The sequence below is a fragment of the Gambusia affinis genome, linkage group LG02 (assembly GCF_019740435.1).
Source record: "Gambusia affinis linkage group LG02, SWU_Gaff_1.0, whole genome shotgun sequence".
NCBI classification, from domain to species: domain Eukaryota; kingdom Metazoa; phylum Chordata; class Actinopteri; order Cyprinodontiformes; family Poeciliidae; genus Gambusia; species Gambusia affinis.
In genome coordinates, this window is record NC_057869.1 from 26,884,321 (window position 1) to 26,945,268 (window position 60,948).

The window sequence follows — 60,948 nt, forward strand, 5'->3', positions numbered from 1 at the left end:
TGGCGCTAACTTTTATGTTACACTATCCCGGAGTGTTTTTCTTCAAGGTCCTTGGTTCCTGTAACTAATCATCCCCACTACTTCACACAGAAAGCGGTCTCAGTGGAAGACTTCAGAGCAAATAAAGCGTCCTCGTTTTACTGGTGTGGCAGCACAGGGGGTTAGATTTGATGATAGAACCAACTGTTTGTTCTTTTAGCTTGTAGGAAAGGTCCAAAACTGAAAGAAAAACTCGCGATTATCTGAGGAATCAATTATTCTAACAATTAATCGATTAATCGGATTGGGGAAAAAATTGGCTTTTTTAACGTTAGAAACCCATTAAAATATGCCAACATACAATTAATTAAATTCCATTTCTTAATAAGAAAATAAACAACTTATTACCTAAAATGCAATAACACAGCATAACAGAGCAGGTGAAGGTGTGCGTGTGTGTGTGTGTGTGTGTGCGTGTGTGTGTGTGTGTCTGTACAGTTTTGGCTTAACTGCTGCTCTGACGATGTTGGTTTGTTTCAGCTAATTGCTTTTTTTTTTTGATTCTGTCTACTTGAGTCAGCGATCAATTTATTGCTGAATTAGTTGACTATTATTTCAACAATCGATTTGTCACGATCAATCCGATTAATTGCGTCAGTCTTAAAATAAAAACCACCCAGCAACAATGTGGGGAAGATAAGAATCAGAAAACAAAAAACAAGCAGGTGTCTGTAGATTATCCAGCTTCTCCTCCTGAGGTCGGTAATCAGTAAAACGAGCACGAGGAGACGCTCTGACATGCAGCAGGACGGACTTCTGCACACCTCTCCGTCTCCCCTAATGAGTGAAAGACACTCTGCTCTGGGGGAAGGGCTGAGATGTGGCGATGATGTGAACTCTGCGAGCGGTTATGAGATTCATGCAGCTAAATTTGGTTACGTTTCCCCCCCCTGAGTTTGGCGGTGACGTCTGATGGCCCGCGCCGCTCAAATGAAGACGTTCGTCAGTGTGTCTGCACAGCCGATGTTCGCCCGCGTACTTCTTTTTTTTTTTTTGAAGATGGGAGGCTGTGGGCTACCCAGCAGGAGGGCATAGGTGAAGGTCCTACACAGCTGCAGAGCAGGAGGAGGGGGAGGAGAGCGTTGAGGAAACGCCTCAGGCGGCGAGGAGGAAATAATGAATTTAGCCCTTTACAGTGCAAATAAACTCAGTTAATCCCCATATTGAGCACTGCAGAGCATCAAAAGAAAGAGTGCATCAGATTGAATGCATTCTATGAATGCATCCTTGCCATTGAATTTCTTGCAAAGCTGTTGCAGTTCTTTGCACCGGTCCTGAAAATCAGAGCCTGTTGGGTTCCACTTGAAGGTCAGTTTGTGGATCAGAAGCAGAATGGCGGTTATTCTTAGTTCCTCGCCTCTTCCATGCATTCAGATCCCTGCCTCTGCTCCCAAAACACAGAGTTATTAATGTGCCGTCAGAGAATGGATTCCTGAAGCTCACATACAGTTACAATAAATGAATAAATGATTCAACAATATGACGTATAAATAGCGATTCAGAGCTTTTTTCTCTCGGACACAGCTTTTGTTTGTACAGACATGATGCTGACATGGTGCACTAAACATTTTCAGCTGGGCTAAAGAAACAAAAAGACAGCTGGTGAGCTATAATCTGACTTTTTTATAGGTGCTCTAGTTGGGTTTAGTTGTTTTTAACTCTACAAAAAAAGCCTGCTTGTCATAATCTGGATTTGAGCATATTTACATTCTTTTATTAATAAATGTCTATGAAACTTTGTGCAGATTTTGAGAGTATTATGAAAAAAAATCTACTTTTTAAAGTTTTACATGATGTTTTAATGTTATTCCCTCATCAAAACACACCTGGAGTGCTGCTTTGATTCTGTCATGCATGTTTGAGAAATCCTGTAATCTCCATGGCAACCTTTCAGCTATACAAAACACCTGAGTGGACGTAGCTCCGCCTTCAAGACGCAGCTCCTCCTATGAGCTGCCGTTTCCAAGCTTCCGCCTCACAGAGCAGCACTCCACCACATCTCCCCCACTCAGCTCCTTCAGACTAGCCAGCAGAAATTAGCAAACACCTGGTGGAAGTGTAGCATCTGATGAGCTCATTATAGGAGCCACCTCTCAGTGAAACGCTGGTAAAAACATTGTTAAAGGGGAAACAGAGGAGCCATGTTGTGATGACGTCCTGAAGGCGGAGTTTCAGAAAGAGCAGCCATTTTTAAAGGGACAGCGGCCCAATTTCAAGGTGTTAAATTAGGAAGTAAAATTTCTTTTAAGTTATATTTGATTTTTATAACAACTTAAGGTGATATATTTTCATGCTTATGTTATAAAATTGCTCTAATTGTCCCCCATTAAAATAGTTTATTAAAGGTTGTTTTGCAATTTATGGTCCCAAAACAGAAACTGAAATTGGGTAAAATAGGTATCGGCTTCACAAAATCTGCGATCAGCTCATCCAAAGTTGAATGTGATGTAATAAAAAAATAAATAAACGAACCCAGAGCACTTGAATCCTCGAGATTTTTGTTCTTCTTTTGACAGCAGTTTATGAAAACAAAGATTAATGAGATTTGCGAGAACAGCATCAGAGAAAAAGGACTTTTTATAGAACGCCACTTGGGAATGGAAGTGCCACACAAACGCAGAGGCCTTGCAATCTCTGCACGTTTTCTGTCTTGGAGACGTTCTGGTGAGGGTCAAAGCCGAGGTCAGGTGGAAGGAAGCGATTAAATCTTTAGATAAAATGAGGAGAAATAAACAGCTGATATGGAAGAAGAGTCCGCACAGACTGGAAGGAACACGCTGATGGGTCCTGATTTGAAATATAATCTGTCTTTTCCACTTGTAAATCTGTCGAGACTTCGCAGCGAGTCTGTTCACGTTCATTTAAAAAAACAAAACCCCAAAAAAAACATGGCTCTCACATCACTTCAGGGCAGACCCAGCCATTTCATTTACCAAAAAATGGGTACCGAACGCAGCCCTGCAGATATGAGACTCAGATTTTATGTAAAAACAAGTAAACCAACAGAAAATGAGTTTAATACGAGATTCTGGAGTCACTTTTAAAGGTTTATGGGGCAGAAACGTGACACTGCTGTCTGTTGTCAGATGTAATGAGGTTGAAACAGCAAGAAATCAATAAACTATCTTAGTACGATCCCCTCGCTAACCCACTAAACGCCCAAATACAGCCCAAACAGCCAACTGGAGCTGAAGATGCAGCTCCTTTTCCTCACTGCCTGTTGCTTTATTAGCTTTTTTTTTTGTTGAGGTCACAATCATAATTACTCTCCACTTACCCCTACAGAGTCCATGTCAGAGTTAAACAGCCTCCAGGAAGAGACTTTTCGTGTGCTAATCATTGACTTGGAAAAAATAAACAAATAAAAAAATCAACACACACATTTGCTCTCAGTTTCATGAGGGCCCTTTTCCAAATCAGGCCTGCTGAGTCTGGAGACCTCTAATGAAGAGGAGCGGGGCAGGAGGGGGTCGGACGGTCATAACAGCTGTCCCAATAAATAACGCGTTTGTTGAAAGGCAAAGCAGAGCTGATTGGTTTATTGAGTAATGAAAGGAATGGCACGCAGACGATGGAGACGTGTTTGCTTTTGTGCTGCCTGCAGCCAATGAGTCGGTGGCGTCTCGTGAATTCGCACTGCTGCCGTTCACGCCTTTATTTATTTGTTGTTTCAGCAATTGCACACTTAGAACGTGTGGTGTGCATTCATATTCAGGACCTGAACTGTGATCCCTCTGAATAACGTGAGGTGAAATGATGTTTCCACTTCATATTGTGCTGCGGGGATAGATTTAAAGGCAAGTGCAGTGACCTAAACACAGCACAATCCTGAAGGAAACACCGTTTTGTTTCAAGGCCGCGCAAAGCGTTCGTTCCAACAGGACGATCTACGATGTAGACGTGAAGACAGGAAGTCAACCCTGGTCCTCGGCGATCCCTGTCCTGGATGTTTTTGTGTGTTTTCCCGCTGCTCGACACCCGACAGAGCTTCGAACGAGGCGTGATGGACACATCCGAAACCAGGACCAGCCGGGCTTGGATCAAAGCGTATTCATGTGTTATAACAGTCCGATCAAAATCCAGAATCAAGCAATTGAGAAGCCGGGTCGAGACTTACACTTGCAAAACAAATCCCACAAATTTCACATGTGAAAACCGTGTGATTGCACGTGGATTTGAAACGTTTATTGGTAGGAAAAAAAAAAAAAAAGCAAAGGAAAAACATGTGCGTCGCATATACCTCCACATGTCTGCACATGTAATCACACGTTGGATGGAAAATGGAAGACATGAACAAAATACCTGGTAATGTGTGAGAAATGGGAGCCACGTTCGCAAATGTGAATTTCATGGGATTTTTTTTTTACGTTGCTGTTTCACAGAAGCTCTCCGTCAAATCTGATTATTTTGCAAACGAAGTAATCAGCAAGTTTAGTCTCTAGACGTGAATCCGTGGCTGCAGAGAACTACAGAACATTGTTAGGTAGACAAACACTTCGGTTGGCACAAATGAATGAACTGTTAGAGTAAACATTGGACCGCTCATAATCTTCAAAATCTATTGATTTAACGACTTGATATAACCCAACTATATTAAAATACCTTTCTAGATATGGGTCTGTGAATTTTCTATGAGTTTGCAACTGTAAATAAAATAGCATAAAAAAATATCCCCCAAGCACTTGAAGCCCTGAGCTGAATGTCCCTGAAAGCCCTTTTTAAAGTCTGTCCCAGTTCAGAAGAACTGAGAGCAAATTCAAGTCACACTTTTCAAACTTTAAATAGTAAAAAAAAAAGAAGTATGAAAACAAGTTTGCGTTTGTAACATGAATCCATGCAATCAGCTTTAAGGGATAAATAATCTTGCAAAGCACTTCTAAGTAGATGTTGTTTTTTTAATCTAACTCGGTGCATCGAAGAAAATGGAAACGCATTACAATGAAATCATTAAGGGAGCAAGTGAAGCAGCGCAGAGCCGCCGTTTTAAAATATTAACATTTCATCGCACAAATGTTTCAAATTGGTCAGAATGAGCAGAGAGAGGTAGAAAGAGAGAGAGAAATGGACCAGTGATTTCCTTTCGCCCACTTCCATTATCATTAATGTGTCATTCAGCAGTGAAAAGCCGAGGCGATAATAGAATTACTTTTCCTATTATGCTCAGTGTCACCGAGTCCCACAGTAAAGGAGCGGAGCGCACATAATAAGAAAAAAAAAAAAGAGAGAGAGAGAGAGAGAGAGAGAGAGAGAGAGAGAGAACCGCGCGAGAGAGCAAATGTCACCGGTTCACACCACATGTACACACCCTGTTTCTTCAGGCGACATAACGGGACTGACAGGAATTTATCCGAGCCGGTCCAAAAAACACACTGCAGCACGCAACTTAACGCCGCCGCAGCTCTTTTCCTTTCCTCCTTGCCTCTACAGGAAGGTGACTGACACCTCGCTCAACACCCTGGAGGACACGGCAGCTTCCCATTTCAGCCGGAACGTGAAAAGCAGTTTCTCACCTCACGCACGTGCACCCCGGCGTTCCTTTTCTGCTCGGATACATCCGCGAAGCCGTGCAACCCCGAGCAACGCATTGCCACGGCACAGAGCGCCCAGATGACCGGTATCTGTAGTAACTGATCGGCTCCCCCCCCCCGCCCCCACCAACCTCCCTCCACCTCACGCCACTTCGTAACTCCCCGGCTGCAGCAGCCGCGGCGAAAAATCAGCATCTTCTCATCGTTTTTCTTTTTCTTTCTGTCTTTTACTGAGAGCCACAATCACCAGCTTATCTGAAAGGGAGGAAGGATGCACTCACCGTGTGGGATTTTTTTTCTTCTTTTTCTTCTGCGAGAGCCAGGTGGAGACTTGAGCAGAGGCTGCAGTGGCGGAGGAATCCCCCGTTTGCTAGTGTATGTGTAAATGTGTGTGTGTGCGTGTGTGTGTGTGTGTGTGTGTGTGCGTGTTCGTGCGCGTGCAAAGGAGTCAGAGCTGATCCAGCAGATGCAGACGAAAGCAACCAATCGAAAGAAGGGGGAGGAAGGAGAGGAGAGGAGTGTGTGAGAGATGGAGGGAGAGGATGGGGGTGTGTGTGCTAGCATTACATCATGGACCTGGGAATGGCAGGTTTTGCAGAGGGTGAGCTATGGGTGGGGGAAGGTGAGTGTGAGTGTGTGTGTCCCTATGCAGCAGACCACCGGATGAATTCAGATCCGCACACCGAATATTGCAAAAAAAAAAAAAAACAAAAAAAAAAAAAACATGTTGTGTTGTGCTCCTAAATCATAAGGTCTCTCTATGAAGAAGTTCTCATACATCTTTCAAGTGCAAAGATGATAGAAGACGCACTCAAAACATCACAAGCCCAACCATTTTCATCCCATTACACACACTCTGAGCCGGGCTAATGGCTCCCCTGTCACTTTGAAAACTCAGTGATGGACAGTCTGTTATGACATTTCAGGTGAGTTATCCCAAACACTTTCTGCTGGCTTTTCAGAAAAAAACAAAAACTGAAGACGCAGTACCTGCACTTATGGTTAAATTTAAAAAAAAAAAAAACCTGTTGTATGCTGCCCCACATCCCTCAGGACGAGCAAGGAGGGAGAGGGAAGGAGTTTGGAGGAAAACAATGACAGCTCAGGGTCATATCCTCACATCACTGGTCTGTGTGTGCCAACCCGGTCGAGAGGAAACGAGGCAGCAGGAAAAATGATGTTGCGAGTACAAGGATGAAGGAGACTCCTTTGTAACCTCTCTCGGTTACATTTCAGAAGTTAAGCTGGTCTCCAGCTCTTCAGCGTGTTTGTTTCTGTCGCTAACCTCCCCGTATCTAAGTGTGTGGGTGTCGGATCGGCCGACGACGGGGTCTACCTGGCCAGAAGGCAGACTGGTGAATTCTAACTAGTTGGACGCTAAACCTTGTGTTTTATTTTGCAGCGTCGCAGTATGTCCGAGCAAATGTCAAAATTCACGTAAGAACAACATCTTAACATGACAATAAAAGCTTCAGCTAGGACTTTAGTTAGGACACAACGCTCTATAGCTAAATCAAATTCAGACGCTCATTGGGTTGATCTGTGGACAAAAGATGTTCTCCCAAGTTGAACTGGAGTACAATGTGCAGCTAAGTCAAGATGCGGCCTGCCAATAGACTCCTGCTAAAGAAAACTGAGGGCGTTCAGTTAAGTCTTAGGATCCATTCACACCAGCCCTGGTTAGTCCGTTTTAGTTTAACTCTAGTTCGTTTGCCAAGAAAGTCTGATTTGTTTGGGGATGTGTGAATGCTCAACCAAACTCTGATGATACCCAAAAACATTTAACTCTGTCCTTTCAAACCCAGGTCTTGGTTTGGGTTGAACTGAACTCTGGCACGGTTTGAATACATGTATGGAAGCCACCCGAACCAGAGACCGCTCCTAATGTACAAAGCAGATTAAAGCAGAGGGCATTCTGGGTAAATACAACCAAAACAAACTCTCTAGTCCTGCAAGCATCGGACTAGATGCTAGTGCTACAATCTACTGCGTTTTTGTTTACATTTTGCAAAGAAGGAAGTTGGGCTCATGTCTTTTTCAGAGGTTTTGGTGTAGTTTCCTTCAGTTGTTCTTGGTGCAGTGCCCCTCCAGGTGAGGGGAGGAACAGGTTTTTCAGAGGGTTTGGTTCGTTTGACACAGTGCAGTGTGAAAGAGAACCACAGCAGCTGGAAATGTGACTAATGTTGCAATTTTGGTCCCAAATCGAACAAAAGTCCACCGGACTGTCGGGTGTGAAAACACCCTTCGTTAAAATGGGTAATGTGATCCAGTTACTGCCCTTTTAAATTTTCCAGTCTGACAGTTTTGCTTTTTTTTTTTCAGTTGGATGGATGCTACATATATTGATATCACCGAATCCTGGCACTTTAACATCATTATGTAGACTTTTCACTCTTTATTTACCATTTCCTATTTCACTAGTCAAAGATGAACCTTAAAGTCTTTGTCAAAGTGTTAATTCTACTCAGTGAAGCCTAAAATGCAGCATTTCCCCATTTTTTTAAACATATCTTGTTTTACTGAAACTGTGTTGCACCAATCATTGATTTAGCACTTTCTACTCTGTTTCCTTTCCTGAATTGTTGTGATCTGTCACTTGACAGAAACCACAATAAATCATTTTATATCGGCATATGAAATGTGATAATGATGAACGGTCCTGCTGAGTTGCATGATTTAGGAAAGGAAATGTTCTGATCCACTTCCTGTTCTGGTGCCTTAAGAATGAAAGTGACATCAAATTTGTTATTGCAACATTACAAATGAGAGATTAGAGGGGTCAGGGGAGAAGGAGGGGAATGATGCAATCAGAGTGCAAGTATCAGGATATCAGCCTGCTGCATCAGACGTACAGGACGTATCGGCACAGCAGTTTGCTTAGTGTTTTGGACCTTTGTGGGGCGTCTAGTGAAGCTAAGTGAAAACATATTGAGTCCTGAAGGTTGAAACACAAACCAGCAGGGCATTGCAAAAGATCTGATGGAAAACCAAGGACAGCGCCTTGAAACATTGAGGTCATATTAACTTTATTTCCACATTTTGTTATGCTACAACCAGATTTTGGTCCCAAATCGAACTGAGTTTACCAACAACAACCCCAGACTTCAACCGAGAGCATATTGGTGTGCTAAGATGTCTGAGTCAACCTCCAGGCGGTGATCTGAGAATCTGTGGCAAAACTTGAAGACTGGTTGACGTCCGCCATCGAATCGGTAGAAAAGAGATGGAGAAAAAGTCACTGTGTCTGCAAAGCTGTTGGAGTCAGACGCAGAATGACTCCAGACGTTTGTTCCACAAACTGTTGAATAATGAGGAGCAAAAACAATTTTACAACAAAAACAATAAAAAAAATCTGAACATATGGCTACCCACCAGACTGTTTTGGTCTATCACATAAAATCCTAATGAGGTACATGGAAGTTTGCGGACGTAGCGCCACAAAACGCTGAAGGATGTGAATACTCTCGCGTGTCGCCACAGCAAATAAAAACACAGTTTGACATTTAGAAGTACAGCGCTCATTGGCTCGTCCAAACAAAAGCAGAAAAAGAGAAAGCTGCAGGAAGCGCTTCGCCTGGGACAATGGTTGCAGAATAAAAGCAAAGCTGAAGTACTGGTTTTTACAAAAGGTGTAAAAATAGCTGCAGAACTAATGGCTTGAATCAGAAAATAAAAGTACTGCACGAGAACAAGCTCTTTCCCTTTGTACTAAATAATCTTCGTGAGATTTACCTTTACGTCTTCGATACAAAGACAAGTAGAAAGCCAGCAAAACATCTCCTGTGACTGTGTCTGTTTTGTTTTGGAGCAGTCTAACTTTCTCTCAGCCCATAAATCCATAATATTAGGTGCAGCTTTGAGACCAAGAATTTCCTCCATAAAAAAAAAAAAAGTAAAAGCATGTGTACAGTATACAGAAACAACTACAACAGCAGCCTGAAGCTGTTTCTGGTGCTTCGCTTGCCTTAACTCTGTCGGACCAGCACTGTTGTCACCGCCGTGCAAAAAACACAGCCGCGCTCCGACGGGAAGCGATCGCATCTAAAGTCAACATGGCGGCTGCGTTCCCAGGCGTTGGAAATTAAAGGCGTAATTAGGACTGCTGACATCTGACAGCCGAGCTGCAGGACGGAATATCAATATGGCAGCGTGGTATGTACTAATTAGAAAAAGTCCCCCTAGCTTTAATAAATGTTACAGATATGTTTGCGGCCTTGTGTTTTGTGTTTTTTTTTTCTAATTAAATCTATAATTATGGAAAATGTTTGTTGTGATTGTGGTTGAATCTGAAAGAGAAACATGATTTTGTCCTCGAAATGTAACGTACCGTGTTGTCTTGAGTTTCGTGTTCTCGCTCTTGTGTTGTTGTTGTTTGTTCTTTTAATTTACTTCCATTTATTTATTTTCAGTTGTACTTTTATTCATTTTATGTTTATTAGGTTATTATCCCGTGTCGGCTTGTGTTGTTATAATTGCTCTCCGTCAATCATCCGTCACATCCGTCATTTCCTCTGTTCATTTCAAGCCCGGCCCGTTTCCACTCCTCCCTGGTGCTGAAGCACTTGAGGTTCTGGTCATTCATTTTTCTTTTTTTTTTTTTACTTCATTCACTCAATAAATATGAGTAGCTCATGTAACAGCCAAAGAAATCATTTATGAAACGGAGCAGAAAGAAGCATCTTAGAATATCTTTATCCATACAGAGAGAATATTAGCTGTTCAACTCAGAAGAACATTAGAAATATTTCAGATACACAACCAAGTATCAGATTCTTCAATGCCATAATCGTGTCATCATAATCATTTTCACATTTCCTTTAAATGGAGAACAAGGGTTAGATTGTCTTATTATTTCCATAAACCAACTCATTTAACTGAAAAGCTTCGTTCTGTCGTCGCAGGTCAGAATCTCCTTTATTTTTTAATCTCACTTCCTATTAAGGTATATTTGCTTTCTCTGCTTTTATCAATCTGTTTTGAACATTGTTTGGTAAATCCTTGCTGGATTCTCTGTTGTTCCTTCCAAGTTATTCAAGGCTGGATCTGCTGTTCATTCTCGGTGAAAAACCTCTTGCTCAGATTGGCTTTTTGAAGTTTTCTGACAGACTGGCCTGGATTGAGGTCTGAACTTTGACTGGGACTTTAAATATGCTTTGATCAGGGCCTCTTTTGTCATGTCAAATCCAAATTATGTATCTTAGTTGTTGCATTTTTGTACAACTTTGTGTCGGTTTAGAACACATGTTGTCAAACTAAAGGCCCGGGGGCCAAATCTGGCCCACCAGTGCTTTTTAGGTGGCCACCTAGAGTCCGGAGGCCCACATAGAAAGAACCTTTTGTGTGCTTAAATGCTGTTGTATCAATTGAGTCAAAGCAGTTTTTAATCTGTATACTGCCAAATTACATCAGTGTCAAAGATGTTCAATATTATTTCATTTTGAAGGAGCAGTATTATGTGAAATCGGCTTTTTTGAACTTTGTGTCTCATTATAATGTTATTCCTCAGTCAAAAACACACCTGGATTGTTGCTTTGATTGTTTCATGAGTGTTTGAAAAATCCTTTAATCTCCCATGGAAACCGTTCAGCCCTGAAAAACACTTGATTCAACTGAGCGCCGAGACAAAGCTCCTCCTCTGAGCTACAGTTTCCCCCCACTCAGCTCCTTCAGACTAGCCAGCAGCAATTAGCAAACACCTGGTGGAACCGCATACCTGCTGAGAAAGAAAAGGAGCTTCTTAAAGTGACAGAGGCGTTAAATTACAAAGTCAAATTTCTTTTGAGTCATATTTAATATATGCAGGATTTTTATAGCAACTGAATGTCACAGTTATTGATTGTGCTATAAAATGGCACTATGTGCCTGGAAAGCACATAACACTGCCCCATTAAGACGTACTTATTGAACGCAGCAGCTATTTACTAATATTTTAAGTTTATTAATGGGTTCTATCAATACTTACTGGAACAACTGGCCCTTTGAGAACACTAACTGCTTTGGTACGGCCTAATCCAAACTGAAAACGAGTTAGACAGAAAATCCCAGCGAAACACGTTTGAGTTTGCAACAAGAGTGATTTTGGGAGGAAACGGGGGGACGTGTTTTTACAAAGCACTGTAGTTAGTATCTTTTTCAGCTTGTCCTTTCAAGCACCGCGCTAAACAGGAAACAAACGTCTCCGACGTGCTGCACAAAGAGGCCGCTTTCGGTCCCCTGGAAAGAGGAGGATCAGCTGATCTATTTATTTATTTATTTTTCAGCTGCTGGTTGCAGGTGCTCCCTGTGGACTCGTTGTCAAAGAAATGGGGCCTTATGTGTCTCCACTTAGTTTCTACGCACTCCCCATCCAGCACCACATCCAGGGACTCTCTCGCCCTTGACACACATTCCTCCTCGCGTTCATTCATCTTTCCGAAAATGCACTTCGCCATTTGGGCTCGTTTTCCACGGGTCGTAACACGCCATGCGAAACGAGAAAAAAACCCAACAAGAAACCATGAAAGCAGCCACTTATTGCTGTTTGGACACTGTAAAATCATTTGACGCGCCCATGATGTGGTGTTCCCTAAAGAAAGAAAGCGTTAATTGTGGTTTGATTTAGTGTTTTTCTATCTTTTTTTCCCCCTCCTTCAAACTGGTACGTTTCTATCTTAATTCACAAAAGGTGTCCGCTGGCGTCTCCGTTATCCCAATCAGCCAAGACCAACCCCTCCGCTCTGCTGCCACCACAAAGCCTCCCCTCTTTTTTCACAACTATGCCTGCAATGTTCGCTGTTGCTGTGGCAACCTTACGGCCAGCCAGGCATCTTTCTCGCTCGCTGCCTCGCTCTCTGGGACACACAGTGACTTCTGTCCCCACCTCACGCAGCTGATGGAGGATTCACTGCTAGGTGCTGCCGAGTAGAAAGGTGCATGCACATGCATCCCCCACTTTTCTTCTTTTTTTTCCCCACTCGAACAGAGAAGAAGCCGCGCTGACCTCACTCTGCATGCAGAGCAGCGGGTGAAAACAGAACTCTGCGGAGGTTCAACTGGGTTTTTTCTTTTTTTTTTTTTTGGTCTGAAAGAGAAAATCTTGTCCAACAGCAAGTGGGCTTTTTAAAATGGAAATGGCTGTGTCCTGTGTTGGACAATAGGGACTGAGTGCAATAAATTACCAGCGCAGTGTGACAATGTAGCTCCAGTCAACGACGTTAGGTCTGGTTGGAAATAGAGCAAACCAGGTGGAATTTATAGGCTGAGGAGGACAGATTTAGTTTCTGTTGTAAGATACTTACTTCTACTGTAGTTCAGACATTTCTGTTTCCAGCAGATTGAGAAAATTAGCTGGAATTAACCGGAAAGTTAACTTGTCTATGATAATTATTGCACACTGGGATACAAGTGTGGAATAATTGCTTTTGATGAGTTAAAAAATGTGTTTCTTACAATTTAAATAAAAAATATATATACATATACAAAAACAATCACCTAAACAAACACGTCACGTTTTGTGGAACGAGCCAAACCACACGGCGACGGACGGGAACCGGACAGACTGGATAATTGGCAGCGTAGACGATGACCAGCTGCTCCTATGGGACGTTGCACTTCATAAAGGATCTGCAGCCCACAATGTGAGGATCATCTCTGGCGGGTTAAAGATTGGACTTTTTCTACCCTTTTAATAAATGAAACATTGGTTTAAAAGTCTACATTGTTTTTCCTTCACTCTGATTCTTTTTCTACCAACTACATTAATTTGACGATCAACAGCGTTTAAGTGCGGCAGAGGAAAACACGAGGACTCTGTAGAGAATGCTGTGGTAGTTTACGTTTGCACAACAAAATGCAACTGCATTACCTTCTTCGCTCAATCTGTAGCCGCTGTCGGTGCTTTGCAGGCAGGAGAAGCTGAGTGTTTGGGTTTGGTGAAAATACGTTTAACCTCTGGTAGCAACTGGTATAACAACGACAGGAACGGGCAACAAGAAGGCAGACGAGACGAGGACCCTACAAGGAACAAGGAGCACAGGCAGGATTAAATACACATGGAGACAATCAGGGGAAACAAGGCACAGGTGTAACCAATCAAGGAGTAAACGGGACAACATGGAGATACAGAATCCAAAATGAACACAAAGAAAACTCAAATTCTCACAAATTACCCTTTAAACACAAAGTTCTACTAAAATGTGCATTAAAAGTGTCAACTTTGTGTTAAAAATGTAATTATTTACCGAATGACGCTTCATGTCAACAGTCATAAATACTCATGAGGACTCCTTCGCGCTCATAACAGGTGTTGTGTTTGTGAGAGTGTTGTGTCAGTGTTGTGCACACCCCTTCAAATAAAGTGTTATCGGGTTTTTTCTGATTATCAGGCTCTTCGCTGGTGCTCAGACACTGACAAAATTTATTAGCAATGCTGTCACAGATGTGGGGAAAAAAGCCCTAAAACGCATGTATTTTATTGTGGCAACACATTTTAGAGTCAACCAGGACGCAACGAGGAGCTCCATCATTCAGGAAAATAGCTACATTACACCCATGACTACATGTGTAATAATTATGCACTTATAAAAGCATTATAATTACACATAAAACTGATTACGTGCCCAGCACACAACAACAAACGCATATTGTTACCTGCTATCAGGTGTTCATAACTCCCGTTTCCTCCATCCGAAGTGGAAGGAATCTATAGAAAGAAAAAAACGAGTTTTGTTAGCTTTGAAGCAAATGCGTTTTTATCTCCACAGCTGTTGTTTGGGGCTCCTTGTTCCCGTTCACCTTTAACATCAACACAGCGATGATGCAAGCGGACCAAGAGGGCCTGCTATCTCCTGCTCCGTTTTAATCAAAGTGCGGGGGAAAGCGGTTTTGACTTTGTCATGTCGGCTGAAGCTCATCAGCTTTAATTGCCCGGTTCTGTCTGGCAGGAGACTGTTCTCAGAGCGCAAATGTTTGGCTTTCACTTCGCCGGGACGAAATGTTCTGTTCCTTAACGAGATCTCCTTGACTCTCCGGTCAAGGGCCTCTTCAGACTTGCAGGAGGAAGAAGAATAAGAAAAAGCAGGTGCGGCCTGAAGCTCTTGCTCTGCAGCAAAGCTTCTCGCGAAACAAACAGCTTAATGCTGGAAGGGGTTCGTAATAAGACTTGGACTATGAAATTTGTTTTTTGATTAACTGCTTTTCAAAACTGATGCTGTTTGGAGATTGACATAAAATGTTTTTTTTTTGTTTGTTTGTTTAAACCCAGTTTGCATGCAGTAACTACCAAGTTTACACACTGATAAAGGAGACTGAACTATAAGGAAAAGTAGGTTTTGCATTCCAGACACAAATCATCCTGATATGCAAATAGAAACAGGTATTGTGTCGTAATTCAAAGAAGTGCTGCATTTAGGCTTTATGAGAACAAGGTGATCTTCTCCGTCGGGTCTTCTTTCGTCCATTTCCAGCTGGCTGACTGATCTTTTAAAAACAACAGAAGCCTCTCCAAGTGTTCAAAAGTCTACAGGCAATGAGCTGATGCTACTTGCAAGGGATTCCTGTTTAAGTCAAAGTCTTGCAAACAGAAGCCTTGCAGATATTGATACTGCCTGTATTTATTTATTTATTGTATTTTTCCTCTTACATCGTCGTTTCATTGGGATTTGACGTGAATGCAGAACAAAGTGCACAGCAACTGGGAAGTGAGGGGAAACAAACACACACAGCTATCAGTTCTTGAGACGTTCTCAGATCACCTCAGTTCTCGAATGGATGCCGCCGTCTGTGGATCGATTTTAAAGTTATGGAGCGGTTGAAGTCGACAGTGTTGTCACAAGGTTGTAAACAGAAGGAGGAAGTTAACACTGACTTTTAGAGCAGAATTATGACATCTCAACTAAATTCTGTAAAAGTCGGATAAAATGTGAAGGGACTGTTAAGACTACTGAAATTTGAAAACTATCTGATATGTATCAGATTTTGGACCACATATGGAAGTGACAAATCACTTTTTTTGGGAGGGTGAAAAAATTCGCAATTTGGCTGTTCAGAGAGCGATTTGAAAGTCGGCTTTGGATCTGATTTACCCGTGGTGAGAACTCAGCTTAAGTTGTCTTTTCCATCGCAATGTGAAAACAGGGAGAAGTCCAGTTTCCTATGGACTGAGGTCCAGCTTGACGGAAGTAGATCCTAAACTCAATCATGGTCACCTGGTCTTGACAAGGAGCTGGTACAAAAATCTAACTTTTGTCATGTTGTTGCTAATTAGCTTTGGCGTTTTGAGGATTTAACCTCAATGTTAAATGAGCATCTTTAAACATTTTTAATAATTCTTGATTTATCTGAACCCAAAGAAGCCCATAGCAGTTGATCTGCATTGAGCAAGTAAAAATGTAGAATTTATGATAAACAACTTTGTTCTACATAGCAATACAAATATTCAGAACATTTATGTTAAATATTTAAATAATGGTACTGCTACAAATGAAATACAAAAAAATGTCAGGTCTGTACTATATATCTATATATATATATATATATATATATATATAAATATATATATATAGATATATATATATATATATCTATATATATATCTATATATATATATATAGATATCTATATATATATATATATATATATATATATATATATATAGATATATATCTATATAGATCTATCTATATATATATATATATATATATATAGATATAAATCTATATAGATCTATCTATCTATATATATATATATATATATATATATATATATATATATATATATATATATATATATATATTGCACAACCTACATCAAGGTGTAGGTTGTGCAAGGAGGCCCCTGAGACAGTCCAACACATAACAGCAGGGTGCAAGATACTGGCAGGGAAAGAATACATGGAACGACACAACCAAGTGGCAGGCATAGTGTACAGAAACATCTGTGCAGAATATGGACTGGAACCCCAAGATCAAAGTGGGAAACACCCCCGAAGGTAGTGGAGAATGACCGAGCTAAGATCCTGTGGGACTTCCAGATCCAGACAGACAAAATGGTGAGGGCGAACCAACCAGACATAGTCGTGGTGGATAAACAACAGAGGAAAGCCGTTGTGGTGGATGTGGCAATACCAAGTGACTGCAACATCAGGAAAAAGGAGCATGAGAAACTAGAGAAATACCAGGGCCTAAGGGAGGAACTGGAGAGGGCCTGGAAGGTGAAGACCACAGTGGTACCCTCGGGCAGTCACCCCAAACTGGAACAGTGGCTACAACAGATCCCAGGAACAACATCAGACATCTCAGTCCAGAAATGTGCAGTCCTAGGCACAGCCAAGATACTGAGAACCCTCAAGCTCCCAGGCCTCTGGTAGAGGACCCGAGCTAAGAGGAAGAAGAATCACCACCTGGTGGGTGAGAAGTATATATATATATATCTATATATATAGATATATATATATATCTATATATATATATATATAAGCCTCCCAGGAGGCTGGAAAGTGAGCTGGCTTTGCTGTTGCCTAGCAACATTGCATACATTAGATTTGTCCACTGATGGAATCTGATGATGTCAAAGTGTTATGATGTCATAAGAGACAGACGCCTTGAATATCCTGCATCTGAATCAAACTGGCAGTTCGCAAACAGCAGCAGCAGCAGGACAGACGGTGGATATTGGACTTAACGTTACATTTTTTTCGCAGCTTTTGTGAAAGTCAATCAAAATGTCGTCATTTAATACGGATTTGTTGACACAATCTCAAATTAGACAAATGTCTAGAGAGAAATTGGTTACCTTGCTTGTAGGTTACAAAAGCAAAGTAAAAGATCTTCAAAACGCTCTCAAAAACCAGGAGAAGGAATCAAAACTTCAGACTGAAAGGACAATAGAAGAAAAAAGGCAAGTGACAGCAGAATTCGCGGCCTACAGACTGAAGTCAGAAAAGAAAGAACATGAAATGAAGCAACGTGAGATCGAATTGTCCAGGAAGGTCAATGACATCAGCTTAACAAACAATGAAGTTTTGAAAGAGAAAGAGAAGTCCAAACTTCTGGAGAGCACCATAAAAGATCTGGAGAAGAAGTTGATGGAGGCAGACAATGAAAACAAAGATCTGATTAAAAAACTTTCCAAAACGCCAATGGAGGAAGCAGTCGAAAAGACAAGCGTTGCGTTTGAAGCCAAGCTTGATTTTGATGCACTGGCTCAGGAAAAACAGAAAAACAGGGTTTTACAAGAATGCCTAAAGAAAACAAATCAACATCTCAATGAACTCATGTATGAGAAGGCACAGAGACAACCCTCGCCCTCAAAGGTAAAAAGAGAGGCTGCGATACAAAAAAAAAAGTTTTGAACCTACTGCGGCGGATTGGAGACAGACGAAAAGAGACAACATGGCTTTAAATGCTGAGGTAACCGTACTAATGGAAAACAGGCGAAAAGATCTAAATCGAATAAAAGGACTCAAAGACCAACTGTGTACGGCCAGAAGAGCAGCAGTCACTGAGACCAAGAGGATGTGAAGAAATCCATAAATAACAAACAGGATGACATTGCTGTGGTGAGACTGGATGTTGAAAGCAACATAAAGCCATTAACTAATAGAAAAATTACATATTTGCCACCCTTTGATCAAAACCTCCAGCCACCCAAACCAAAGTTATCTTCTAATCAAAGAACTTTGCGTTTGGGTGAGGGCAAGTTGATGCCAGATTTTACAGGCAACTCATCAACACAGTTTAAGCCAGAGTCCCCGAGCCAGAGGAACCCTGGAAGACCCCCAGTTATAGCGGGAGGCAGGAAGCCCTGGAAAATTTGAGGGGAGAAAAAAATAGTCAACCTGGAGGCAGATGAGAACGGTAAAGTTCCCTCAACAGAATATCATGAGGTGCGTTTGTGAATGTCGCATACAAGAGGCGTATACACCTTGGGGCTGGGCTTTAACCCATGGAGCCCAGCAGGGCACAGTCGAAGAGGAGACAGGATTCCCTCTTCACATGGACTCACCACCTGTGGGAGAGACAAACTGTTGGGGTGCAAAATCAAAAGGATGGCAGCAGAAAGTGGGGACCTTGGTGATCTGATCCTGGGCTACAGATGCTCCCTGTACTTCCAGAGTCTGGTCCTCATTGCCGGCAGCAACTCGGGCTCGTTTCCAGTGAGAGCTGGACTCCGCCAAGGCTGTTTGTCACTAATTCTATTCAATACTTTTATTGACAGAATTTTTAGGCACAGCCAAGGCGTTGAGGGGATCCGATCTGGTGGCCTTAGGATCGCATCTCTGCTTTTTGCAGAAGATGTGGTCCTACTGCCTTCATCAGGTCGTGATCTACAGCTTTCACTGGAGCGATTCGCAGCCGAGTGTGAAGCAGCCGGGATGAGGATCAGTGCCTCCAAATCCGAGGCCATGGTCTCGGATTTGGAGACCATCTGGTCAGGATGCCTCCTGGACGCCTCCCTGGTGAGGTGTTTCAGGCACATCCCACCGGGAGAAGGCCAAGGGGAAGACCCAGGACACTATGGAGGTTTCTCAGCTGATCTGGGAACTCCTGGACCAAGAGGCTGTGGAGAGGGAATCTGGACCTCCTTACATAGGCTGCTACCCCTGTGATCTGAAGTGGATGGATGGATGGATGGATGGATGGATGGAAACAGTGCAGTTCTTAAATGGACTGATACAGTGCATTTAAGAACTGTAAAAATTTAAGAACTGTAAAAAAAAAGTCTTTGACTTTTTTAAAAAATGTCTTTGAATTAACGTAATTAAATCATGGAAAGGATTTCTACACGATTAAATAGCTTTCTTTCAGCATGAAGCACGTTTGTTGAGCTAACTTAATTTTCATGAGTTGGATCAACTTAATAAAATAAGTTGAGCCAATTCATTTTATTTAAATTAGAATAACCTTAATAAATTAAGTTGACCTAACACATTTGCTTTAAATAGGAGTAACAGAATTACATGGTGCTGAAATAAAGCAAAGTAATCAGGTGGAAAACCTTTCCATGATTTTTTTATGTTCATCCAAAGAGGTATTTTTTTCAGTGTTTTTATTCTTGCACTTTGACCATAGCCATAATTTTCTGTTTTAATCTAATCAACTTTAGATTAACTCATTAATTAATAACTTGCATCCTTACCTGTACTGAACATTGTGTTTCTTTCTACGATACACTTTTTAAATGGGATGCATAAGTTTTGTCGCAGCCTTCCAAAAACCAAAATTTCCAACAAAGGCCTCTAGGGGGCGCAGAGTAAGAGACAGTAACAGCGATCCATCCAGTAAAGTTAAGTGTAGCCATATATTTATGGTTTTCTTCTGTTACCACAGCTATCAGTTCTTGATAATCGCAAAATAAATATTAAGCCTAAAACCATACGACTGCAACAGATTGAATGTTCTGCTCTTTGTATGGGAAATATTTGAGCGTTTTTTTTTTATTATTATTTGTACCATTGTCAGTTTCTATGGCAACGAGTCTGCGCGTAGCTGCGAGAAAGAAATGGTTTTTAGTTGTACTTTATCGGGTTCTCTCTTTGCTGTGGAAATTAATTAGTTAACGGAATTATTCTACACCGGCAGCGCGGCTACAGATGACATGTTGTCTTTTAGCCCTCCACCTTTGTCCGCACATTTCCTTATATAAACAGTAACATGCAGGGGTCTATATTTGTAACTCTGATTATGATTAAGTCAGTGCCTCGCCAGATATGAACCTCACCGCACGTCACTGGTCTACTGTGTAGTGATATAACATTCACAAACGATCCGATTCTTCTGGACGGATTTTTACTAAGTCCTATAGTCCTTTGTTCTTGTAATGCTCTGCGTAAACTGCAGTAGCTGTCATTATTTTTAATTTAATTTAAAAATATATGTAGATTTATTTAATTGGTGAATAAATAAAACAAGAACGCAGAGTTCGAATCTATAATGATACTTGTTACATTTATTTCAGCTCTATCTAATATCTAATATTTATCTTTATCTAATATCTAGGTTTTTTTTATGGGAATATGGATCTGTCCGATGAACTTGAGAAGCAATTTTGATAGTGCACTAAATGTTATTGTCATGTAGCGCAGGACGCTGGTCTTGGTCTTGACTTGGTCTCAGGTTGGGTGATCTTGACTTCAACAATGCTACATGGCTCCTTGGTTGCATGTCCACCCCACCCACCTTCGTCCCATCCCCTTTCTTTGGATTTCTTTCAAAATAAATGCCTCTAGTGGCAAAAAAGAGAAGTTCATGCTATGTTAGGACAGGAGACAAGATGTTTCCATCCCTGAAATTATGATGCATCGAATCACATATCTAAGTCTAAACTATGTTACAGAGAGTAAATACAATAAAAACATGCTTTATCTATGGTTTGTTAAAACTGGCACATTTCTGATGTATTGAAATTAAATACGAAAGGCACAATTAATGGTATTGTATTATTGATTAGGTAATACATTCAGCAAGTACCGTAACTAAAAAAAAGCTACTTTTAATGTAACTTAGTTACTTTCCAAATCAAGTAGTCAGTAATCTAAGTTACTTTTTGAAGGAGTAATCAGTAATCCGATTAAAGTTACTTTTACAAAGTAACGATGCCAACACTGCCTCCAGGTTATTTTCAGCCCTCCTGGTTTCTGAATTTTTCCAATGATTGTTTTTGTTTTTTTCATATTTTCATCACGTTTTCCATTTACAACTTTTCTCCTCCTTCCACATTTTTGTGGGATTGAAAATAAGCCTAACTAGTTATGCCTAATGGCACTTTAATGTGATCAGAGGTTGGATTGACCCTTTCAAAATATTGAAAGGGTCAATCTGCAGTTGTATTTTTTAATTCACGATACTTGGCACTTTTTTTTTTTTTTGAGAAATGCTCATCATGTACACAAAACTTTGGTGGAAGTCGAGCCTTTCTTCCCAGTACAAATGGAAATCTTTAAAACGTCTGAATTAGAAGAATAGAGTAATTTTTGCTTAATATTCTGGCAATTAGCAAATACAAAAGTACATGCAAAGTAAAGTATATAGTGTCGTTTTTAACTGTAAAACTTTGGAAATCTTTTCTTTTTTAAAATTTGCTTCTGCCTTTCTTCTTTTCCAACTTTTCTTTCTTACCTTCTTTCCTTACTTTTCTTTTCTTTCTTTACTTCAGCGCTAATCATTCGTTTTCAGACTGCCCTCCTCTGTCAGACAATTTACCTCCTTAATCTCAACGTGCGCTGCAGATAAGAATCTGAAAAGTGTGGCTTGTGTTGGCGTCCGCCTTTCTGAATACCATTTACAGGTGAATTTCTAGCGTTGCCCTGTATTTAGCTCTACTTCTCATCATTCTGTCACACGGTTCCCAACAGGTTAAATTTCATTAATGACAACACGGACCTTTGTTGTTGTTGTTTGTTTGTTTTTTTCTTTAAGCGTATCCCAGCGTTGCGGCACTCAGAATTGGCACCATGGCTTTTGCCGTGACGCTCAAATTTAATATCTGTATGAGACTTTACTAGAGATTGCTTTGGGGTTTTTCAAATGCAGTGCAGACAGAGGTGAAAAATAAAGGAGAAAAGGCTTAAATGGAAAGGAGACAAAACAGCAAAGAGGAAGTCGACACCCTAGAGGTCTGCCTCTAAATCTGCAGAAAGAGAAAAAAAAACAAACAAACAAAGAAACCGCAACAACAAACGACATGTGCATGTATAATAATAGCAGGTATAATAGCATTGAAAAGGATTTATCGAATTTACCTGCGACCTGTTTAGACTCACAGATACAAATTTATCTTCATGGAAAAACCAAACGTTCAGCGACATATTTGCCTAAAGCTACAGTTTGTGTTTATTCATCAGTAACAATTCCACGTCAAATTTCATTTCAAAAGCTTGAACACGTAGATCTCCATATTTTCAGGAAGACATATGGAAGACGAGCAGGCCGCAGAACGCCTCGTTAATTTAAGACGCTCGTCGACGCAACGGCCTGGATCAATCCGGCCGATCGCCTGGGTCAGAGGTCAGCTAAACAGTACATTGGTTCCTGAAAGCGACAGCGGGTGCAGCCTGCGCCGTCCCTCTTCAGAAAGCACTCGGGCCGGCCAACCAGCCAGCCAGCCAATTAATCAGCTTGGCAGCCCGCCATCCGCAAGACTGATGGCATGATGGGAGCATGAGGGAAGCGGGAGAAGCTGACGAAAGCATTCCTGTCGGTGACAGCTAATATTGTCGTAGACGCGGCGCGCTTTACACAGTTCAGCGGGGCCGCAGAGGGGCCCGAATCGACCGCTTTTAAATGAGAGAGTGACTGAACGAATCAATTTTGAGGGCTGATTAATTCCTCTTTGGTTAAAAAGTGCCGGAAAATCTGAACCCGTTTTCCCGTCTGTGGGTTTTCTTTACTGACAAACAAGAAGAAGGATGCTACTCCACCACCACGAGGAATTCACTGTTCTCCTCATTTCGTTGATGGTTAATGTTTTTGTCTCAGCTGTGGGGACAATATCAGGAGGGGCCTTTAAAGGTGCAGTGTGTAACTTTTACAAAAATATGTTGTTTTTTTTCCTCCCCATGTTTGTTGAAACTGTGACCGTGTCATGAGAGTACGGCATGAGGCAGATAATCAGTGGAATGTGTTAGCACCTTTTTTTTTTCAAGGCACCGTCAAGCTTTGTGTATCGGATCAGGGGAAGATTACCCCCCCAACACACACACACACGCCCGCACACACACACACACACACCCACACCCACACACACACACTAGCAAAGGGAGGGTGATGTGGCTGGGTCATCGTTAGTGCCACGGATGGCATCCCTGTGATGTCAGCCATCTTTTCTTTGATGAGGCCAGCTTCCTGGGAACAGATTGTGAACATTGTTGCGTTTCTAGATTGCAAAGTTCAGGCAAAGTTCTTACAGTCGGTGTTTATGTTCTGTTCTGTTTTTTGTTTTTTTTTAAATACAAAATCCTCAAAGAGTTTGGCCATGGAAACATATTATTTCTCAATACGTCGGGAAATACGTCTTTAAACGCTACATTGTTTGGTCAGCTCCTTAGCACAGTGAAACATGTTTCGGTGGGACAGGAAGGAATGTGTGTTGAATTTGTGTTTGACAAGAAGTGGATGTTCTCAGAGCCGTTCTCCTTACTTCCACGTTAAAAAACAAAAGTCTTTCTGCACAACTGAGCACACGAGGAAGGACCTTTACCTGGCATCAGCCTTTGAAAGCCAGGACATTTTACAACCGTGTTTCTCAAGATGCTCCGAAATGTTTTAAATGATAAAAAAGGGAAGCTGTTTGTGAGCTTAATCATAGTATATATTTTTTTAAAGTACAGGAGCAGAGAGGCTGAATTATGAAAGAAAAAAGACCAAAATAATAAAAAAAAAGCATACACCAAAACATACTACACTCAGGCATTGGGCATTGCAACATTTTAGCCAACTTATAAAATCAGCTGCAACGTTGTCCACTTGAGACTCTGCAGAATGTGAAACTGGCCGACAGGAGAGCCGGAGTGATCCTTTGGGAAGCATTTCACCTCCTTTCCCACAACCCCCTGAGAAGAGCCACACTCTGAAGCTAGAGGTGGAACGTGAATTGAAAACAGCACATCGGAAGGACATGCGCTGTGGGAGCGTGAAGCTGTGCTGCAGCGATTCTCTTATCTGTTTGGCTTACAAGTTTCTGAGAACTGAGAGCGGCCACAGGAGAACATTTCCTCCCCACCGGACTCGGAGGATTGGGCCATTTTTCCAGGAAGCGTTGGATTCAGGACCACCGGCTGCTTAGAGCTCGGACGCGCGCCTTTTGATGAGTTCCAGAAAGGAAAGTCACATTTTTAATTCTAAGTCACTCTTGAGAAAGCTTAATTCTTCTATAATTATCTCAACTTTCAAGTTTGCTGAGTGTTTTTCTTTTCCATCGGGCATTGGACAGTTTCTTGGAGTGACTTAAACAGAATGATAGAACCAGACGAGAGTTCTGTTTAATAGCAAGTCAATTTAATAAAACTACAATAAATCTACCTCACGGAACGAGGTAGTCGAGGTACAAATCCTTTCGAAGGCGGCCTTCTCGGAGCTGCAGTTTCCAACTTTGGGAGCTTCCGCCTCACAGAGCAGCCCTCCACTTTCCCACTCAGCTCCTTCAGACTAGCCAGCAGCAATTAGCAAACACCTGGTGGAACTGTGTATCTGCTGAGCTCATTATAGGAGCTACTTCTCAGTGCAATGCTGGTAGAAATGTTGTCAAAGGGTGAATAGAGGAGCCGTGTTGTGCTGACTGCCTGAAGGTGGAGTTTCAGAAACAGCAGGTGTTTTAAAGAGACAGAGGCCCAATTTCAAGGCGTTATCTTGCAGAGTAAATTTTTTAAGTCATATTTGATATATACATCATTTTTACAATAACTGAAGGTAAAATAGTTAAATCCAGCATGCTAGTGTTATAAAATTATATTATGTGGCTGGAAAATACATAATTCTGCCCCTTTAAGTATTTATACGTGCATACAACATTTTTTCATATTTTAATTTGTTAAAAACATGTTAAAAGTTTTCTTTTTCTACCACTTTTAAATCCTGTGTTCATCCATCACTTAAATTTGGAAATGCAGAAACATTTCAAGGGGTGTGAATACTCTGCGGTGTCATGTTCAGATGTTAATATAATGAAACTTAAATTTCCCAGAGCTCAGCCATTTCGTAATGACAATGTTTCGCTGTTTCAGATTGAAGCATTTCACAGTCTGCCGTCCTCCAAATGATTTCCTTGTTGCTTCTTTTAATTCAAAGATACAGTCCAATCCAGAATCTATGCTGGTGTCTCTACAGACAGATCTGTTGTGCTAGAAGGAGAAAAACTTCCTGCAAGTATAATCTCCTCTTCCAACCAAGAGCCAAGGCCAAACAAGCGGAGAGATGCCACTGCTAAGCCGGACCCGCTCGTTTTCCACCAAGGTGTCACCGTGGGCACTGAGTATTAGCGGAAAAGCTCCGAGGTCTGTTGCTAAGGAAGATAAACGTATTTATGCAGTCTTCCCTCTCCTTTGGCTTTCAGAAAACGCTGATCCATTGGTAGCAGTGAAATGCAGTTTCGCTTGTTTGCGAAGATGCATAATTGTGCCCGTTGAGGCTGCTGCTCCCACGTCGACAATAGACAATGGAGGGCGAGAGCAGATGCAGCTTCTGCAGTACAATGGGCCCTGACAACATGGAATTACAGCCTCTGCAGCTAAAAAAGTAGCTTTTTTTTATTCCCGTGCTCCGGGGAACGGCAATAAAGGGTGGGGCACGGCGAATGAAAGCACCGATTCTCATACAAAATAGCATCTGGACTGATCTGTCACTCCCAAACCTTCCCTCTCTCCGTAACAAAAGAAAAACAAACAAACTTAGGAAGAAACTCAGTAGAAAGAGAACCACTGGATGCAGATGAATCAGGTTTTGGACTTTCAGGAAAAACACAGAAAGGAAAAACCACACAGCTCAACGCTGTCGCGAGACCGCGAGCGGGCCTGGTGCCGAGCAGCTGTGAGACAGGCTCCAGGTGAAAGATGAGTCGAGTCCTGCGGGAAGACATCAATCATTGATGGACTGACGCATCCGAGAGGGAAGGAGCAAAGAGAAGCAGGAGGAGAGCCAGGAGAGAGCAGACAACAAACGCACCCTCCCACCGATGAGTCCTGACCTTGCTGAGAAGCGACAGAGTCATCAGCGCCGGGCTCAGCCCAGCCCAACCCGGCCCAACCCGGCCCATGAAGGATATGAGGTAATTCATGACACTAAGCACACTCTTTGTCCAGAGACATTGATCACATCCTGTGATCTGCAGTCACTTCCCTCCACTTTGACTTCTGACAACTCCTGCTCTCTGCGGTGCCGCATCGATTCTGCTTTTGCCCGTTTACCGACACCAAACCAAACACGATGACATCAAATATACCATAAAAAAGACATTTGGAGGGTTTAAAAAAGCTTAGTGACAGCGCTAATGCTAACGTAAAGCCGCCTAGCTAGACGAGCTTTGTAACTCTGATGCTAACGTGGTAAATATTACCCATTGTATTACAAGTTGAAGCAGTCAAACAGTCATAAACATGTGCACAGCTCACCTACAACAGAGCCTGAACACCAGCGCTCCAATTAGACCAGGAAATTCCCCTTCAGCTAAAGTGACTTTTAAAGAGCTGTGACCTCACACAGCCTCTCGGATCAAATGCTCAATCTCACTTCTCCAAAAACCACTTCTAAAAAAGAAAAAAAAACGAAACAACTCAGAGTACCTTTGAGGTAAGAATGATAGCCTACCAGTGTAGGGTGACCAGATTTGGGTTTCTGAAAAGGAGGACACTTTTTCATTTTTGTTGGCGGGGGGGACTTCATAACACCCCCCCACCACCACCACCACCAAATAAAAAATAAAAAACCTTATACTGCTTAACAGTATGGAAAGCAAAGCTGCCTTCTGCTGCAGTGACGGCTGCACTGTCTGACTTTGTCACAAAGAAATCTGTGACTTTAGCCGAAGAGCTTTCGCCTCTGGCTGCTTTCGCGTGCTTTGCTGAATTCACGTGCACTTGCAGGTCGTTGGCACCTTTATTTGCCACAGACACATTAGTGCCTGCCTTACACGTCAAACACTCCGCCTCATAGGGATCACGACCTTGACGAAAGCACGGGAATCTTTTCTTTAATTCCTCCGTAAACGTACACTTTCGTTTAGGCATTTTTGCCGTAGAATCGGCGGACACACATGTGCTACCGCCTGTCACACTTAAGGTTTAACTAGTCTAGCGGCCGGTGTACGAGTCAACTCAGCTATCTTTCCCACACACACTCGCACACATAATGTAACGTGATTGGATTTGGGGAGAAGGACTAATTTGCCATACAAAGAAACCTGGAATGGAGTAGTGGAACGGAGTGGCAATGTAATCACAATGCACTGTAAGCTATGTAATGTGTTTTGAGGCAGTTGACCAAAATCCCGGACGATTTTTAAATTCCCCCCGGACATTTTTTTAGGTCTGAAAAGTAGGACACGTCCGGGAAAAAGAGGACGTCTGGTCACCCTATACCAGTGGACACAGTAAAATCGGAGAATTGTGACCAACAAGGCCTGGAGGACTTGTTTTTTTTTACTTCTCTCTCATGATGCACTACGATCAGGTCTTTGAGAGTTTAAGTGACGTTGTGGTAGCAGGATGTGCGGAAGAACACGAGATAAGAGGAAACCTTTGACTGACTGGATTTAATTGGTGCGTGAAAGCATGCGGGGAACTACATGACAGACGTGTTTTGCAGTAATATACCGTATGATATGAGCGAGAGCCTGACTCATGTGTGAGTTTCCGTCTTGTTCTGACTTATTACATAATAAAGACTGAGAAGGAACTCCTCTCTCAGTTCTTGGTAAGTGGAGCTTTACTGACGCTTTTCCACCGAGCTGCAGTCTTTTACTGTCACTCCACTAAAAAGAATAAATGCCCGTTTTTTTGTGTTGTCCAAATTTATTTCTGTTTGTCACTCAATTGTAAGCGGAGTAGATGCAAAATGTAGTGTTTAAAGTGTGATTTAATGTCTTTAAGGGGCAGTATTATTTATTTTTCGTGCACATAGAGCTATTTAATAGCACAATCAAGGAACTATGTTATCTTCAGTTGTTATAAAAATGTTGTAGATATTTATACTGCATTTATCAAACATGACTTAAAAGAAATTTGACTTTGTAATTTAACGCCATAGCTCTGTCTCTTTAAGAAACTCCTGCTCTTTCTCAAACTTCAGGAAGTCACCACAACATGGCTCCTCTATTAACTCTTTAACAAAGTTTTTACCAGGGTTTACGTTATACTGCCCCCTTAAGGGGGAAATGGTGGCCCATCTAACTTCTGTGTGAAAATATAATTCCCTCATATCATCATAGCTGGTCATGGCACCTAATTGTTAGAGGTAATTTTTCTTTAACATAAGTTAGTTTCACATAGATATATACTAATAGATCTTATGTTATTTATTGTTTAATGGCATAGTATTATGTTTTTATTTTTAGCTTTAGATGATGCTATTGTGTGTTATTCTGCCATCAAAACCATATCTGCAGTGTTGCATTGACTCTTTTATGCATTTATGTTTGAGACCATTTTGAATCTCCTATGGCAACCACTCAGCCACGCAAACGTCTGGCGCTATGTGGCTGGGAAACACACAGTGTCCCTTTAAATTGAGCTTAGAGTACATGTGAAAAACACATTTTTCATGCTGTAATCAAACCCAATTGCCATTTTGACCAAGAGAGACTTATAACCCACGAGCTCTGAGCAACTAGTCGCTAAGGACAGCCTCGGGTCAACATCCTCGTTGTAGAGTTCAGGTCTCCATCCTCTCTGTCATGCGCCAAACCTTCGTCCTTTATGTCTGCTGGGAAAAAAACTCCCACTGTAGATTCAAAGAAGTGGGGGAGTTTTCAAAAAACAAAATAAATAAATGCGGGTGGGTGGATTTCCCCATGTTGGAGCGTCTACATCAAACACAGCCAACACCTGTGCTGGCCTCTTCACCCCGAGGCAACAAAATGCCCCCATTTCAAGCAGGACAGAGAGAGTCCAAACAGGTGCTTCCCTCACATCCTCCCTTCCACTGGATCTGCAAGCTTTGTGCTCGTTCTTTTTTTTTTTTCAACCAAATGCAGAGGTGTGGTATTCATCCCCTCATCTGAAAATGGAAAGATTATGGAGCTCCTGCATACACACCCGGACATGGCCGCCCACCTACACTGACAGCCTTTACAATCCTGGGAGTCATTTTCATCTTTTATCCAGGTGAGCAAAAACAAAAGCAACGCAAGATGAATGAGCTTATTTGAGCAACAAATATTTTAGGATATTTGCTCTGAATTAGACACTGCAACAACACAAAGTGGTACCGAATATTCTGGGGCTATAGTTTCTACTGCGAATATCGTGGTCCACTTCAAATAAGACAAAATTAATTCACAAGTAACTTTTCAGCAAGAATTAGGAGCTTGATTTAAGTCAGTAATCCTTAATATTGATGAAAAAATACTAGTTCCACCGGCAGATTATTTCACTGATAACATGGTAAAAATGTCTTGGCATAAATTAAACAATCTGCCAGTGGAACTAGTGCTTTTCTCTTGTCGATATTAAGGCATTATTTACTTTAAAAAGCTCATTTTTCTTGCTATAAACTTACTTGTAAGTTATTTTTGTGTTATTTCAAGTGATGTTTGTACCAAAAACTAGACCAAAGATTTTTGGTAAGATTTTGTGTTTTTGCAATGCAAGTTGAAAAACATTAATTTTATTTCTGATTTATGGCTTTAAAATCAAGAGAACCATCAAACGTTTTACATAAAGGTACATTCCATTTTTGATGGAATGTACCTTTATGTAAAAAACATAAAGTTATATTTTTTACATAATGTAAAAAACAGTGATGTAAAAAACATTTCACCTGTTTTTATTTAACCGCCACTATTTTTTGGTAGAGTCCAGTTTTCACTTTAAGATTAAAGATTTCATCTTTAAATATTATGTTTGTTTATTTCTTTGTCAAAAAAAAAGCCAAATTTAATTGACCATGATTGATTTGTAATTGCGTTAGAACGGTAAAACATCCAGGATTTTTTTGTTTGTTTTTGAGATTTTTTTTGGCACTACAGATAAAGGTTGTTTTTTTTTTTGCTTGTTCAATGTTTTCATCTCTCAGATGTAAAACTGTGTAAGTTACATTTGTTGAAATAGATGACCAACATGTACGCACAACAGGACAGGATTTGATGTAAACAAAGAAAAAAAGGAAGGACAGAAGGAGGGAAGAAAAAAATAAAGAAAGATACATAGACAGACAGACAAAAAAATGAAAGCTTCTGAGTTCATATAAAAAAACAAGATTTTATTTCATCTACATTCTGCATTATTTAAATATGAATCAAACAGGATCCAACTAAATGGAGATAACCCGCAAATGAAGGACCAACATCAAGAAACATTCACAAAAAACAAAAGCTTCAGCGACAGCCAAACGGTTGCTGGTCAGGTGTAGCACTCCTGCTCTGTGGCTCTCGGCCAGCGTCCGTCACTGTGTGTCTGTGAAGATATGCAACAAGCAGAAAACTGGATGTGCCACGAAAACTTTGAAAAACATTGAGAAACACAATCTGGTGAGTCATGGCTGTCTGAAGACGTACAGCTTGCAGAAAAACCCAACCAGTAGGTTTCTAGAGTTCATCTCTGTTTTTCTGTCGGCTCACGGGTTTGGACCTGTGCTGGTTGGCATTTCATGAGAATCATCGGATTGATTTATTTGCTTATTTTTTTCAGTTTGAAGAATAAATCCTCAGTGTTAGGTTTGAGCAGGATTATTCATGGCGCACATAGGGTTGAACTGCAGAGGGTTTGGTATCCAACGGTTTCTATGTTTTTCTGTTCAAGTTTCCCGTTCGGTGACATTCGAGTGTTGTTTGTTTAATAATCGATGCAGATGTTCAGATTTTGAAACATTTACCATGCTGAACGAAACCTCACCGTCGTCATCCATCCTGATATTGACAAGGTTCTGACCCGGTGGACAGCAACAATGATTACATCTTTTTGAAATGCCAATGAGCGTTTCCCTGTTTCTTTGTATCCCAAACACAAAACTTGATTTATTATGACGTAAGAAATTTGCACTTTTTTTCTAGAAGATTTCTGAGATTGATCTCAGAACTTCTGAGTTTTTTGTGGTAAATTTTCAACTACTTTTTTTTGTGCAATGACCACAATACAATATACTGCTATAGTGTAGTGGGATTTTACGGCTCTGTTTACACAGCAAGCAAATGTGACAAGAATCTGCTTTTTTGTCCTTTTTTTTTTTTACTATATCCTATGTCTTTTTCACCACAGTCTAAGCGGCCCAATGTCAACCGTTTCATCCCCAACCTCCCAAAGATCTGACCTGAGCTACTTGCACATGTAGGGAAAAATCAGAATTGAGAATCAATCCCGATGGAAGAAGAAGTTTTGGAGAATTGTGATATGGAAGAAAAGCATTGGGTGCATTGGTATTGACTTGTCACATCAAATTTCCAACTCATGCCACAATGTCTCAATTATGTTTGGGTCTAAACTTTGACTAGGTCATTCTAACACCTTTTTGTCTCCAATCTAAATTACTCCGTTGTAACTCTGGCTGTATGTTTAGGTGGGTTTTCCTGCTCGATGGTGAACCTCAACCCCAGTTGTGTCTTTTTTCCTCACAATTAGCATCATTCGTCTTCCCATGAACCCTCACCAGCTTCCCTGTTGCTGCTGAAGCTAAGACTCTCCGCTGCATGACACAGCCACCACCATGTTTCACATTAGGGGTAATGCGTTGGTGGCTGATGGGCAGTTTTTGTTATCCTCCACTCGTATTGTTCTGCGTGAAGTCCCAGAAGTCTCATTTCCGTTTGCGACATTTCTTGTAACTAGACATTTTTCATATTAAAATCCTTTCTTTCTTTGTTTTCTTTTTTTTTTTTTTGCACAAGTTCTTACATAACTCTTAGTATTTTTGAGAAGGAACATGTGAAGATCATAACGCCCGACACGCCCTGCTCGTACATCCCTGGAAAGCTGGCCTTTGGAGAGCCGATGAAGTAATACAGTTACACCCCAGTAGAAAAATGAGTAAAAACAAACAGGAAATGGAAAAAAAAAAAGACAATGGAGTGTAACTGTCTGGAGCGAACAGCAAATTAAAAACCCTTCATCGTAACAAACGGCGAGAACTTCCGAAATTAAAACGACTGCGGATCATTTAATCAACGCCGACTTCTTCCAAATGCTCCTGGAGACGGATGGCGTCTGTAACGCGATTCCAGCTGATGGGATTCTAACAACAACACTAAAAAAAAACTGTGGTCCTGACTCAAATTCATGTTTCTCCTCTTTATTTTCTCTCTCTCTCTCCTGGACTTGTTATGCAAGTCTCACTGATTACCTCAGCGCTGGCTCTGCGTGCAGATTCAGAACCAAATTGTACTTGACTACAGAACAAGTCCCTGCCAGCTGAGGCCAATTCTTCCCCAGATGGAAGCGTTCTTTTCCATTTAAAAGATTGCCTGTTTCACATTATAGTCATTGTGCAATCCATCTCTCTCTCTCGTCCTGAGAAACAAAAAAGTGGACATAAACTGAACTCATCACAGGACTCTTCCATTTACAGATCTTTTTTTGTTATTACGTTTCTGTGTGGCCATTCATGTGAGTCAAAGAGAGAGATAGAGAGAGACAGAGAGATACAAACAGTGGACAGTCCTGAACGATGAAGCAGATGGTAATCACACAGTCTGAGCGGAGCGAGGAGATGGTGGGCCTTGATAGCTAAATAACCGCCCACACAGGTACGACATCTCAGAGCCTCTCTGAGAGAACGCGGCCGCGCGGAAAGCAAGCGGAGAGTGTGTCACCGTGGCATTATCAGAGCCGTACCCAACAGCATCGAATCTGAATAACCAGAATGTTTCTCCAGTGATTCTCTCCACTAACAGATGACGGGAATTTCATATGCTGCCACAAAAGCTGACAGAGACCCTCAGAGCCCTCAGCCCGCCGACGGACAAATTAGCTTTCCAAACACCTCCGCGTTGTGTGATGTTCGCTGCACTCAGGAGGAAAAGCATAGATGCATTGCTTGTATCTGCAACTGTCGCACCAATGGGTTTTCCAAAAATATTCACACCCGTGGAACTTCTTCACGTTTTAACCACAAACCTCGGTGTGGTTTTTTTCTTCTTCTCTTTTGATATTTCAAGAGACAAAGACAAATGTTAATGTGTTTTCCAGTCACATAATGCCACTTTATAGCACAATCAAGTAACTACGTCACATTCAGTTGTAATAAAAATGCTATGTGTATCAAATGATTCAGAAGATAGGCTATATCACTTTGTAATTTAACGCCTTGAAACTGGACCTCTGTCTCTTTGAAAACTCTAGCTCTCTCTGAAACTCCGCCTTCAGGAAGTCATCAAAGCATGGCTCCTCTGTTGTCACTTGACCACCACGTCAGAGAGAAGTAGCTCGTACAATGATCTTAGACTCATGTTTCCGTCAGGTGTTTGCTAATTGCTGCTAGCTAGTCTGAAGGAGGCGAGTGGGAGGAGTCTGTGAGTAATTGTGAATCGAACCCAGGACCTTCTTGCTGCAAGGCAACAGCTCTACCAACTGCGCCACTGTGCAGCCCTGTTTCCAACTTAATGACAAGAAAAAAAAACATAACAATCCAATCATTCCTTGAAAAAACTGGAAATATGACTAGAATATGTGTTTGTTAATATATCTATATTTAAAAATGTTGTGTATTTCTTTATTGTTTTAAGCTAAAACTTTAAAGAGCCATTTAAAGAACCACTTGTGGCCACAAAATTCAGCTTTGGTCTCCTCTGACCAGAGCACCTCGTCCTCCATGTTTGTTGTGTTTCCTGTAAGGATTGTGGCAAACTGGACTTCGTCTGGCCAGATCTGTGGAGCGCACAGCCAAATGCTGTCCTGTCACCTGCACATGCAACGATTTAATAAAAAACAATGTTGATCAAATTAGATGTGAAACACCAGAACACAGAAAGGCAGTTGATTCTCAATCTCTTTATTGGAAGGATGACGCCCTCTAGTGTCAAACATCTGTTTCTTAATACAAACTAGATTAAAAGGGTTTTTAAATTAAAAAAATAATAATATTAAAGATAATTAAGGTTCAGGTTTTGAGCAACTGCTGTTCGCTGTACCTTCATTTGACCTCTAAAATGGCGCAACAAACTCTGGAGATAGAAAATAACATCAGAAACATGAAGCTTGTCTACAAAGCAGAAGACTAAAAATAATTTGTAGGTGTGTGAATGGTGCATTTTTAGTACAAACATTTGTTCTTCATTTACTTCAGTTACTCAAAGTATGTACTCAAATAAGAGTATAATGATATTACTCCAATAAAAATAACAATATGGTGCAATAACACAACTGAAAATGGAATATTGATCAATACATTTCAATATATTGATCAAAACTGATTTTTCATTTCAGAAAATGCTTTAAATTAGATTGTAGCTAGAGTAAGGGTAAAATATGATTATCAATTATTATTACTATTAAAAAAGAGCCATTATACTGTCTTATGAGTCCCTAGTAAACCACATGAGGAGATAACTATTATGCTTCCATAATCTGATAACATTGGGGTATAATTAGACATCCCTACAGATTGAAATCTGCTGAAAAATATAATTTTCTTTCTTTACATAAAACTGCATAAGGGCTAGAAGATTAGATGTCTGAATGAGGAATCAGTGTATGATTATGGAAAAAATAGGATTTTGTTGTTTTTTAGTGCAAGAAAACATTCCAAGTGATGATGCCATCACAGCACAACAGAAACCAACATGTAGCCCTTATGAAGCAAGTGATGCTCAAATAGGCAATGTGTGATATTGGGGATTTAAATAAACTAAGACAGAATTCTTTAATTTTCTTATTCTTCTTCAATAATCGTCCAAAACTGCTAGACAATAAATAAGTAACAGTGCATACCTGGTCATATCTGACCCTTGGAAACTGACTGAGCAGACTGTGTGGAAGACCAGAAACCATTGGTCGACCATGATGAGTTATGCTGGCTTGACATCTCCAACCCATGGCTTCGCTAGACCCCTGAATGCAGCATGGTGCCTTCATAGATGAGATTTATATGTTCAGCACATTCCTCAGACGCTAGACTGGTTTGAGATCTTGGGAAGTTGAAGACAAAGCCAACACCTCAAAGATGTCTTGCTACTCAAACCATTCCTGAACGACTTTTGTGTTGTGGTACAAAGGCAGAGGCCGTTTTTGAGATGAAAAATATATCTTTCTGCCCTGGACAAAGGAAGAGAATGTTGGGTCTGTGTTTAGTTATGTGAGGCAAGAGAAGGAGGAACTTGTTAGGGCCACGGACGTCAGGGAATACAGATTTTCATGAATGAAGGGCTGTGTGTCTAACAGGTGGTCAGTAGCACAGGAGCTCCCCAGGGGACTGTACTCTCACTATTCATTTTCACTGTGTACTTCAGACTTTCTGTACAAGTCAGGCCTGTCAGCTTCAGAAATACTCAGAGGACTCTGCAGTGGTCGGGTGTATCAGAGATGAATAAGAGATTGAGTACAGAGAGTTGGAGGACTGCTTGGTGGCATGGTTTAGAAATAAACCATGCCACCAAAAAGCTGAATTTTGTGGCCACAAGTGGTTCTTTAAACGGCTCTTTAAAGTTTTACATTTCAAACACTTGAATGTAAACAAACTACATGAGATGACTGTAGGTTTTAAGAGATACATGAATAGGTCAAGCATTATGTCAATCATAGGAGAAAAAGTTCAGGTGGACTCTACCTCGGTATTCACCTGAACAACAGACACAGCAATTAAAGCCATCTACAAGAAGGGACAGAACAGACTGTACTTCTTCAGGAAGTTCCAGCAAGATATTGCAAATCTTCTATAAGTCTATCTATTGGGGTTGCAGTATCAGAGCCGCTGACTTAAAAAAGTTCAACAAGCTGGTGAAGAAGACTGGAAAACACAATTCTTTGACACTCTTTGAAAACCATGTGGTGATAGTTAATACTTTCAACTATCACCACATGGTTGGTCAAGACAATTGGTGACTGTTTAGCAATTGGGATTATAACCTTATTTTACCTGCTTACATTGAGATTAAATTAAATTTGTTTATATTATTTGGTTGAATACTTCGTACATATATTTGTTCCACATATGAATGCAAATCGGTTTGAGTTGCATGTCAAGTATACACAGTGCCCTGACATGGCATTTGTTACATTGAAAAATACTCTGAATTAAGCAATCAGTGGTCATGTATTGTTATGCTTGATCAGGATGTATTGATTACTTTGCTGTCAGGATGCAAGCACACTGCCATCTGGTGGATTCTAATGATAATGCACAAATGATATTTTTAGCATTTTAAGAAAGATTTGATAGAATTTTATCGGATGAAACTGAAGTAGAAATTTTACAGGATGATCGTATTGAAGAATATCAGTAACTTTATATTTAATAAATACAATTTTATAGATTATAAAAGCAGGGATGTTGAATGAAGAGAAAGTAAATAATTGTAAAACTAAATAATAATAATTATTATTATTTTTTTTTTTTTTACAAAAACATTTTGTAATCAGTTGTGGGTAACACCGCTAAAGAGAGCCACATCGGGCTTCTACTTGTGGCGCTGAGGAGGAGCTCGCTTGTTTATTCATTCACGTCAGCCCCTTTTCCCTTCCCTTCCCTCCTTCCTGCTACACAACGGGGACCCAGCGTTCAATGTTTTTTCCCATTTTGATGCTCACCACAGACACGTCGCCACCATAAACCGCTTTTGGAATCAGGTGAGTTGTGCTTTTTCTCTCGTTTTTCCCCTCGTTGTGGTGGTGTTACGGAGCGGAGGGCAGCGCGAATTTCTACCGCTGATAGCGTTCACTTATCCGGGCCGGCGAGGCAGCAGCAGCAGCAGGAGGAGGAGGAGGAGTGTTTCAACCATAACTTATCAAATTCCTCCCGGTCAGCCCACATAAATATTTACACCTTTTTTAAAAAATTGTATTTGCTTTCCCGCCTCTGCGCTTCGAACCCCTCGTCTTTTCGGTGCGGCTTTTCCTCGTCGTCGCGAGCGCAAACACGGCGATGTAGGTCAGCAACTACAGTCAAAATGTCGTCTTTTCTTTTCTCTCTCTCCCTCTCTCTCTCTCTCTTTTTGTACTTCCACATTCTCTCCTGCCACAAACAGATGGCGTCGACAGAGCAGGGGGGGATGGAGAGAGTGGGGAAACAGCCGCAGAAAGGAAGAGGGGCGACACCGGGCTACGGTAGCCCATCACTAATCTGTACGTTCACACAGCCTGCTCTTCATGCCGACACACCGGAGGCTAGGCTGTCTGCTAGGCCTGCCTTCAAGAAAGTTTTTGCTCTTGACTTGTCGCGTATTTCCTTTCCAAGAAGTTGTTTTGTTGCTGTTTTTGTGGCTTTGAGCAGACCAAAATATCTCTGATCTGAGGTAACAGCTGTGCTTCGGCTCTGAGGCCACAATTTCGGTTCGAAGCCCGGGTCAGAGCTGATATTTTGGACACCTGGAAGATGTACTGCAGCAGATGACCTGTAGCCCGGCCTGCTTGCTGCTGCTGCTGCTGCTGCAGCATGGACGACAGCCTTCCACCAGCTGGCTGAATCCCCCAGTGCTGTGCGAGATCGATAGGCCACGCAGGTATCCTAATGAGGCCAGTGCATTTCAAACAGCCTTGCTGGTGGGGCATTAGGGTTTCTTGCGTTTGCACCCTCAGTTCTGCCCTATGAAATGAACTGCAAAGGAGAGTGAGTAATCACCCTGCTGACCCTTTGCATACACACATACCTGCCATGCAGTAATAAGGATGGTGCACTGCATGCAGCAAGCCAGCTGCAAACCTAGCATAGCATTTGGCAGGCTGGAGGGGGCTTAAAGATATGCTCTGATGCAGTTCAGTGGATTGCAGTAATTAAAAAAAAAAATCTTCCCCCCCTTGTGGCCTTCAGGTCATGTGATAGATGTCATTTAGATGGATATAGCCGCGTGATTCAGCGGTGTTAATGAAGTCATGTTGCACAAGGTGATTCACTTGTGTCATTTAACATCCCGAAGACGATGAAAATGATGTTTGTTGCAACACCTGAGGGGGAAGTGTGTTGTATGGTGTTGCTTTTGTTTTCTGAATTCTGGAGTTCTCTCATACCGACGTGGATTTGATATTTTTGTCTGTGGGTGTACCAGACACGCTCCAGTGAGATTGGAAACGGCCAGCTCTTCTACGATCGGTGATGAGAAGGTTGGATATGGAAAAATCATACGCCTTCCCCTCCGGATCTCTTACACCTTTGCTTCCGACCTTCTCCGCGAATGCGATTTGTCAAAAACATCGTAAACATGAATTTAAGTTGCCTCTTAATTCTGCAACATAAATATGCTTTGAGGCCTCAGCCAACGATTATTTTAGTGATCAGTTATTCTGACGATTAATCAATAAGAAAAAGTTGGCACTTTCTGCAGAGTTTTTAATTAAAGCGCTTAAGCTTATTTTGTACAATATTAGAAATACCTTGCATAAGAAAATGCAAATAAATATTTCAATCTCTTCTTTTTTTTTAAATTAGAAAATAAGCATTTTACCAAATATAATTCAATACCAAGGCCTTCCTTTAGTGAACGCTTGAGCATTTATTGCAAAGGATGCATCTGGAGCTAACACCAACATGTGAAAAGTTTCCTGCTTAACTTAACATCAGCACAGTGTAGGGCTGATCTGTTGATTTTTTTTAAATTATTTTTTTGACTAACCAATTAATAACTGGATAGCAAAAGATACTTAGTAGTTTGTTTTAACCAGGTGAAACTGAACTATGCCACTTGAAGACTTCTAGATAGAAAGTATTTACATACAAAGAAGTGTTTTTATTATTCTTAAATTCAAAATGTACTTTTTTTTTTTGTATAGTTTTGGTTTAATTTCCACTCCGATGGTGGTGTTCTTTCAGCAAATGGGCTTTTTAAGACTTTTGTGTACTCCGGGTAATGATTAATTGCTTTTCTATATTAGTTGACAATTATTTCAGTAATTGATTAATCACAATAAATATGATTGTCATTAATTGCAATTAGTATTAGCCCTGATATGCTCTCTCCCTTTGTGACTCTGTCTTTCACTTCCCGATGTTTTACACTCACTCAAGCATTTGGAAAAAAAAAAAAAAAGTTCCATAACCTTTAACAGATTGTTTAAAAATGGTCGCCGCATCGCGGTAGAACAGCGCTGCCATCTCGCCAGCTATCGATGGTCCAACTGTGGAGCTCAACAAGGTTGGGTTGGTGAGTTGGACCCTGATCCGTTTTCAGTTTCAGGATTTACACCTTCGTTTTTTTGAACTTTTTTTTATTTTTCTTTTAAATTTACTACAAGGAAAAGTGAAATCTCCCCAGTTTGGATCAATAGTATGTTATTACACTGCTGCTGCTGCTGCTGGTATACAATCTGTATTCTGCTCAGAGAGGCCTAAGCCATTCGCTCATGGATTATAGTCAGCAAAAGAGTGCTGCACAGGACCTGGTTAGATTTATTTATTTATTTATTTTTTAAAAAGAAAAAACAATCTGAGAGATTTCTGTGACTTGCGACACTTTTGTTCATGTAAATTGAATTAAATAAAAATGGCCTCTTTTTCGCATTCTTCTTTATCAGGAAGTGGGAATGAAGCTGAAAAGGGTTTAGAAAAAGCTGGTGATGGTGTCAGCACATTGCAGTGCATGGCTGTGCTGCAGGCAGGCTTTTAAAAAAAAAAATGGGGGGGAAAAAAAAGAGAAAAGCTGATGTTTCTCAAAGCACAAAGGCCTAATGTGTGCTGCCTGCTGGATACAGTCATGCTGAACAATATCCAGCATGCACCGCCGGTTTGTTTGTGTTTTAAAAAAGCACCGTGTGGCCACGGCGATAAATCCTTCAGACTAGAACGTGGGCTGGGTTGCAAACGGGAGATTTTTATTATTAATTTACTCTTGCTTTTAGACTCAGAAACGAGCCAACGGGTTCCTCTGCGCGGTTTTAATAATTTAATGTGCTGTTTTGGATTGCGTCACAGTTCTGCTAATGGTTGAATGTTTTGCAGACGCGACCGCCGGGCCAGTAATCTAAACGGTCGCGCGGTTGAAAGTGAGAATTTATTAGAACAAAAACAACAGTCTCGTCAACTGTTGTTGTCATCACAAGAGGCTTCGCCACGCTGTTGGCCTGCTTCCATGTAGGTAGATATGCATTTGTATTTTTAGAGGCACACAAGCAAAGTCTGCTGTAAATTTAGCATCCAGACTGACGGTGCCAGGATTGGACGGTGATTTTTTTTTTTTCCTTAGCTCAAGACGCATCAGAGGTCTCTAATTGTTGGCATTTGACGGTCTCTTGATACTGGATCTTTGAAAGTGGCCTGTGAGGTACGTTTAGTCAGTAAGTAGACTGGGAAAAAACTTGTTTGGTAGTTTAATGCTGACAAAACAAACATCGTCGTTCAGATCTAGCCTTTGTGGCAGATTGACACGATAGAAAACTTTGTCACCGTTTTCTGGTCAGATACAATTGAATGTTCAAGCACACAAGAGATTGTAGAGAAAAACTCAAATATGATGATCCTGAACATCTATTCAGTGTAGGGAAGCATAATGGTGGCTGCATTATGCTAAGGGCATGAAAACAAATTAAACATGTAAATAATCTGGTCTATTCTCATCAAATTTCTAGTCTAAACACAAAGACTACAAGGGTTTTGTAGTCTTTATGGATCCTTTTTAAAAGAAAGGCGTGGCGTGTCTTAAGTTTTTAGTGCCAGTTTTTATAAATTTGGTCTACTCTCATCACCAACAATGGGATATGGGTTACTCATTTTTGAAGAAGGCGAATGAAATTAGAATGAAAGCAAATGCTGACAAATATTTGTATCCTATCTGAGACATTTCTTTTTAAGAGGGTTTTATTTTGCTTGCTCATTGATCAAGGAAAGTATCAAAAGCTCTTTTTCTTTTTAAAAAAAACATCCATTTCCATAAACCACCTGCTCTTGTGGTTTAAGTTTGTATCGGAATCATTTTGACGGCCTTTAAGGGCCACAAAAGTCTCTATATTTGATGACTTCTCTGACAGAAAAAAATAAAAAATTGTATCGGCCAAAATCGGAATCGCCAGGTCAGACTTTTTAAAAATTGGTGATCGGCCAGAAAACTGCAGTCGGTGCATCCCTAATTAGAATATTTTGTCCAGGTCACCAAACATGTCATTTATACACAAATTATTTTAGAGCTTATTAAAGCTTCTTAAAACTCTTAGACAGAAAGACATCTGCCTTGTTTTTTTCCACACTGATCACACACCAACAATTTGGCCCTATCAGTCGTCACCGCTCTATACAGCAGTAATTGTTGGCCTTTGACTTTGGGATTGCTGCAACCCTCCACTCAGTCAGCTGACTACCAGCTCCCAGCACAATGCAGAGCCGTGGCCTAGTTCATGCCCTCTTCGGTGTAATTTTAGCCGTGTGTCATAACGTGCGTGCGTTGTGGTTGCGTCTCTTCGTCCCCTCTCCCTCCTGTCCCCACGTCTCCGTCTCTCTGGGTGAGGCTCGTGCAGTTCTCACTCTGTCCAGTCGGCGCTCCGGTTGGTACTACTGGGCCACTCGTCGCAATTTTGCACCTGACAACCCATTTTGTTGCTTCGCTGCTTTTACGTTGATGGGAAGATGACATCTCGCCGCTGAATCCTAAAAGTCTCCTCCGAACTGAACGACAGCACAACAAGGAAAACGTCAAATATATCAAAATACATGGGTACAGCCTGAATAAATTGTTAAAATATATTCAGTTTCTTTTTGATGTGACGAGACTTTTTGTTAAATTGCCTCTTCGTTCATTAATTGGAGAACGAACATTATCATTTTTGCTGAAGCATTTCCTTAAACATCACTATGCAAGACTAAGTTTGATGTCTAGGGTTCTGTTGGGTCGCAGATGTCTCTGCCTGGTGAAGAACAAGATGAGAAAAAATTTCCCCTCAGAATCCCTGAGTGCAAATTTGTCAATGTGAACAAATGTTCTAAGTCTTCGTTTGCATCTGTCCGTGGATTCAGCGAGATCCCGACCCCACCGTACGGTTTGTGCATTAAAAAGACAACTGTGGACAAGATACTGGTAAGCTGTGATGAAGTCAGAGTAGGGATAGCACAGGAAGTAGGGAAAGATGAAACATGGGGAAAGGAATGGAGTATCCATGGAAATGTAAAGAAAGAGGGATGGGAGTGAAAGGAGAGACAAATGAACAAAATGGAGGGCTTTGGAAAGATCAGGAGAGATGGCATTTGTGGAGACGTAAAGACATTAACTGATTACTTTGAGTTCAGTGTAACTATGTTGTCTTATGGCTAGAATAAAATTTAATATGGTGTACATTTCTCATTTTAGAAAAAGGAGCAGGGATTCCTCTCTGACATTAATCCTGAGAAGTTTTTGGAAATCCAGAGCAGGGTCGCTGGACTCCAGGTTAGGGTAGTTGGACTCTTCGGCAGCATCAGCTCTCATCACATCGATTTCTGGGATCTTTTTAATGGACGTAATTAGGCTGCTTATGCTGGATGACGGCTGCAACTCGCCACTGATTACTTCAGAGGGTTCAGGGTTACTTGGGCTGTTTGTGTGGGTGTAAAGACGCTTCTCTTTGGGGTCAAGTACTTAATATTTATTAATATGTTGTTGATTATCGGGCAATGAATCGCAATAAAATTAGACATAAACTCTAACTCCCTCAAAGTAAAAGCTCTAAATGCACTAGAACAGCATTTCTCATATTTGTCTTGTCTGATTGAAATGTCTGATTTCTGTCCATGATGGCTGTACCTTTTCACATCAAACAATCTGCTATGTTAATTTAATTAGACATGTTCATTTGAAGGCGTGTTGTGATTAAAATGTATTCATCATTACATCAGTTTTGACACAGACTAGCAAAAACAAAAACCATACCTTATATCGAGCTTATATTTACGTCCATGTGCGTATTGCTCAGAGTATTAGGCCTTTGTAGGGTAACACTGTTGTGGTCCTTCTTTAGTTTTTTTTATACAATTTTTAGCAAAATTGTATAACAAGCATCCTGTCATTCTGGGTTGTTCACAGTGAACCCAAAGGAATCGTTTTCATTTTAGCGTAGCGCGAGTCAGGTTCAATTAACATGCTCTGTGTAATGACATTTATTATTATTTTTTTTTACTGGCAGCTCCGTCTGATTCAGTATGATCAGATTGCAGTGTTTTTGTTTGTGCATTTGATGGTTGATCACTGGATCAGTCCAAGTTAAAACATACCGTCCGCTGCCCTCTGGTGAACAAAGAATATAATGTCAGAAGACGTACTCTTAACTAAACCCCTCTGTTCCTCTGGACATTTTATAATTCACTATCCTTCAGGGCTCCATGCAGGAAGCCTTCACTGACGCTCAGTGTACGGGTCCTCAGCTTTCAAACGCCGCTTTTAATCACAAATGCAGAGTCTTCCTGTCTCTCCTTTTTGCAGATCTTCTTGGATGCAAAAAACAATGTTTTTTTTTTTTTTGGCTTTTTAATTTTAAAGTTTATTGACTTTGAATTTTTTAAGATTTAATAATAAAAATGTCCAAATAATTAAACAAGCATTTGATTACATAAAGTCCCAAAAGCAATTCAGTGTTAAGATACTTTCAGGAAGATAATGATCCTTTAATAGAAACTTTAACTTGGGACGCACTGCTCCATTTTTTTCACTTCCGATGCCGATATCAATCTAATACAGAAAAACGGTGCCGCACTGATTTAAGATGGTTCTTTTATTACAAGTTTATTTGAAATCTCTGCACCAGTACAGCACATTTCTTCACAATCTGGGTGAAACATGTAAAAACAACATCCATTCATCCATTCATTCATTCATTCATTCATTAGGAATTCTTAATATAACGTAAAAATAAACAATAACGCATGACTTCACTCACAGCACCAAGCATAGAATTAGACTGAGCAGATCCGCCTTTGTTGATCGGGCACATTGTCGCGATACTTGAGCTAGAACTTTTTTCAATATTGGGCCAATACAGATATTGAAATGAGATCGGTGCATCTCCACAGTGTGTGTACACTTTTGCAGTAGGAGTGTTGAAGTTGTGGTAACTTAGAAGACACCGGGGTTAAGAAAGCTGTCTGAGCATTGGGGTGTTTGTTAAAGGAGAAAGAATGGCATGTAGGCTCTTACCTCCAAAGTGCTTAAATTGTTTCTTTTCCTCTGTTCAGTTTGTAAATGTGAAAGAAGAAAAAGAACAGGAAAAACACTTTAACTGCAGCCGCACTAGCCGGGTGGGAGAACATGCAAATGTCTAACACTTTTCTGGTGTTCTTTGAGGTCTGCCCTGCTAATTCTGACTTTGAATGATCTGGACTTTTTGTGTCACAAGTATTAAAACGTGTGAAGGAAGGCAAAAAAGTACATTTTTATAGAGGTAGTCATTTTGACACCAACAGAAATGAAGGAATGAATAAAAGGTCTTTGCTATTTAAAGACCTTTTATTTTTTTATTTTTTACTTTTATTATCTTGTAAACATACCAAATAATTAACTCAATGGATAGTTGTATAAAACTAACAAGTAGTTGCAGCAGATTGATGTTTTAAATGTGTGGTAATATTCGTGGTGCAGAAAACCTACCATTGTCTCCTTTTTTTATGTAGTGTGTTCACTAAAACATTTCCCAGGCAGCCTGGACACTTTCTAAAGGTTCTGTCCATTTCATTCTTGAAAAAGGAAAGGATGGGGATGGAAAAGTTTCCACTATGATTTTCAATCTTAAATGCGATCTTTTTTGTGCCGTCGTTGTTCCTAATGCTAATTAAACGAGACTGCAGTATTTGCGAACAAAACGTTTTGCGACCCGCTTTCGAAAGTAGACATCAGACAGTCCCGAACTGTTCACTGAAGTAATAATAATGCATGACAAAAGTTTGCGGACAGATTTAACATTGTTGAGCAATGGGTGGAGGAAGCTTTCCATTGAAAGGTCCGATGCAACATGTCGACACTGCTTCCTTCTGCTGTCGTTTACCGAGCCTGGCTTCTTCTGGTGCAAAATTATGACGCATCTCACGTAAAAGACTTGAAAGTCGGATAAAATGTGACCGTTCTCACTGCAGCCGCCTTAAAAACTATATGGTACGTATCCAATTTAGTACCACATTTGGAAATAGTAGAAATCCAATTTTTCTTTCCTGAAAAAATCAGAATTGGGTAATTCAGACTGCCATGAAAAAGTCAGAAGTGGGTTGTAAAAAAAAGTCTGATTTGTGTTGCATTTACTTGCTGTGTGAACGTTAGCGTAGGATGCTAGATAGATCCGGAGTTTGGACCTTCCAAAGTCCTTGAATGTCTGAATCGATTCAAAATGCTCACAAATAGACTTTAGTCTGCTTTTGTGAAATTTATATTTTTAATAATTCTTCTTTTTTTCAACTAAGAAAAAGCCAGGCAGCTAAGCTAATTTGTAAATTAAGTTATAGATTTTAAATGCTTAACATTTAACTTTGATTAAATGTTTAATCAAAGTTATTGCTAGACACTGAAAGATTTGCAATTAACAAACCTGAAAACTTTTTTTTTTTTTTATAGTATGCAGGATGGTTTAAGTCCCCCTCCAAAAATTTACAATATTTTTTCTTCGTTTGGGAGCTGTTCCATCATTCGATGTCTATTGCTGTTGACATTGCTGATCATTTGGGTAAAAATTGGCCGGTTCCAGTCTGGAGCAGATTGATCGGTGCACCTTCTTAAGCCTGGTTCTCCCACATAAACCCCTGAAGCGTCTCCTCGTCGTCTCTGCAGGTCCTGTCAGCATGTCATGGCCTCCTCTCTCCTATGGGCCCAGTTTGTGAACTCTTATGATGCATCAAAACCAGTCCAGATAGCAGCCTGTGTATGAGCTGCTTTTGCAGGACAGAAGAAGAAGAAGAAGAAGAAGAAGAGCACTGTACTGCAACGTATTTGTGTTCAACACGAAGACTTCTACTCTTGTTTTTCCTCTTTGGCTGTAGCCATGTTTGCAAAACCTCAAAAACAAAAAGCGAGGGGTTCTGGGCTCTCTTCCTCCCTCACTTGCTCTTGTTTTTTTTTTTTTGTACCTCTTTATTTTTTTTTCTTCCCCTCCCCCTCTTTCTGTTCCTCCTCTCTTCCTCTTTCACTCTCCCTCCCTTCGTGTTTCTCTGTTCTTTTCCTCCTCTCGGTTTCCATCATATTTCACCCCTCCCTGTCCTCTCTTCCTTTCCTTCTCCTTCTTTCTCTCTCACGTTGCACGCTGCCCCTCCCTGCATCTGTCTCGCTCTCACGTCGCTCCCCGTCTCATCTCTCTCTCTTTTTTCTTTCTTTTTGCTGTCTCGCTCTCGGTCTCTCTTTGCTCTCACTCTGCATCCTCCCATCCCCCACTGCAGCCTCTCATTTTCTCTTTCCCTCTTTCTCTCTCAGTCCTCTCCCGCCTCCCTGTCCTGCTCCCTTTATCTCCTCCCTGCTCTCCCCCCCTTCAATCCCTCTTTCATTTCATGCAATCATCTGTTCTCTCCCTCTTTCTCTCTGCTTGCTCCATTACGCCCCCCATTTTGTCTTCTGCCAGTTCCCTCTCTTTTCCCCTTTCCTCCATGTTCTCTCCATCTGGTTGTTTAGCCATACTTCTTCCTGAGATTTCGGACACAAACTTTTATTAAAACGTTGTTTAATCATAAAAATCCAACCTGACCAGAAGCAAGACATCCATACATCCAGAGTCGAAGATGAAATTTGCACCAAATAACATTTGCTTTTTTAAAAATTATTATTATTCAACTCGTCTGTCCATGGTGCCATTCAAATCACCCATCCTATACACATTGTTCTAAATAAAATGTGCATCTCGACCAGTGTTGATGCCTTTAACCTGTGGTTTCTCATAATGTGGCAGCTGCTTTGTTTGGACATGTTCAACAAGAGGCCAACTTTCTAGCCTGCAACATAAAGTTTTGTTCAACGTGGTTTGAGAAAAAGGAAAAACACAAAGGATGTGTTATTAGAATGACAAACTGGGATACTGCAGGTTAGGCCTTTTACAAATGCTTACTTTAGTAACTGAGTAATCTATTGATTATTCTGACATGAATTGAACAATTGGAAAAAAAAAATTGATTAGTCGTTCTGTAGCTGCTACTTAAGCTAACCAAAGAATGAAAGAGAAAATGCGAGTCAAAACAATTTGGTTCCTTTTTTTTAAATAAGAAAATATGAAAATGCAATTTGATTCAAATATCACTTCTAGTGTCATGTTTGAAGTATGAAAAACTTTTTTTTTTAATAAATTAGCTATTTCTAATCAATTTTTTCTTCTTCACACCATTACTCCTCTTGATCGGCAAGTTCACGTAGCGTTAATCAGAATGACTCTCCGTCCACGTTGGGTGTTGGTGAATTGTGCCAGAAACTTGAAACTGCAAACCCTCCCGAACTTCTTCCCCCACGGTGGTGGCAGCATGGTGCTGTGGGGATTCTTACGAAGCCTCTTACTGTCATAGTAGTGCCAAACAGACTGTGCCTGGCAGTCTGTGTTTCATTTATATTAATGTTATAGTGAAACATACCAGACCTAGCTGTGCCTTGCTGTTGGAAAATGTGCAAAAGAAATAACCAGTGATTAATAAGTAGAGTTTTTAAATTCAATTATAAAATTTGTATGCAATAATTAAGTCAATGAATGTTAATATTTTACATCAGACCTGTCACGATAACTAATTTTGCTGGACGATACATTGTCACACTAATTATTGCCATAAATGATGATAATGTTTTGAGACCACAATACATTGAATACGGCACAAAAATGCAAGTTTGCCCCCTCAAAAACTAATAACCAAATAAAACACAACTAAAAACAATAAATAAAAGTTAAATAAAAACCACACACAACTGAAATCATAAATAAAATGTGTTGTGAAGTTTCTGAACAAAATTGCCCTTAAAAAAATAGTAATCATCAGAATGGAAATATTCATCATGTCCTTGATTGCCTATTGCAACAGCCTTGTTTTAGATTAAATGTTATACTGAATATAATTATTTTTACTTAAATAATAGAACTCAACAGGTAAAGTTAGTATTGAACACACCACTACATTCCTAAATAAATGCTTAAAGCTGCAAATGACTACGACACAAAGAAATCAAACTACAACTTTACATAAGTAGGTTTGTGTAATGAGAAAAAAAAAGTGTCCCATTAGGAAAGTGTCACACAAGGAGTATCTGACATGGTGGGGCTCGCTCTTCAAAGTTGTGACATGGCTGTGAAATTATGGGAGAGCACAGTCTGCTCATGTTTGGAGGTCAAAGGTTTGAGCATGTCTGGTTAACAAAATCACCCCACACTTTCCAACTTGGTGACTTTTCAGGCAAGAGAAATTGATAGTGAGAGGTCATTTGTAAAGGTCTCGATTGGCTAGAAGTGACGTCCAACCACACTGACCAAGTTTAAATGAAATGACAAGCTGATGAGGTCAATCCCAATCCGGATGAGCCCACAGCATTTGACTTCAACCAGAGGAACTTGGATTACATCCTAATATTTCTAATAGGACTGGGCAATAAACCAGTTTTGGCTTTTAATTTAATTTTTGGTATTTGAGGATACATTTTTTGGAAAATCAAGATTTTTGTTTTTCTTACCAATGCACTGCTTGGGTCTCCATAATTCACAGCGATGGCAGGCGCCATCTTGTCTGACAAGCGTGTTTTACAACTTCGATTTTTATTTTTCATTTTTTTGGAGTTTGAATTCAGGTCAACTCTACGGGGGAGTTCAATGAGCACGTGAATAACGTCCTAATATTACCAGAATAAAGCCATAACAATAGGAGAATGAAGTAGTAAATTTTGTGAGGACAACCACACAAAAATAGCAGAAAATTGAAATGAGGAATGTATTCAAAACAGCACGTTGAATGCTTGCGGTGTCTCAAAATGGGACTTGTTTGGCGCTGGTCGGCCCTGGGGCCCGCGTTCTCACCTGCTCTTGGGTTTTTGCTTCCTCCCTAATTCTGCTGGAGGAGTCGAGCTAAAAAGAGATGGAAAGTTTGTCACTGTAGAAATGAAGTTGACGTAGAATAAAGACGGAGAGAGAAAAAACAAACATCTTTTGCTTTGTCATTTAACTCTGTTGTCCATGTTGCATTCTTCTCCCATCCCCCTCCGTCTCTTTCGCTCGTTCTGTCTGTTCCCTCCCCTCTTTTTTTTTCTTGAGTATTCCTTCCATCCACTCTCATCTCCCTTCTCTCTCTCTCTCTTTTCTTCCATTTGCTCATCCCCTTGTCAGTCACCTTCCATCTCTTCCATTCTCATCCTCTTTCCGTCGTCTTCGTCCTCTAACCCTGACAGACGCTTCCGTGTAAGTCTGTCCTTGAAACAGACTCGCAACTATTTGGTTTTATCTGGTAAAACTCACTTAATGAGGGACAGAAAAGATGGAGGTGAAGAACAAAAAGAGAAACATGAGTAGAACGACTGAGATGGAGGAGTACTTGGAGAGTATAATCTCAGACGTATATGATTTCATTGAGCTCGTATGTTGGGACTTTGAGGTGACTTGGCTCGTTTATCCTCAGTCACACGCTCGCTCGGCGGAGGAACGTCGGTGTTTGTTTCTGCCGTATGTCGTTAGCGCTGCTGCGATCACTTTTAAAACTGTGCAAGCGACGGGGAGGAAGAGGAGGAGGAGGAGGATGGGTTAGCGCTCGTGCCCGCCTCCCCTCCGTCCCTCACGCTTAAAAAGAGAGGCAGACGGAGCCGAGTGTCACTCACGCTGAAGAATGAGGTCCTTAAAGCACCTGAAACTTCACAGCCGCAGGAGCGTGGTGAGTTTGCTGGCTGCCGTGTTCAGCGTGGTGGAAAGACGCGGTCGTTGGTTGTCTTCAGAGATCCAGTGATGCTGTTCTGATTTTGTTTATTTGTTTGGAAAGTTGCTCCACATGGTTGTCAGTCATGTAGGTCTCCTTCTGTTCGCTTGTTACCACCTTCCTTCATTGGATCTCTTTCCTTTTTCTTCTCTTTCTCCGAATTGCTTTACCTGACATTTTACTATTCAGTCTGGCTTTCATTTTGGATTTTTTTTTTCCTTCCTCTGTCTCCAGGTTACTCATCGCCTCTCCCTCCCATCCTTTTCTGTCTGTAGGCATCTTTCATTCCCTCTCTTATTCTTTCTCTCTCTTAGCCACTGCTTCCTACTTCCTTCCTCCAATTCCTTCCTGCCTCTCAGTCCCTCGACCTTTCATTAATCTTTTTCTCTCTCCTGTCCTGCCCCTGCGTTAGACTCATGTATGCTTTGAGCTTCCCCTCCCTCTTTCCTTCTTCCTCTCTTTCTACTGTTTTCCCCCCGCTCTCTTGCTGTTTTCCACTTTTTTTTTTATTCCTTAATCTTGCTCAGGTCTTCCCTCCCCGCCCCTACAGCCTCCTCTGCACTTCACTGTGTGTGTGGAGATCTAACCCTCCTCAACACTCACACCATACATAGTTATTGTGGTGGATTGAGATGCTGTCTTTCATACTTCCTGTGGCTCATGTCCCACATCTCTGGGTTTCCTTCATTCATGACAGAGAAAATCAAGATGCACATATCGGAGATTTTGTGCCTTATTGCCTATGCCAATTTCTGCTGGCATCGATTTTAGCCCATTTCTACCTTTAAGAAAACCTACCTAAATAAATAACAAAACACTATGTGTCCCTTGCTCATTTGCCAGATTATATCTTTCTGCATTCTGCCCCATATCAGAAGATCATAGCAAAATAAAAAGACTATAGCTGTCTGTTTAGGTTGATACTTGACTGGAAAAGCTCTGACTTGAGGTCATGTGTTGTTAATTTATTGTCACTACCATATACGGGTGATTAATAAAACATTTCTCCTTTCCTTCAAATAAAAAATATACTTTTGTTGTGACTAATGGATAATTATTTAAATCAGGACCACACTAAACTCTGCAGGGAACCAAGATTTTACTATAATCTAATGCAAAGACAACATGAGAAAACATGTGACATTTTAAGGTCTATCGAGTCATAGCCAAGTTTATTTGTATCACACATCTCATCGACAAGGCAGTTCAATGTGTTCTAAAGTCATAATAAAGTAAACAATTATGAAACAAGCAACAAACATTTAATTTTTACCATTGGTCAAATGCCATCATCAAAATCATAAAGAATAATTATATTCCAGCTATCAATCAAAATCAACTCTACCCACATGGGTTCTTAGCCTTGATGTAAAGGAGCTCAGTGTTTCTGCAGTTTTGTAGTTTTCTGGTAGTTTGTTCCAGAGAGTGTTGACACTTGGCACTGACATGCTTCCTGAGAGTTGAGTTTATAGATGGTCATTTTTTTTTAAAAATGTACAAGGTTCCTACTACACACTCTTAGAAAGCCTGGATTAGTATGAAAAATGAAAATTGAGTTTAGAAAGAAATTAAAATGTCCAGAATTTATTTCATATCATTTAAAAGATAAAAATCGTTTTGAAATTGGTTTACATTTCGATTCCGACTTTCCCTGTTTATTTGCTACATTTAACCTTAAGTCTTAGTTCAACTTATTTATCACTTTGGCTTTGGAGTGACTAGCAGTTCACTCATTTATTGATAAACTTAATAACAGGCTATTTGTCCAGGAGTGAGTGTATTAGTCTTTGTTGGCCCTTTTACTTCCAAGTTTTAAACAAATCACTGATGTTCCCATGTTTCAGGGATTTTTGGAAAGGAAGCTATTACTGATCACTTGAACCTGCATACATTTAGCAATCTGAAAGTAGCACTTCCTCCGCCTCCTTCGTTAAAACCTGACAGCTTATGGTACCCAAAACAAAGCAAATTCAAAAAAATACTGAGGACCGTATATTAAAAGTTTTACTTGATGGAATCTAGAGCTTGCAATATCACAATTTCCCAGGATTGCTTGGATGTGATATTTTTACAGGATATGATATTTCAAGTGTCATACGTTCATGTTTTGCAAGCCAATAATATCGTTGGCTAGTTTCATGGTCTCCCAATTGCTCCTACATATATTTTTAGCATACTTAAATATATTTGTAAGTATACATTTAGCAGCTGAGATGCTGTAGCTCAAGGACAATGGTAGGGACATTGTGAGGATGGAAAAAATTAGGAAAATGTGTGTAAATCTGAACTGACGTTACTGTCACAATGTTGAACACTAGTATTGTAATTATATTAGCAATTGGCACTACCAGTCTCTGTGTGTACTCCTTGGGTGGCCAGTAGATTGTACCTTAACTGTGAGGGTTTCAAAACACTGCAAACCAAGTCCTGGAGAGCATCTCAAGTTATTTTTATTAGTTATTTGTGGGAAATCTTAAAAACAATGGTGTACATTTGGCTACCTTTTTATCTTTTAACCATTCAGTTTCTAAGTGGCATTCCGAATGAAAGACTGACATGTGTCTATAGAAAATGGATTCAGTACCACTCTGATGCTGAAACCAGTTCACTGAGTCTGTTTCAATCATCCAACCTAAAGATTGTTATTTTCAGTGCAACCCGTACAAGTCTTTATGTGTGGTCCAATTGCTGATTTTTTTAAAAAACAACCTGGTCAAGCAAAACGTCGACTGATTCCAGTCAAAGGCTAATAGAAGTGTATTTAGTTGATCTCGGTAGGAGGGGCGTGGCAGTGAATCTTGAGTTTTATGCTAACAACTCACTTGTAAATAAAGTCGCTTCTTATTAAATGGGATTTAGAAGTATGGTTTTCTTCCTTAATAAGTCGGGGTACTCATGTCATTCCATTGTTTCTGCAACATTTTTGTTTATTGTCCAGTATGGACTCACGAATGTTGACCATAGAAATCCATAAGGAACTTTGCCTCTGTGTGGTTAGACTATGCAAACAATGTCTAAAGATAAACTGTCTCTTTCTGTTCCAGGAGGAGGCGAGCCGGCGCCTGGGTAGATGTGAGCCCAAGGTAATGGCCAGGCTGGTGGACATAAGCACACAGACAGATCCCGTAGTTGTGCTGTCCTTGGCCCAGGCCGCCGTGCTAGGTCTCATCTCCCAGAATGAAGTGTTTGGAGCTACCATCGCACCCAATGGCTTCTACACCGGCGAACCCAAAGAGTCCCCTGCACCGCCAGTAGACGGAGTCGACTACGAGTACGCAGACCAGCTTATCGGTGCCAACGGAGATTACCTTGGAGACAATTTAGGAGAAGACGGCCAGATGCAGCCCAGCTGCAGCCAGAGACGGTGGCAACAGGCGGCACCGCCACCGCAACACGTGGACACCAAAATGGTCCTCCCTGACCGTCACGCTCTCCAAGGCAGTGACGTGACCTCCTCCCACGTGAAAGGGGAAGGGGTAACCTCTGCTATGCCCTCTTGTGTCCACATGCTGAACAATATGGCGCCCAGAGGGGGATTAATTCAGGTAGATCCAGCCACTCTCAGAGGCCCCAACAAGAACTGTGCAGAATGCGAGCGCGAAGTCACCAACCAGCAGCAAGCAAACACTCATGTCCATCCTCCGCCTGCCCAAGTGGTACATAGAGGGGCAGAGCAGGGTCACAGGGGACTCCAGCCTCAGCGCCCTATGGGGGGCCACTGTCGAGGAGCTAGAGAGGACGAAGAGGAGGTAGAACACCCGGGCAACACTATGATGAAGCCCAATCAACAGGAGGAAGCTATCAGCAGCTACTTTCAGACCAGTGAGGTGGGCAGCTATGACTCTACAGAAATGGGCATGGGCGGCGAGTACGAAGATGGCGGCCAGAGCATGATGTGGACAGACGGCAGTGGCGGAGCGCAGCATCAGCAGCCCCCACACCCTCAGCCTCCCCGGCGACATGGCGGCCGCAGAGTGGACCGGCTGGACATAAACATCCAGATCGACGAGTCGTACTGCGTGGATGTTGGAGATGGCCTCAAGCGCTGGAAATGTCGCATGTGTGACAAGTCCTACACATCCAAGTACAACCTGGTCACGCACATCCTGGGCCACAACGGCATCAAACCACATGCCTGCCCGCACTGCGGGAAGCTCTTCAAGCAGCCCAGTCACCTTCAGACTCATCTGCTGACCCACCAAGGAACGCGGCCCCACAAGTGCACTGTCTGCAAGAAGGGCTTCACCCAGACCAGCCACCTGAAGCGACACATGCTCCAGCACACCGACGTCAAGCCATATAGCTGCCGGTTCTGCCGCCGGGGCTTCGCCTACCCCAGCGAGCTGCGGGCGCACGAGGTGAAGCACGAGCGCGGCCGCTGCCACGTCTGCTCGCAGTGCGGCATGGAATTCCCCACCTACGCCCACCTCAAGCGACACCAGACCAGCCACCAGGGCCCACACACCTTCCAGTGCACCGAGTGCAACAAGTCTTTTGCATACCGGAGCCAGCTCCAGAACCATCTGCTGAAGCACCAGAGCCCGCGGCCTTACACCTGCTCCCAGTGTGGCCTGGAGTTTGTGCAGCTCCACCACTTACGTCAGCACTCGCTAACTCATAAGGTACTCCTACCAGTCACTTCTCACCTTTTGTGACCTTTAGGTTTTCCTGCTAACAATTATCCTGTGCAATATTCTATGGGATGAATGTGGTTTGAAAGGGCAGAATTATGTTTTTTCCAGCCACATAGTTCCAATTTATAACACAATCAATTAATCAACACAATTGTTTGTTTTGAAATGCTCTCTATATATCAAATATGACTTAAAAGAAATTTGACTTTATAATTTAATTTCTTGAATGCTTTAAAAACTCTTTCTTTAACTCCAGTATAAGAAACTCCTAAAGGTTGCTTTGTTAAAACCTTCAGGAGTTGATAGAGACCTCCTCTACTAACTCTTTCAACAAAATTTCCACCAGCATAGCGCTAAAAAGTAGCTGCTATGATGAGCTCAGGAGATGCGCAGCTCCACCAGTTGTTTGCTAATTGCTGCTGGCTAGTCTGAAGGAGCTGATTTGCATAGTCGTGGGGGAAGGCTGCTCTGTGAGGTGGAACCTCAGCAGCTTGGAAACTACAGCTCCGAGGAGGAGTTACGTCTGGGAGGCGGAGCTAGGTCCACCCAGACGTTTTGCTTAGCTGAACGGTTGCCATGGGAGATTAAAGGATTTCTCAAACATGCATGAAAGAATCAAAGCGAGCGCAGCATCAGTAGCCCCCACACCCTCAGCCTCCCCGGCGACATGGCGGCCGCAGAGTGGACCGGCTGGACATAAACATCCAGATCGACGAGTGTGTTTCCACACTCCACGTGTGTTTTTGATGAGGAAATAACATTATAACATATGCTAACCTTTTAAAGTCTCTTTATTGAGACAACAGAAACAGTTCTGGGATAATTTAAATTTTATCTCCCTGTGAAGTATAATACGCAATCTGTTGCTGTGCACTGATGGTCAGCTTGACAAGCATCTCCACAAACCCCTTGTCAAAGTCCTCGTCTGATTGAAATTGAGAACTAATTAGTTTCTCTGCCTGCTCACACATTTGTGGAGACGAAAGTCAGAGGACAGCGTGAGACCGTCTTTCCCCTGGTCTCTCCAAAAACCAATCACCTGGTGAGTTCTACTCAGATGACAAAAATATGCCATAGAGTGACAGATGAAAAAGATTATAAGAGGCTTTCTTGCAAACCCCACTCCTTATGATGTTGAAGGGTAATGACCACACTGGAGTCCATATTCCTTGTAGTGGTTTGGTTTTGTACCTGCTGTCTGTTTGGAGCTCCCCCTTGTGGACAAACTGGTTGTCGGGAAGAGAGTGGGCAGATGGACAGTTTTCTCACGCAAGCGCCGTCTCTCGATCCACAAGCACTGACTTGTTCTCATTCAGTCCCAACTTTTAGTCTCTCCCCACACTGACGGTAAAGTAGAGTAAATGAAGCAGCAGCACATTCATTTAGAAGAGCCTTGAGCCTGCTCCTGTTGTCTTATAAAAGATGTCTAGAAAAGGGCTTGTTTCTCTTTAGTTATCTCTTTTTGATGCACCTTTCTGACCTGCATGTTTGGGCAGCGATTTCATCCCCGGCAACATTTCATTTCCCTTTGGGGGAAGAAAAGAAAAAAGGATCTTTTTCAACTAAAATGAATTAAAACCGCTGTTGTACCACAGGCAGCGTTTGATCACCTCTAGACATGCTGTTTAGTATTAGTGTCCTGCAGGACCTGAGATCTGGAAACCAACAATTAATTTGTTGATTGGTTTGTATTTCTGTTTTTTTTTTTATTGCATTGTTTCCTGTAACCAAAACATTTATTGCTTTAGTTATCAGTATCTCATCTTCAGGAATGTACAGAAAACTTTTGCTGGAGTATTTTCTCAGTTGTAAGAATTTTATATGCCTACATTTTATGTACATTTTAACCGCCATTCAGAGGAAAGGTGTATTATCACTCAAGGGCTGCATACAGTTTACCAGGGTGGGCAAAATTAATCACACTATGGGCCAAAGTCATGGGCAAGCCTTGGTATTTATTGAGAAAATGTCTGCAAATCAGGAAGACTTAATGATATAATGAGAAATATTTTCATATGTAAACAAGCAAAGTTTCAGATATGAATTTAAAAACACAAAGTTATGCCTCTTCTCTTGTTGTAACCGTCAGAGTTTTACTTAAGTGGGAACCTTCGTAACAGCCTAGCAACAGCAACCACCACAGTAATGATAATTGTAATAACTTCCTTCAGTAACATTTCAACCATTCAGGTCCATGTCTTTATCAAAGCTCCATGCTAAACTCATGAGGTCGCTAATGCATATCAACAGAGAGCCTTCTGGATCACCACCAGAGCATTCTGGGAAATGTAGTATGCACTGTTTCCCAGCGGGGGATTTGGAACACATGTGGGCCACATGTACCGTAATTACACTGTGAGTTTGACACATATGGTCTATATGTAGTATGTGTATGTAGTGTCTTAAGCCGCAAACATACATTTGTTTTATTGGACTTTATTTGATAAATAAGGTCTTACACAGCTAGAATCTGGAGTAAAAACCTATGTTGAAGGGTTTCCGTCAAAGCATATTCAAGAAAAATTGTTACAACCTGCAAATAATCTCCAGCTCACCAAAAACAAGTTCAAAACTTTTTTTTTTTTTTTTGGTGTGTTTGTTTTTTTGTTTTTTTTTTTACATCATTCCCCGCTGCCTTCGCCGCGCGTTGATGTCCCTTGTGTTCCGCAGGGAATGAAGGGCCACAAGTGCGAGGTGTGTTCCCGGGAGTTCACCCTGTCCGCCAACCTCAAGAGGCACATGCTCATCCACAACAGCGTCCGGCCCTTCCAGTGTCACGTCTGCTTCAAGAGCTTCATCCAGAAGCAGACCCTGAAGACCCACATGATCGTCCATCTGCCCGTGAAGCCTTTCAAATGCAAGGTCAGCATTCGGACTCCCACGGTGGCGGCAGATCGACAAGATTCCAGTGACACAAATTTAACGCAAAAAGAAGGAGACGCTCAATCGTGTATTTTCTTTTAGTGTGTGTTTTATTAATGTCCACTTTTCTAAATTGCTACATTGTGGTTGTTTTGTGGGCCAGGTCTGTGGGAAGTCCTTCAATAGAATGTACAACCTGCTGGGCCACATGCATCTCCATGCCGGCAATAAGCCCTTTAAGTGTCCTTACTGCACCAGTAAGTTCAACCTGAAGGGGAACCTCAGCAGGCACATGAAGGTCAAACATGGGATGGACGTCTCACCAGAAGGTCAAGGTCAGGGCTGCTTTTTCATTTCAATGTAGAGTAAGCATCATGTCATCTTAGGTTAATAGATACTGCTTACCGTTTGTTTAAATCTTTATCTTGGGTTTCTGATTTTGCTAAGCTACAAAATGATACTTTCAGGGAGACTTTATTGATTTCACCAAAGGCAGCAATCACAGCTGCACTCTCGTTTTTGTTAAAGAAGACCATTCTGTCTCAGTAATAAGTAATTACAGGACTAGCAAACCTATGAATCTGGGGAGTGATCATTAAAAAGCCAGTCTAGCCACAAATATCCACCTACAGTCAGGCTGCCAACCAGAACACAGTACTGAGACAAATGGGAGCATGTTGTAAAGTTCCACCTACTGAACTGTTCGTCAGGCGTTAGGAAGTAACAAAGGTACAATAACTTTCACTTTTGACTCCTTTTGCTTGTTCTTCTGCACAACATAACTTCAGAAATCAGCCAACAAATGTAGATTTAGCTGTTCAGTCTAGTCTAAGGAACATGAGGATTGCATTTCATCAATGTGTCTAAACATCACACCAAACAGCAGTTTTACAATTGTTTCTGTAGCTTGAATAAGGTTTAAAAATGAAAGTTTGAGTCAAAATGCTATCTTTGTCATGATGGTTATTCATACTTTTGTTAATGACATCTTGAAGCTAATTAAGACTTAGACATCAACTCAGATCCTCTGTGGTACCTTTGAAAGGCGGGTGAAGACTTCTTATCCAGACGAGACTTTAGTGATACATTTTTATTTTATAAATCTTTTGGACATTTATTATTTTTAGGTTTATATTTGTAATTTTGCTTTTCGTTCTCTTATTGTTACTGCTGTCTGTTACTGTGCTAGGTTGGTTCAGGTAAAACTTGTCAGATGGATTACTTTTTTTTGTCACAAAGCGCAGTGAAAAAAGATTACATTGGGGGTTCCTCAAAGCTCCGTTCTCGGGCCACTTTCATTCATCATCCAAAAGCTGCAGGACACTGGTCCTCAAATCCAGGTTTTGAGGACCAGTAGGCAAGGGAGAGACGTGACAATGGAGACAGAGCTGATGAGTTGCTGGGTCACAGTTGTCCCCAGGTTAATGCAGCAAAGAGCACCTTCCTTGTTTTTGGTCCCGAAGTTGGAAATCAGGACTGAACCACAGAAACCTCTGTGTGGCTAAGTGATTGAAATTGATCTTAAACCTAAACATATTTTAGACTTGAAATTGTTCTAACTTTTTAACGCCTTTGTTTGTATTCCTTCAAATCATTTTGTGTATTAATCGTGGCATATAAATAGGCTTGCCTTCCCTTTGTCATTAATCTCTCCCTTCCTTTCTTCTTTTGAACGTGCAGAAACTCTTCCAGAAATGGAAAGCCAGGGCGAATACGAAGGCCAGAACTTTAACTTTACATCACCAGACAATATGGACAACAGCGGTTCCCAAAACCTCACAAAACTCACCACGGCGAACATGGAGGACATGGAGGAATATTACAATTTCGGGAAGGATACTAGCAGCTACACCACGCCATGAGTGTTAATGGACCAGAGAAGATGCCATTTCCCCCCTCCCTTCTTCCTCTGAAAGCTGATGGGAATTACAGAGTTGTTTTCACAGACTCTGGGGGAAAATGTTTTTTTTTTTTCTTTCTTCTTCTTCTCCTCCTTCTTCTTCATCCCTTCCTAGCTCGGGCCTCCTTCCAGAATCTGACGGACGATGATGGGAGGCCTGGAAGGAGGCGCGCTTCAAAGGAGCCGTTTCCACCCCCCCACCCCCCCACCCGCCTGCAGCAGAGACTCTGAAGCTGCTGATTGTGGTCTGGAAACTCCTTTCACATAATAACTAGACTTACTGACTCACAAACTGTCACTGATGGACAGTCAAACCTCTGTGTTGTGTGTATGTACCAGTTACTTAAAAAGAAGAAAACACTGCAGATGTGATTTAAAAAAAACAAAAAAACAACAGAGTCATCGTTCGCCATCTTTGTTCACGTATCCGACACACGGCATCGTATTCTGGACTGAAAGTGCCAGCTAGAAACATTTTCCGGCTCATCTTCCACCCTGTCCACCTGTTGCTCATTAAATACTGAGGTTTTGATAAATAGTCACCACATATTTATAGATTTCAGGTCGAAAACTGCTGGCATGTAAAAGCCCTTTCACTGTACAGATGTTTTCTGCGACATTCAGCGTGTTTACCCACCGTTTCTATTCCACATGGTCTAGCTTTACATGAATAACCTCTCCTGTGTAGTGGATATATCACTCTAGTTTTTGAATTACTGAGTAAATGATACGAAGCACTTTTTTTTTGTTTTCTCTTTGGGTTGAAACTTTTTTTTGTTTTTTTTGTTGGGGAAATAAGATTGAAAAATCTTTCAACCCCAAATATGGCAATATTATTAAACTATATTATTAAACAACAGATTTTGCGTCACTGGTAGGGTTATTTTAACTCGGAAATGTTTCGTGGACGCAAGAATTAGTTTCAGGACTAATTCTACGGCTGCGTTCATTTTTTTTTCAAGACATTCAAATATCTTTGGATATTTTGGGAAAATATTCAGAAAAAACAAAAACAAAGTAGGTGGTGCACAATCAGATCCAGTTTATATAGAGCTATCAATAGATCTAACTAAAACAGCATGAAAACCTGGAAGAATATTTAAATTTAACCAACATTATGAATAGTAACATCGCTCTTATATACTCATAAGTGAGAATAGTGTTGAATCTTGTGACATTTCTGACTTAAGTACGTTGTTCCAAAAATATTTTTATGTCTAAATTCTATAGTTTTTCATACTTTTTTAGAGTTTAGTGTATTTCTAGAGTATTTATATAGAACTTCACATTGAATTTATTACATCTATTTCTAAAGAAGTTAGGTTTTAAATAAGAATTTTTTTAAAAAGCCTCAAAATTGAAATTTCCCTGGCCGATGCCAATTTTAAGTTTACGCCGATGTAAAGTATTGGTCCCTATTTTGCATTAGATTTTTT

General features: G+C 41.1%; 2 protein-coding genes and 1 long non-coding RNA gene across 8 annotated transcripts in view; 2 read left to right on the forward strand and 1 right to left on the reverse strand.

Annotated features, from left to right (window-relative positions):
• The window catches only part of LOC122823100 (semaphorin-4B-like), a 73,975-nt gene extending 59,550 nt beyond the window's left edge, over window positions 1-14,425 (reverse strand). The window contains exons 1-2 of one of the 4 annotated variants that reach the window (XM_044102398.1): window positions 14,340-14,425; window positions 14,196-14,247 (exon numbers count right to left, since the gene is read on the reverse strand). The gene's annotated coding sequence lies outside the window, so the exon portion shown is untranslated. Of the gene's footprint in view, window positions 1-5,549; window positions 5,574-5,848; window positions 6,004-13,410; window positions 13,542-14,195; window positions 14,248-14,339 lie in introns of those variants that run through there. The other 3 variants (XM_044102389.1, XM_044102382.1, XM_044102412.1) reach the window with 3 other exon arrangements.
• Window positions 14,426-25,082: 10,657 nt separating this feature from the next.
• LOC122845641 lies at window positions 25,083-26,303 on the forward strand. The gene is made up of 2 exons (XR_006373096.1): window positions 25,083-25,492; window positions 25,593-26,303. It is a non-coding gene; the product is annotated as an uncharacterized LOC122845641 (long non-coding RNA).
• A 10,480-nt stretch (window positions 26,304-36,783) lies between these two features.
• LOC122842238 (zinc finger protein 710-like) lies at window positions 36,784-60,371 on the forward strand. 3 transcript variants are annotated; one of them, XM_044135946.1, is made up of 6 exons: window positions 36,788-36,963; window positions 37,362-37,458; window positions 53,161-54,738; window positions 57,421-57,612; window positions 57,776-57,947; window positions 59,293-60,371. In XM_044135946.1, the coding sequence occupies exons 3-6, from the start codon at window positions 53,203-53,205 to the stop codon at window positions 59,472-59,474; spliced, it is 2,082 nt and encodes a 693-aa protein (XP_043991881.1). In that variant the 5' UTR covers window positions 36,788-36,963; window positions 37,362-37,458; window positions 53,161-53,202; the 3' UTR covers window positions 59,475-60,371. The 3 variants fall into 3 exon arrangements, with proteins under 3 accessions (XP_043991872.1, XP_043991881.1, XP_043991885.1); XM_044135950.1 differs by lacking the exons at window positions 36,788-36,963; window positions 37,362-37,458 and adding exons at window positions 40,337-40,396; window positions 40,509-40,586; XM_044135937.1 differs by lacking the exon at window positions 37,362-37,458 and having other exon boundaries at window positions 36,784-36,963.
• The last annotated feature ends 577 nt before the right edge of the window (window positions 60,372-60,948 follow it).

Coding starts and splice junctions, on each gene's coding strand:
- LOC122842238 (XM_044135937.1), top strand. CDS start 53,203: ATGGCCAGGCTGGTGGACATAAGCACACAGACAGATCCCGTAGTTGTG. Junction 54,739..57,420: donor AGCACTCGCTAACTCATAAG/GTACTCCTACCA, acceptor TGTGTTCCGCAG/GGAATGAAGGGCCACAAGTG. Junction 57,613..57,775: donor TGAAGCCTTTCAAATGCAAG/GTCAGCATTCGG, acceptor TTTGTGGGCCAG/GTCTGTGGGAAGTCCTTCAA.